The following is a 67,508-nucleotide window of genomic DNA, read 5'->3' as shown; positions in this document are numbered from 1 at the left end:
GTCCGTGCCACAGACTTCACCCTGAGGACTCCCCCTCCCGACTGGCCACTACCTGGGTGAGATATGGGTCAGGGGCGCAGAGGGGGCACACAAGACCCAAGCCAGGCTACCACCGCCCTCTCCCCGGACCGTACTCCTGGGTCTACGGAGCACGGCGCATTCACGGTGAAATGGCCCCAGAAGTCACGCTGCGTCATCGCCCCTCCCTGGGCCCTGCTCCAGCCCCACCCTCCCACCCCCTTCAAAGTCTGGATCTCGGGCCTCTCCTTGGCTTCCGTTAACGGCTTCATATGCTCCCAGCCCATTCTTCTTTGGCTTCAGTTGTCCAGAGCAGGCTTCAGTGCTTTGATCCTCTCTGGATCTCAATTCCAGGTAATCTCCCCGCTCAACAACGTCCAATGCCTCCCCAGTGCCCACAGCGCAGACCCCACCCTTCAATTCCTCAGTCTGGGATCCCAGGCCCCCCTTGATTGCTCAAGCCCCGTTGCCCAGGACGCGTCTTCACACACCTGACTGCACAGACTCGCCTCTTTCCGGTTCTCACCGCGAGAACTTCCGTCAGGACCTTCCCAATTCAGTCCACCTCCAGAGATGGTGCCGTCTCAACCAGCACCCAGGGAGGGTGGGACCAGGGGCGAGCGGCTGGTGAGACTGAGCAAAGCAAGAGCTGGGACTTGGCCCCAGACAGTTAATGCGAAGCCTGTGCGTTAGCCACTAACCTCTACTGACTCCCCACCCCCACCCCCGTCTCCCGGTCGCCTGTGGCCACAGAGGGAGCTTCAGCTGCGTGGCCCGGGACTCCGTGTCGCCGGCCGCGGAGGGTCTTTGCTTGGTGCTGATGCCTACAGCCTCCCTCTGCTTGACCGATCACCCAACTCCCTGCTTCCCTTCTGTGTCTCCATGACCACGTCTTTCACTCACCTCTCCAGAAAACACAGGAGTTTTCAGGGCTGGCTGCGAGGTCCCTTCTCCTTCAGGCCCCCAAGCGCGTGGACCGCATGGAACTCACCGTGGAATTTCACACTTGCCCTGTTCTTTCTCTTGTTTGCTTTACCCTCCTACAATCTGCCAGTTTCAAATTTTGTCCACATTTTTCTTTTTTTTTCTTAAGTTTATTTATTTATTTTGAGAGAGAGAGAGAGAGAGAGAGAGAGAGAATCCCAAGCAGGCTCTGTGCTGTCGGCTCGAACCCACGAACCGTCAGATCGTGACCTGAGCCGAAATCAAGAGTCGGAAGCTTCACTGACTGAGCCCCCCAGGCGCCCTGTCCACACTCTTTTCACGCTCGTGTCGCGTGGCCCTCATGTATCAGCAGCACACAAAGTCTTGTCTCCTTCTGCCCTCATACCTTGGCGTCAGTCTGCTGTGGAGAGACTCCGTGAGAGATTAAGGCTTATTCTCCCGTTTTCTTCTTTCCTTTTCGTATTTTGCTTTTCCTGCATAAGCTGCTTTCACTGTGTTTGGCCAGTGACTGGGTTAGAGTAATCCGTGGTGGCGGGACAGACCTTGGCTCTCATGCTCCTGGGACGGGACGGCCGACGGGGGAAGGGGCGGGGGGGGGGGGACTGGCCCTGCACAGTCACTCGGGGCCCCGGGCTTGGGGACCCTGCGTGTCAGCACCCAGCTGGTGGAGAGGAAGAAGCAGCCCCTGCACCCCACCCCCACCCCCAGTCCCAGGGGCCACGGAACGGGATCCTGCTGGGCCATCTCGCCAGGTCACTGGGTTTCGGGGAAGGGGCACGGAGACCCGTGGCACAATCCGCCCAGGACCGGTCTCTCCCTGCAGGCCTCTCTTCCCACGGGTCCCCCACCCCTTCAGCAGGCATCCAGAATGCTCTCACAGGTTAAGGCTTCCCTCCCGGATGGCACAGGCCACCCTTTCCTGAGACCCTCTCTCAGCCCTCATTCCTGTCTCCTTCTAGAAGGCGGGAGGCTTTGTCAGCGGCGTCTGCGTTTCCCAGCCCATCCCCCACAGGAGGGCGGTCTGTCCACCGTTGTCACTGAAGCAGGGCAAATGGGCACTGACGCCCACTGCTCCTGATACCCCCCCCCCTCCAGGGGCGCGTCCTCGCAGGGTCCCCACCGGGGGCACCCGGGGCAGGCAGGACGTTACCTCGATGACGGAAAGAGCCCCTCCTCCCTCTGGCTCATCGCACGGAGGACTCGCCCCCATTCAGTTCAGCCTTGGGACGGATGGGCCTGGGGCACGTGGCTTCCCTCCGGAGCCCCGGCCTCCTACCTGTGACTCCACCTGCGGGGCACTGCCCGGCACCGACAAGGCCTGGGTGGCCGGCTGAGCAGGTCACGAGTCGGGTCGCTGCGTTGCTTCCATTCGATTATCAGAGATGCTCACGGCAGGAAGCAGGGCACAGCCTCGGGATTGCTGTGTCCCCCGTGCCTGGTGCAGGGGCAGATGGGGGCTGCGTGACAAAGGGGCGGGGCCTGGCGGGGTGGGGGGGAGGGCCCCACTGCCAAGCGAAGCCGCCTCGGCCGCCAGCAAGCAGCTCTTCTCCCGTCTCTCTCCCCTCTGAGGACGCACTCGAGGCGCATTCTCGGAGAAGCAGGATAAGTCGCTAAGCCCCGTCCACCAGGGGAAAGAAAGCGGATGAAGCCTCCTGTGTGGTTCTTCTGTGCACTCGCCAGGGAGGGACCTGAGCCGTCCCCGGCTCGTCCTTCGGCTCATCCGAGCAGAATCTGGGAGACTCACCTTCTCTGGGGCCCCCTGTGCCGCCCGGCCCTGCCCACGCCGACCCGGACGAAGGGCACTCGTGTGTCCAGAAGACGGAGAAAAGTCCACGGGACATCCTCTCAGGGAAGGTTCCTTTTGTGATCGATGCTGTGGTGGTGGAACTGTCCCCCCAGAAAAGATACGTCCACGTCTTTACCCCCATCTGTGACTGGACCTATCTAGAAATAGGGTCCTTGGGGGCACCTGGGGGGTTCAGCTGGCTAAGGTCCGGATCTGCATCTCGGCTCAGGTCATGATCTCACGGTTCATGGGATCGAGCCCCACATCAGGCTCAGCACAGAGCCTGCTTGGGATCGTGTCTCCCTCTCTCTGCCCCTACCCCACTTATCCTCTCTCTCTCAAAAAAAAAAAAAAAAAGAAAGAAAGAAAAAGAAAGAAATAGCGTCTTTGCAGTTGTCATCAGGCTAGGATGAGGTCATTAATTCAACGCAGCTGGCGTCCTTATAAGAAAAGGAAAAGGCGCACAGACCCTTTCCTTTCCAGACCGCAGAGGAGAAGCCGGGTGAAGACAGAAGGAGACGGAGAACCGTGGCCACAAGCCCAGGGGCGCAGGGACCCTCCCTGGGGGCCCCAGGAGGGAGCCCGCCCCGCCCACACCTCCACTGAACACTTGCACGTTCCAGGCAGTGAGAGTAAATGTCTGTGTGCAGCTTCGAGGTGTCCAACCCAGGACACCGGCCAGATGCTGAGCCTGGGAAGTGGGGAGTGGGGAGGCTGAGGGGGGCCTGGGGGGTCTGTCCTGCTGCACGTGGGATGCCTGGAGGAGAGGGCCCATCCCGGGTGGGCGTGGGGCTCGAGGGACGGGCAGGGCGATCTGCCCAGGGGGCGCCGTGCGCACTCCTGCTCCTCCTTCCTTTCTGGAATGTTCCACAAAGATCTACCTCCCACCTCCCTCAAAGGAAAATTTTAACTCATCAACTATCTGTTGAACACCTACTGTGTGCCAGGGGCTGGGTCATCGTGCCTGTCCTTGGGGGCTTACGGCTCTGCTCGGAGCGGGTCTTGCAAAGACTTGAACACGCACACGGAGAACCGTGACGGTGACAAGGGTGCCTGTGAGGCCACCACAAGTCCATCCACGGGGAGAAGCAAGGGCTGAGTAGAGGATAAGGAAGCTGAGGGCTGGCTTTGAGGGCAAAATCAGAGGAGGGGGGACAGGCAGGAACCCTGAGCCACCGCCCCAGGTCCTGCAGGACAGAATAGAAGTAGAACCCAGCTCTGTTCGACTGTAACCCACAGAATCCTGTCTCCTGAAGGAAGGAGTGAGTGAATGAATGAATGAATGAATGGATATCTCTCCTGGTTTCCCTGGTAGGTCGAGGACAGTGTGAGCCATTGGGAACTGCATGATTCTTAAACAAGGAAGGGAAGAAGGAAGAAAGGAAGGGAGGGAGGAATGAAGAGGGGAAAGGGGGAGGGGAAAGGGAGAGGGAGGGGAGAAAAGGAGGGAGGGAAGGGGGAAGGGGGAGGAGGAGGGAGGGAAGGAAGGAAGGGAGGAAGGAAGGAAGGAAGGAGGGGGAAGGGGGAGGGGAAAGGGGAAGGGGAGAGGGAGGGGTGAAAAGGAGGGAGGGAAGGGCGGAGGGAGTTGTCCTTGCTCCTCGCACACCTGCACATGAGCAGGAACAACGTGGCTGTGCTGCACTGTTCTCCCACCCCCTCCCTGTCTACCCCCCCCCACTGCCCCCACCCATCCGGGGAGCTTCAGGCTGACCTGAGGGGAGGAGGGCAGTAGGCGGTCGACAGGCGAGACCCCGACTTCTCGGAGATCTCTGGTGCAAAGAGCGGGGAAGGCAGAGTATGGCGATGCGGCTTGTAGACCGAGCTCTGCCACCGCGAGTCACTTCCTTGGCTTCTCTGAGCCTGGTTTTCCGAGAGCTCCTCCCTAAAGATGCAGCACCTGGGGGGCGACGGGCACAGGCAGAAACGGCTGTGAGTGCCACGTGGGCGTGGAGGCAGGAGGGAGGGGGGAGGAGAGGAGGGGCTCCAGAGGAGGGGTGGGGTAGCAGAGACTATCTCCCTCCGGGAAGAGTCAGAAGCCTGTCGCAGAGGCGCCTGCAGGCTGCCAGGTGAAAGAGGGGAGCGGCAGGCGGGGAGTTTTCAGTCCCTGGGGTTGGGCACCCGGCGGAGGGCGCTAAGGGAGAAGCTGGGGGGCACAGGGACGGGCGCATCAGGCGCTGGGCCTCCATCTGTGCTGGCCGGGTGGCCTGTTTCCCGCCGTCTCCGGGACCACAGCGGCCACCACACTAACGGCGGGGCTGCGGGACCCACGGGTACCCAAAGCTTCCTCTCCGATCAGGGGAACTAAAGTCCCCAGAGCACGGGACAAAGCTGGTTGCTCTGTGTCCCATCCTGGCACTGCCTGGGCCTGCACTCAGCGTAGCTCCACGGCACGTGCAGCAATCCGGCTAACCGAGCCCCTGGCCTTCGGCCCAGAAGACTGAGGAAGGGACCCCTGAGAGCCAGAATGCCCCCGAGACGTCATAAAGAGGAAGGAGCTTGGAGCCTGACACCGCAGGGCTGTTCCTGACCCCCCAGGCCCGCCCCTGAGCCGCACACGTGTGGATCTGATGTCGACAGCGTGCCAGGACTCTGGGAACTCAGCTGAGTGCGGACCACCTCTCGGGGCCCAGACTGGCCACTGGGTGGTGCACACGGGACAAACCACCACAAGAGCTGGAAATGGACGTTAAACCTGGACCCAGGACGGCTGGTGGAAACTCTGGGCTGGACCCAGCGGGATCCGTTTCCCGTTACCACAAAAATATGGACATTCCTCACAGTGTTTAAACAGGACCCAGAGTCGTATAACATAATATCCTAAATGTCCAGGATACAATCCAGAAGTACTTGGCATACCAAGAACCAGGAAAACTTCACCTTGCCTGGGAAAAGACCACCATCAGACACGAACGCCAACATGACTCAGACGTCAGAACTGTCTGATGAAAACCTTAACGCAGCATCATAAAAATAATCCAAGAAGAATGCGTCGACGCTACTGAAATGAAAGAAAGGAGTTTTTAAAAATTCCAGCCAAGAAACACAAAATGTAAAGAAGGACCAAATGAGAGATTTAGAGCTGACAAAGGCAGGAGTGGAAATTAAAAACTCATTGCAGGAGCTCAATGGCCGGATGGAAACGACAGAAGAAAAAGCGATTGAATTTGAAGATGGAGCAGCAGAAATTATCCCGTATGAACAAAAGAGAACAAAAGAGCTGAAAAATGATCGCGTTTCATGATTAAAAACACTCACACACACACTCAGCAAACCGGGAACAGGAGGGTGCAGGGCACCCGACCAAGGAGGTCCAGAGAACACCCACGGCTGCCGTCACGCTCCACGGTACAAGGCTGGGTGCCTCCCTGAATTCAGGAGCGAGGCCACTTCTGTTCAGCACCGTAGAGGGGCTCTAACCAGGGGAGTCAGGCAAGAAAAGGAAATTACAGGCTCCCAGATCTCAATTTACACGTGACATGAGCTTCTATAGGTAAAACCCCAAGATGCAAGGGAGGCAGAGCTACATAAATGGAAAGACCTTGTGTGTCCGTGGACTGGAGGGGTTCAGATTTTTTTTTAATTTTGTTTAATGTTTATTTATTTCTGAGACAGAGAAAGACAGAGCATGAACGAGGGAGGGCCGGAGAGAGAGGGAGACACAGAATCCAAAGCAGGCTTCAGGCTCCGAGCTGTTGGCACAGAGCCCGACGTGGGGCTCGAACTCACGGACCGTGAGATCATGACCTGAGCCGAAGTCGAGCCACCCAGGCGCCCCTGGAGGGGTTCCTATTTTGTTAAGGTGGCAATATCCCCCGGACGGAGCTATAGCTTCCGTGCAGTCCCTGTCAAAATTCCAATTGCCTGGCCTTGCAGAAATGGAGGCCCTGATTCTCCAACGCATCTGGAATGCAAAGGGAGCTCAAAAGGCCAAACCCACCCCAGGAAAAGGAGGACAAAGCTGGAGGAGGCACATTCCTGACTTCGAATCCTGCTACTGAGCTGGCTTTACCAGGACAGCGAGCTGCGGGCGTCAGGGCAAACACTGTAGTGTGTCGGGCCGATGCACTACAATTCAGAGCCCAGAGATACAGCCAGACAGCTGCGGCCGACCGATTTTCTACAGGGGTGGCGAGGCCTCCCAATGCGGAAAGAACAGTCTTTTTAATTCGCGGTGGCGGGCAACTAGACATCTGTATGCAAAATACCACAAATCTGGACCCCCTACCTCACACCATACGTAAAAAATAACCCAACGTTAATTCAAAGACTTTAATGTAAGAGCTAAAACCGTAAAACCCTTGGGAGGAAACCACACGTAGAAGACTTTGTGACCAAGGACTTGACAACAGTTTCCTAGATACGGAACCAAAAGCACGAGCCATAAAAGAAAGAACAGATCATTTGGACCTCATCAAAATTAAAACCGTCTTCGGGGCGCCTGGGTGGCTGTCGGTTAAGCGTCCGACTTCGGCTCAGGTCATGATCTCGCGGTCCGTGAGTTCGAGCCCCACGTCGGGCTCTGTGCTGACAGCTCAGAGCCTGGAGCCTACTTTGGATTCTGTGCCTCCCTCTCTCTGACCCTCCCCCATTCATGCTCTGTCTCTCTCTGTCTCAAAAATAAATAAACGTTAAAAAAAATTAAAAAAAAAATTAAAAACTTCTGCTGTAAAGGACATTCTCGAGGAAGTGGGGAAAAAACACACACAGAATGAGACAAACTATTTGCAAATGATGCATCTGATTAAGAGTCCGGTGTCTGGACCATAACAATTAAAAGACCAATAATCCAATTTTAACACGTGAGGGATCTGAATAGAGACGTCTCCAGAGGAGACACACGGATGGCCAGGAAGCACACAAGAAGGGGGTCCACATCCCTCGTCACCAGGGACACGCAGATCCAAACCACAGGGAGACACGTCCCCACACCCACTAGCACAGCGTCATCGAAAACAGAAAGTGGCAGAAACTAATAAAGTATTCTCTAAATAATGAGAAAACAGAACGTAGTGAGTGTTGGCGAGGATGCAGAGAAATCGGAACCCGGTGGGGGGTGTAAAACGGTGCAGCCACTGTGGGAAACGGTCCCTCAAGAAGTCAAAAACGGAGTTACCGTGTGACCCGGAAATGACACCCCTACACGTAATTTAGCTCGAGGAGACTTGCAAACACGGGTTCACGCAGACACTGGCACCCGGATGTTCACCACCGCGTCCTTCACGGCAGCCAGAAGGGGACACGAGGCCAACGCCCCCCAGCTCATGAACGTGTGATGTGTCCGCACGATGGGATGTTACTCAGTCACTGACAGGACACAGCGTGGGGACGTCTTGTGGCAGAAGCCGGACACCGCAGGCCACGGGTTACACGGTTCCCGTCCACGTGAAATGTCCACACCAGACAGATAGATCTACAGAGGCAGAAGGCTGACGGGGGGCTGCCCAATCTGGGAGAGGAGGGTGGGGGTGACGGCTCATAGGTACGGCGTTTCCTTCTGGGGTGATGGGAATGTTCTGGAACTCAGTCGGTTGAGCGTCCGACTTCGGCTCAGGTCACGACCTCAAAGTTTGTGGGTTCGAGCCCCACGTCGGGCTCTGTGCTGACGGCTCGGAGCCTGGAGCCTGCTTCGGATTCTGTGTCTCCCCCTCTGCCCCTCCCCTGCTCGTGCTCTGTCTCTTTCTCTCAAAAATAAATAAACTTTAAAAAGCTTAAGATGTGACTTTGATGTTATATGAATTTTGTTTCAATAAAAAAATACAACTGAAAAGGGAAAGTAAAAAAAGAAATAAAAAAATAAAAAAGGAAGGAAGTGAACAGAGAGTCACAGATCTGCGGGGAAACAGCAGAGGGTCTAAGGATTGTGTCGCCGGAGTCCGGGGAGAGGGAGTGATGGGCATCCGGAGAAACGGTGGCTGACGACTCACCACATTTGGCACAGGACATAAACGTGAAACAAGGCGCATGACCTCGGTGGGCGAACAGAGAGACAGACAAGGCCACGTCCCATGATGTGACGAACAGGGACGGTCCCCAAGGGCCTCGGGTTGCGGAAGGAAGCCGCCCTCCACGGCTCACTCTTCTCGGGTGACCTTTACTGCGGCTGCTTTGGGCCTGTGTCCTGTCTTGTTCCGCCTGCACGACGTCCCGGAGAAGCAGCCGTGGGGGGCGCGTCAGGGCCGGGGACGGGCGCCCAAGCGCGGCCTGAGGGGCTTCTCCGGGCGGCTGGCTGCTGAGCTTGGACAAATCTACATACGTGTTACAACCCACAACACCACACGCCAAAGAGCCAACGGCCTGTAGAGAATTGTAAAAACAAAGCAAATAAACTTAAAAACAGGAGTTTTGTAAAAACCTGGACTCAGAGGAAAGGCGTCCGGGGGCCTCAGATCAAGAAAAGGTGGAGAATCACCCTTGTTTGTATTTTGTTCTCGTAAAAGTCATTTACACACGCAAAGGACTGCATCGTTCGCGGAGCCCGGCGTTCACGCCCACCGGGCCAGGTGAGTGCACGTCAGCTTGCGGAGAGCAGGGTCCCTGACACGCAGCCAGACACACACACACGTGTGCACTCACACACACACTCACAAGGCACCCCCGCACACACTCACCACCCAGACACTAGCACACTCACACACACACTCACGGGCCTGCCCTCGCACACACTAGCACGCTCATACACGCAGTCACACGCTCACACATGCACGCGCACACATTTGTGCACACGCACGCACACTCACACACGTTTACACGCACTCGTGCATGCACACGTGCACTCACGCACACACTCGCATGCACTCTCACACGTGCACGCACACTCATGCACTCATACACATGCTCTCACACACACTCACACGAGGCCATCCCGGCAGGGCTCGTTTCCCGCCTCCCAAGCTCACGTCTGCCCGCACAGTCTCATCTGCCGGGACAATGTCACTTCTGGGGTCGTGGCTGCAGAAGGGCCTGGCCCAGGGAGGGGGGTGGGGTGCTGAGATGGGGCATTCCAGCCCCGGCCCCCACGGCCACAGGCTCTCTCTGTGCCTCAGTTTCCTCAGCCCCAAAACTGAGACCAGAATGCCAAGGTAGAAATGGGAGGTGTCCAGACTCCAGCCCCCGGGGAACAAGCATCACCCCTCAGTGACTGTCCCCAGGCACTGCGCTCGCCCCCAGCCCGCACCCTCGCACTCCCCGGGGGCAGGGGGACGCGGCAGGGTCACTGCCCCTTAGCGTGCGTGTCTGCACGACGAGGCTGGCCTGGCACGGAGGTGAGAGCAGTGTCCTAGTTTCACGGCAGCGGCTTCTCCCCTCGCGGCGTGCAGACGAGGAAGCATCGTGCACCGGACCGTGTCCCCGAGCCACTGGGGTGTGGGGCCTGCTGGGAGTCGCCCAGTGCACCGCCCGGGGCTCACCGAAGAACGATGCCCATCCCCAGGGCAGCCGTGCAGACAGTGCCAGAGCAGGGAGAGTGACAGGGCGACTGAGGGCTGGCCCACAAGGTGGGGGGCGGGGGGGGGGGCGGCGCTGATTCTGGTGCAGCCCCCGCTCAGGCGCCCACCCCCCCAGGCACGCCTTCCCACTGCTGACCTTGCCCCTCCCTGGAGCCCTCAGCCTCGCCCGCCCGTGAAATAAAAGCCTAGACGGGCCGACATCCCGGGAACACAAACCTTCCTCCCTCTTAAATGTGGAATATTTGAGATTCCACAGGACGCCCCATTGAACTTTTCCAGAAATATTTCCTGAGCAGCAAATTCTTGACCCTCCTTTGAAATGCGTCTTCCTTCTGCCCTGCTTTTTCTGCTGCCCTTTGCCAATTCTGTGGCCCAGAAACCTCTCTGGTTCACGGGGAGGCCTACGTGCTTTCAAGCTGGGTTCCTGGAGGGCCCTCGATGAAAAGCCGTTGAGTTTTCAGCCTGTCTGTCCCAGGTCCTCTACGGAGACAGATTCGGAAGCTGGGGTCACCGCAGGAAACACCTTCCCCCCGGAAGCCCTCCCGATTACCACGCAACCCGGGGTCAGGGACCTGGCTAGAGACCTGAATTGCCCTCCCTCACCTCCTGCCCTGGGCCCACTCCTATGCATCCCTCAGTACCCAGCTGTGTTCTCACCGCTCCCTGGCAGACTTCTCTGATGCCAGGCCTGAGCCCCTCTGCTGCCCATGGCGGAAACCACGTGGAAACACGATCCGTCAACACAGGTGGAAACCCTGCTTCTCTTTCAGCTGGGCGGTCCTACACAGGTTCCTTAGCTTCTCTCAGTTCAGTTTCCTTGTCTATAAAACAAGGCCGCAAAGTCCGTTTCAAGTGTTAAATAAGGTCATCTTTACAAGCTTCCGGGCACAGCAGAAGGGCTCCGTGAACGATCACGACCACCGCTGCAGCGTGACCGTGGGCGTGTAACCGTCTCTCTCTGCGTGGCCTTCCCCACCGGACACAGTGCGCCCTGCGGTAGGAAGCAAGTCCGAGCCGTGGGGCTGCCTGACTGCTGACGGGGCGGTGGCCCTGCAGCCCTGGGACAACACGAGGACACGGCTTCGCTCACCAGAATACGAAGGATTGTTGGAAGGCTTGGCCGGGAACCGGGGCTCCAGTCCACGTGGCCACCTCCTTCCTTCCAGAGCGTTCCTTCGCACAGTGGAAAATCAGTCCTGGCAGCCTCCCCCTGCTGGAGGCGAGCTCCGGGGAAGAATGCTCCAGACGGCCCCGGGAACATCTCGGCCGCATTCCGGCTGAGCGCGCTCTGCGGCCCGCGGTGGCCGCCCTGACCCCGTGGCACCGAGGCTCAGCTCGAGAGGCGGGTCTCCCGCCGGGGACACAGTCTGGCAGCTTGCACGGGGAGACACGGGCCTTTCGCTTTCTCTCCTAAAAGTCAGGACGAGAAGGTTGAAATGCTGGAAACCCTACAGGTCTGTCCACAAGACTTCCTTGGCCCTTTCTGTGTCCCCCCCTTGCTGGGGGGGTGGGGGGTGGGAGAGGCTGGAGACCCGACCCTGGCTCCAGGCTGGGTTGCCATCCATGTCCCGGCTACGAACCCATCGCTAAGAGACGATCTGATGGTCTTGGGGGCCACGTCCAGCCAGTCACGGCGACCGGGCACAGAGCGGCCCCGATCCGGCCCCGAGAGGGTCCGGCCCCATCACCCAGCAAGCCGGGCACTGCCCCGCCCACCTGCCTTCCGCCCAACCTGCCTCCTCGTGGCAAAGAGCCCAAGCTTTGGCGACACATTGACCTTTCCATCATTCACTCGTATGTTGGTTCATTCATTCGTCCGCTCATCTCCCTGTCCCTCGGTGTCCTCGTCTGCCAAATGAGGAGAATATCAGTAGCCCCCGCCCCCGCAGGGATGCGGTGTGAATTATCTCCGGGAGCGAAGAAGCCTCAATCATCATCTTTTGCCCTGAGCAAGATTGGTTGGAGCCACTGGGAGACAAAGTAGTCAGGCGGATGGGAAGGGACACGGGACTGTAGCTTTATTACTCACAACAGAACCAAAGGCCGGATTCAGAGGGCACAGTTCGGACGTGGCACGGTAACAGCCTCCTGACGGCAGCCTCTGGGGTGAGGCCACGGCCTGGCCGCTCCAACCGGCTGCCCCAAACCTGTGGGGGTGCCTGACTCTGCTGACGGGAAGGTGTCCACGTGGCGGGCACGGAGGGCGCGGAGGGCGCGCGTGTTCGTGCGGCACGCTCCAGCAGGGAGGAACTCTCCTCCAGCAAGGGGCAAAGGGAGGCTTGAGTCAGGCCCCAGGAGGGTCGAGGCCAAGTCCCTCTTCGGGACACCAGCGGCGGGACGGCGCATTCCCCCACCCCCGTCCCACCCACCGAACAGGGCTGACACACCCACAGTGTTCGCACGGAGCCAGGCGTGCATCAGAAGTGCATGGTAACTACCGGCCGTGACGATTCTTACCTCTGGTACTTACCAAGCCCTGCGACGTGCCTGGCCTGCTGCTGGAAGCCAAAGGCACAGCAGTCAGTGGAGCGGGCGCAGTCCTGTCCCCTGAGCCTCCCGCCCCCGCGCTGGGGGGGGTGGGGCTGCGGGACGTGGGGTCGCTCAGTGACTTCCTGTGCCTCGGTCTCCCTGTGCGGTGGTTGAAAGGATGCCAGGAGATAATGCACGACGTGAGCGCCTTCCTTCCTTGGGTGGTGCATCGCCTCAGCTCTGTTCTTTCTCAGCTCCTGTGGGACACTGTGGTCCTCAGCGCTCCCACACGAATTGGAGAACCGGTTGGTCAGTTTCCACAAACCAGCGGGCTGAGACCTCGCCTGGGATCCGCTGGGTCTACGGACGACCTGGGGAACGGGCAACTCGACACCTCGCCCGTCCTCAGACCTTCAATTTCTTCTAGAGATGCTTTGCTACGTTCGGTGAACCAGTCTTGCTTCTCCTCCATCAGATTTATTCCTAAGTATTTCACGCTTTTTGCTGGTATTGTAAACGGCCATTTAAAAGTTGAGTTTCTGGGGCGCCTGGGGGGCTCAGTCAGTTAAACAATTCCAGCTTCGGCTCAGGTCACGATCTCGCGGTTCGCGAGTTCGAGCCCCGCGTCGGGCTCTGTGCCGACAGCTCGGAGCCTGGAGCCTGCCTCGGATTCAGGGTCGCCCTCTCTCTGCCCCTCCCCCACTCGCACTCTCTTTCAAAAATAAACGTTAAAAAAAATAAAATAAAATCTGCTTCCAATTGTTCGTTGCCACCATATTAAAAACTTGATTTCACATACAGACCTTGTATTCATTCCACAACCTTGCTAAACTCACTATTCTAGCAGCTTCCTTGTAGACTCCAGACTCCACCACGTTTTCTACTGATTACCGTGTTGTATGTGAATAGAGACCATTTCAGGTCTTCATTTCCAGTATGCATAGCTTTGGTTTCTCTTTATTGCCTCACTGCGCTGGCCAGCCTTCTGGCGTGATGCTAACGGGGGGGGGGGTGCTGTCCCTGTTCTTGGAGGCATCAGTCCCGCTCCGCCTGGGAGGACATGAACGCTGGGTGTCTGCAGGTGTCCTCGATCCCGAGGAAGTTCCCTTCGACTCCTAGTCTGCTGAGACTTTTTGCCAAAACCAGATGTTGGATTCTACGAAAGGTGTCTTAGCTTCTATTGAGATGATCGTGTGGTTTTTCATTTCTCGCTTGGTAATGTGGTGAATTACGCTGACTGCTTTTTAAGTGGTAAGCCAACCTCGTGTTCCCGGCATAAACCTGCCTCGGTTGCGATATGTTATCCTACGTATATATTACTGGATTCAATTTTTGTTTAAAAGTGTTACTCTTATATTCATAACAGAGATTGGCTTGTAGTTGTCTTTTCTTACAACATTTAGTTTGGGCGTCCAGGTCATGGATGAGGGGAACTCTTCACAGAAGGAGTTGAGACATGCTTTCTCTTCCATTTCCCAGAAGAATTTGGGTAGAATTGTGTAATTTCTTCCTTAGAATTTTGGTAGAATTTTCCAATGAAACCACCCGGGCCTGAATTTTCTTTGTGCAGAAGTTTTTAACTATTAATTCAAAAAAATTTTTTAATGGAAAAAGGGCTACTTGGGTTATCTTTTCCTTCTTGAATGAGCTTTGGTACTTTGTGTCTTTCAAGGAAATCTGTCCGTTTGCCCACAGCTAACTTGTTGAAATTTTGGCCGTGAGGTTCATACCATTCTGTATGTTTCCATCCGATATCTGTAGACTGGGCATCATCTCTCATTCCTGATACTGGTGGTATTGACAGGCTTTGCCCAAACGGAATCTCCGTCACTACTGATCTCCCGCCTTTCTAACCCATCAGGCCAGCTTCCAGCCAGTCACGCGGGATGACAGTGCGAGGGAAGATCAGCTGGGGCTGCAGACCACAGAAAACAGAAGAAGGTGGCTGAAACAGATCGCCAGTTTACTGTCTCAGGCAAAAGAGGTCAGGAGGTGGGCAATCAGGAGATGTGAGGTTGGCAGAGACCCTAGATCCTCCTCTCTTTCTGCTTCAACATACTGTGGTATCTGTCTTCAGAGTCACGATCTGGCTGCTGTGGCTCCAACTATCACATCTGCATTCCAGCCAATAGGGAGGGAAGAGCAGGGGTTGCAAGGGGTGCGCACCTGCTCTCCGTGCCCCTCAAGGAGCATTCCGGGAGAAGCCCCGGGGCGCTTCACTCACCCGCGCCTGCAGCCCCCACGGTGCCTGCCCTTTCTTTCAGCCTGTCTGCTGGGGTCTCACCAAGCCCACCCCTTCCCCAGCTCAGCTCCACACCGGACTTCTATGCCTCCTCCCCTTCCCACCAGAGGAAGCCTGGCTCCTTCCCTAACCGAGGCTCATTCTCCATCACTCTGCAGATGGGGAAACTGAGGCCCCAAGGAAAGGGGCCGACCCAGGGGCACTCACAGAGTTAGTGACCCAGGAGGGCGAGCAGGCCAGCCAGAGCCCTTGCGGGCACACCCCGTCTGGCTCTCTGAAGATGGCATCGGAGGGGATGATGGATGGATCCAGGACCACCCAGCGAGCCGTCTCGCGGCTACACTGCCAGGCGCCCCTGAGCCCTCCGGAAACATGGCTGTTGTCCTACTTATTGTGAACAGCCTCTCGTTCCCTCCCCACACGTTCCTCTGCCCCTGTTCCTCAGATGGGGCGCTGAGCACGGGGCTTCTGTGAAGGTTCCTTCTGTCTTCCCAGGAGGCACTGCCCCCCCAACGCTACCCACCCGCCTTCCCATCTCCCAGGGTGAGGGCACCGCTGGCCCCTGGGAGGGCAGTTGGGTCCCCCCATCTCCTCTGCTGGGGGACACAGGGACAGATCATGGGACTTAAGGGCAAATGCCATGAGAGCATGGGCAGGACCCACCCCACACCCATCATCAGGGCTGCAAACAACTGGAAAAAGCATTTGAGGAATGTAGAGCAACCTCCCGCCCATTTGACAGGTGGGCAGGCTGAGGCTCCCAGAGCTGCCTTGTCCAGGCTGGTGTGGCCACGGGAGTCAGGTGGCCACGAAGCCAGCAGTGAGCAGAGCTGTGCCTGCCACCCGTGCCTCTGCTGCCTCCCAGCCACCCTGCCCCGCGAGAGTCCCTTCCAGGCCTCACTGTCCCGCCCGGAGCCTTCACTCCGCCTCGCTGTCCGCCCTCCTGGACCAGCTCCCCCCCCCCCCCCCACGGGCCCTCTGCCCCCTGATGCCCTCACAGGCCACTGAAGCCAGGAGGCTGAATTAGAGCCTTTTGCAGCCAGCCAGCGCAGAGAAAGGGTCCTTTCAAGGCAAGAAGGCTCCTGAATGCAACTCGGTTCTTGGAAGTCACTTTTTCCTTCTCCGGAGCTGAGAGGAACGCAGGTCCCCAGGCGCCGGCCCTCCCCCGCCTCCTGCCGGCAGCCCGTGCCTCCTGGAAACCCAGAGAGCCGGGCTGCCTCCCAGGCGGGCGTGCTGCTGACGTGGCCTCCAGCCTGGGCCACCACGGGAGAGCGTGGGGATCTTCCAAGGAGCCCAGCTGGGAAGGGACTGTTTGTGCCGAACTGCCTGGGCCCCTCCCGGCCTCCAACAGGCGGTCTCTGGGGGCTTTCTGGGCAGGGGGCTGCCCCGCCCCCACTCTCACTTGGCGCTCGGGTACTTGGACCCTGCAGGGCCTCCACTCCAGGGCTCCCCAACAGCCCTGCCTCCTCCCCTTCTTCCCCAAAAAGCTCGGGGTCGCTGCCTTGGGCACCCGCCTCGTGTGGGTCAGGGCGGAAGAGGGTGACCCAGGTTACTCAGGAGTGCATGGCTCACCCCAGAGCCTGTGCTCCCGTGCACGCCCCCCCCCCCCGCCTCCTGGCCACCGCCTCCCGCAGCTGAAAACGGACTCGGTGTCAGTGTCGGGGACTTGGGGGCACCTGAGCAGGAAGGACCCAGAAGCCACCTGGCCCGTGTGCAGCGCGCAGATCAGTATCCAGAGGCCCAAGGTCGGGGGGGGGGGGTGTCCCAGCCTCACACAGCAGGTCGGTGACAGGGCTGCGACACGCCTGCCATGGCCTCCTAACCCTGGCAGGCCCCGCACCTCCCTTCCAAACGGCCTGGGTGCTGGAGGAAGGGAGACAGCCTCACCAGGGTCTGGTTTCAACATGCCACGATCACCGCTGGTGAGCAATGACTTTTGAAATAAATTTCTGGGTGAACCACGGCACCAGGAAACCTCCGAAACGGCCTGTGTCTGCTGGAGGCTTCTGTCCCGTCTCACCTGTCAAACGGCTTCCTGCCGTCTCCACCTCGAAAACTTGTGAACGATTCAGTGGCTGAAGATGGCACAGATGCCCTGCCTGCTGCCACCCTGCTGAAGGCCGCCTGGCAAGCAGGGCCCGTCGCTGAGGGCCCCGCACTTTCCGAGGCTGTTTCTGCTTTGACATCGGTTCTCGTCCCACACAGTAGCGGAGGGGGGGCAGCTCCTCCTGTCTGCACACCAATCCTTCCCTCCGTGTTTAAAATCAGCTACAAGAGAAGCAGGCGTTTCAAGATATTGTGAGCCGGAAGCACCAGTTGTTACAAGGTTAGATTGTTGCGAAGCCGGTAGAGATGCCCAGGCGGGATCACACAGTACCTAGCACCTGGCTGTCCGAGGTTCAACGGCCTCTTGTAGGGGGAAAGGACGGATGGATGGGTGGAAGGAGGGAGGGAGGGAGGGAGGAATGAGGGAAGAAGGATACATAGGCAAGTCGATGATGGACAGGTGGATGGATCTTTCTGGAGTTCACAGCCTGGGGCGGGGAAGGAAACAAAAGCCAGGCCCCACTGCACAGCAGGAGTGCAGGAGGCACTTTGCTCGTTTGCATGAGCCACACAAGTCCACCATGCCGAACATGGGAGTGTTTGTGCCATGGACTCAGCCGTGATCAAAGTAGGGGGGACGGTAGAAGAAGCCTCCATTCCAGGGTCTGAGGGGCCAGGCTGAAGCACCATGGCTGTGATTACTTCCTGTATAACACAGCAGGTCATTTGCTTCTCCTGCTGTTTCTTTGTTTGTCTGATGGAAGTAATTGTCCTGTTTGTGATGCCATCCTGGGTGTTGAGATAGATATAGATATATAGATATATATATATATATATATATAGAGAGAGAGAGAGAGAGAGAGAGAGAGAGAGAGAGAGAGAAAAGGAGGAGGCACTGAATGTGCCTCAGATGACAGCTTTATCCTCCCCCTGGGAGTACTGCAAACATGGGGGAGGGGCATCAGCTCCATCCTGCCCCTTGAGCCTCTGCTCTCTTCTTGGAGGGCCTCTCTCCGGTACCCCCACACCCCTTGAATCTCTCCACGCAGCCCATGGACATCCTGTTCAAGGCACCCCGGTGGACACCCAAGCCCCTCTCGATCTGCTGTTGGGGCAACGCGGTCCTGGGCCTTGAGAAAAGGAAGCAGCAAACCTCACTCCCCTTCCTCCTCACCCCCATTTCTCTCTTTGATCTTCTCGCCAAAGTGGAAAAAAGAAAATTAATGCTACGGAAGGAATTTAAAACGATCAGCTCGGTCTGACTTCTTACATGGGCCTTCCTAGCTCAGGGACCCCCAACTGCCATGATTTTTTTTGTCTTCAGAAGCAGGGTGTCCAACTGCAAGCCCCCTCCATGACCTCCGCCACCTCTCGGGGCGCATGTCGGCATTGCTGCTGACCGCCCCGCACACACTGAGTGCCCGGAGCTGGACCCCTGGTCCCTGGGGCACTGGGGCTCTCCCCACTCCAGGCAACCCGCCTTCCCAGCTAAGGACAAACCACCTTCCTGAGCCAACCCCACCTGGCCAGCGTGACCCCAAGCGTGCCGTGGCCCAGAGCCATTTGCAAACCATTGTCACCGTCAACGACAATGGGGAAAACAGACGCAGAGATTTGTGTTGTTAAATCTCATAATAATCATAATTTTTAAATGGGCCTGTCTTTTTCTTTGATCTTCTAGCAGTTTATTTGTATTATATTTTACCAAAGTGCTGGTCTGGACCGACTGGAACCTCTTGAAAATGGCCCTTCCCCATAGATCATTTGAGCGGGCTGCTGGGAACACAAAGGGAAGTGGGCCATTCGTCCTGAGGGTCCCGCTATCACAGGTCTGTCCCCATGTGGGGACTCGGGGTCTCTCGTTCTCAAACAGCACAAGGTTCCTTTCCCTCAGCCCAGCCCTCCCCACGCCGGACCACCCAGCTCAGGGACCTACCGGGAGGAAAACTGAGCTCATTCAGGACGCTGTCTTGACGCAGCTCCCCTGGGCCTCGGCCCCCAGCGACCCTCCGTGCAGGCTACGCGAAAGACCCCGAGGGGCCAAAGGGGTGTGGAAGACCCGGCCCGTCATCTGTCCCACCCTTGGGAGGACAGTGCGCTGAGCCCCAGCAATCACGTCTCTCCGGAAGGAGGGCAGTTTGTTTACAGACAGAGGAAAGTGTCGGTGAGGCTGGCGGCCTCTCCGTGGAGTCGCGGACAGCCCGCGATGGATCCCCGGTCACGAGACCCCAGTCCAAACGGCCATGCCGGCCATGCGGCCCGCGTGTCCACCTCCCAATGTGCTTCCCCACCTGCGGCGGTGGCCGCGGCCCCGGCCTCTTGGCTCTGAGACGCGGTACACAGTGTGACATTTCAATCACGCGGCCTTGCACACGGCAATATGCTTCGCTGCACCTCCCGAGCACCTATTGGGGTGCCGGTTTCTGATTAAAGCAGGTGTGTGTCCCCCGACACACGGAGGAAACTGAGGCCCAGAGAGAGACCTGTTCTGGGCAAGATCACAGGTGTTCGTGCCAACACCGGGACCTAGGAATGCCAAGCAAGATCTCCGGTGATTCTGGCCGAGAGGCTGATGTGACACGGGCCGTAAAGCTGACCCGGATTGTGGGGGTCCCGGGCACCGTGTCAGCTGGCCGATCAAAGGCCGGCTGGACAGGTATTTCTTGAGCTGCCGGGGTGAACCAGGCTCTGGGCTGGACTCCAGGGGTACAGCCGGACAGAACCCAAGCATCTGCTCCCAGAAGCAAAAGTGGGCACAGCCCGCATCATCCCACACTGGGGAGAGGTATTTGAGGTGAGGCTGAAGGGAGCAGGGAGAAACTTGGGGAAACAATATTGCAGAAAGACAGATATGCTGCTCCCCGAACCACGAGCAACCCAGGAGCCCCCGCCTCCTATATGGCTCATTCCCAAAGCCACCGCCCCCTGGAAGCCTCCTTGATTCATCCCTCCCCAGGCTGGGTGTGGCACTCCCCTGGGCTCCCACAGCCCTGGTCCCGCGTCCCTAGCAGCCTGGGGGCAGCCTGGGGGCAGGGGCTGTGTCAGAAGCAGCCGCACCCAGAACAGGCAGTGGAAATGCCGTGTGCACCCATCGCATCCATCATTTCGGAGGCCTGGGGCCAAGTGAGAACCCAGGATGCGGGTTCGCGGCCGCCCTTCCCTGGATGGCGAGCTCCCAGCGGTCAGCTTGGCAGGGCTCACGTGGACGGTCCACCATCAGCTCCTCCGGGGCTGGAGCAGGACCTGCCCCCAGCAGGTGCTCTGCGAGTATGCGTGTCGTACACGAAGTGAGAGCCCCCAGGGCACGTGGACAGGACGTCGCGCTGGGGATTCTGTTTTCTTACTGTGCAGCCTGAGTTCATTCGGGCGCGTGTTTTTGGTCAATCTGTTAAGGATGACAAATATCAAGATGAACTGTCACGAAACGGACACGTGCACGTGGCCACCGCCCAGGTCACAAGTACAGACCGCCGCCCAAACCCTGCAGTTCACGCCCGTCCCGCCCCCGCGGGCGCCCGACAGCGCCCTGGCACCTTCCGTCTGGCGGGTGTTTCACAAGAGTGCATTGCAGGTCAACTTGCGTCTGCCTGAGGGCTGATAAAGTTGAGCAGCTTTTCATGCGTATTGATCATCTGAATGTTCTCTTGGGAAGTGTCTTTTTAAAGTTTTTTAACCCACTTTCCTGTTTTTTAGACTCAAACGCTTGGTCAGTCATGGGCACGGCCATTAGCTCCCGCGTGCTGGAGCCGGCTGGCTGGTTGGTTCTCTCGACGGCGGCTTTGATGGACTGACATCTCCAGCCGTCTACGGTCCAGTCGACGGCGTGGTCCTTCGTGATGCGATCGCCTGTGTGCTGGCGGGGAACCGTTAGCCAGGGTCATGAGCACCCCGTCCTGTCTCCTCCCGAGACTTGGCGTCTCTCCTTCAAGTCCGAAACCGCGATCCTTCTAGAATGGAGCCTGGGTATCTACGGTAGACAAGGCTCACTCTCCCCACCGCTGACGCCAGCCAGCGGCCTCTCATCCACCCACACGGGTGTGGACGCTCCCACGGCTGTGTTGCCTGCCTGGGGTCCCCCCTCCCCGTGTCCGTCCTGCTGCTTAGGGACAGGTGTCGGTGCCGGGCGGAGGCCCTCCAGCGAGCTCTGCCCCCTCAGGTCGGCTGGTCTTCGTTCTCCAGGTTTCCACGGGGTTTGCAAGCACCTGCCAGGTCCCCCCGAGGAAGACCCCGCGGGGGTGTTCCTGGCAGTGCTCTCCTCCCTTCCTCCCTGCGCTTTGCAGAGGCTGTTCCGTTCCCAGCACTCCCGGTGTCCCTACCACGGACGAGGTGTTATGCTCCCCCCTCACGGGCAAGACGGCCGAGGTCACAGAGGACACCTTCACCTGCCGCTCACACCCAGGAGTGGGGAGGGGGCCCCACGTGCGGGCTCCTGCTTCCCCCCCAACCGGCCGCTACAGCCCGTCACACCGCTTAGCCCACCAGCACCGCGCAGGGCCAACCCCAGCTGCCTGTCCCTTTAGAAACAGATGTAGGTACACGCGTGTGACGATGCAGACCGCCCTTCATTCAAGCATGTGGATGTATGTGTGTGTACATGCTTTTACCTATGGAGGAATTTACAGATACACACACGTGTGCTGCTAGAGGTAAGCCTCCGTAGAAATGTGTAAGTTCGTGTACACGCATGTCTGCACATGTTTATGTAAATATATTGATTGATCTAATAAAATTACTTTTAATTCTGTAATAAATTCTATTTAAAAATATATTCGTTATTTACGTATGCAATCCTTTACCTAACTACATGTTTATTTACAGATTTGCATATATGCATGTCTATACACACACATGTTCAAGAACCACAGGAAACAGATACACATCAGAGACACAGTGGTCCTGCCTCCCTGACCGACCCCGACAAGGGGCCACTGTGTCAATAGGGCTTTTTCGATTCTTTATCTATGAAGTTGAAAGTGAACGTAGATGGATGCCAGACCCCCCTCAAATTCCCGCAGTGGGTAACACAAGACAGTGAATAGCGGCCCTGCCCATCTCACTGTTTCCAACAAAACATGAGCTTATGTTTAATAATTGTCATCAAAATTAATTTTCCTTGTACTTACGTGGTTGTGGTCAATTGGGTTCTAATAACAAATGTAGGGATAACTAAAGCCAGAAACAAAAAGTAAGGTATTAGAATATAAATAAGGATCACAGAACTTTTCTTTTTGAATGTTTCAATTTACCTCATTTTGTGCATCACAGAGTGGGTCTGAAGACTCGTAAGTCATAAACAGCGCACAATTTCCAATTCAGCAGTTGGAATCTAGCTCCCGTGTGATCTGGTTTGTACCAGATGAGGACAGATACAATTTCCTGCATTATTTTCAATGTCAACATTTAAGAAAAAAATTGTCGGGGCGCCTGGGTGGCGCAGTCGGTTAAGCGTCCGACTTCAGCCAGGTCACGATCTCGCGGTCCGTGGGTTCGAGCCCCGCGTCAGGCTCTGGGCTGATGGCTCAGAGCCTGGAGCCTGTTTCCGATTCTGTGTCTCCCTCTCTCTCTGCCCCTTGCCTGTTCATGCTCTGTCTCTCTCTGTCCCAAAAATAAATAAACGTTGAAAAAAAAAATTAAAAAAAAAAAAAAAAAGAAAAAAATTGTCATATTACCATGCAACACCGTTTAAACTTGGGGTGACAGCTGGGAGCCCCGCTTTAAGATGTGTGAGGAAGCACCAGGGGCACCTGGGGGGCTCAGTTAGTTAGGCGTCCGACTTCGGCTAAGGTCATGATCTCACGGTCCGTGGGTTCGAGCCCCGCGTCGGGCTCTGTGCCGACAGCTCGGAGCCTGGATCCTGCTTCGGATTCTGTGTCTCCTTCTCTCCCTCTGTCTGCCCCTCCCCAACTCTCTCTCAAAAATGAATAAACATTAAAATTTTTTTTTAAATTTTTTAATTCTGTTTCCACACTCACCTGGGGGGCAGGCAAGGGGGAGAGTCAGGGAGTCCTGCCCCGGGCCCAGCCGTGGCCAGTGAGACCCCATAGCACATTTGGGTTATTTAAACTGCTAAGAGTGGTGATTTATCATAGCACAAGACCCCACTGCACCGTTTCTGCCCGGGTGGCACCGAAATGCCGTGCCTGAGTTCCAGACGCGGGTTCCCACTGCCCCTCCGCACGGCCACCTCCCACTCTGCACGCCCACAACCTACTTCTCCACCCACCCCGCAGCCCGGGTCGGCGACCACGGGGACAGAGCACCGCTCCGGCTCGGCAGTGAGACCTTCCCCGTGGCCCCGGCGGTCCTGGGCGCGGCTTCCACGCTAACGTGGAGGGGCTGCAACCAGCCTCAGAGGCGTTGGGGGGGGGGGGGGTCGGCACACAACAGCCTCCTCCTTGCAAGGACGATGTGTGGGGCAGGCACGCCCGGGGCCGCCCTGCCTCTACTGCGTGTGGGGTGTGGCCTGGACAAGCCCCATGATCTCTCTGGGCCTCAGTCTCTTCACCTGTGAAATGGGAACGGACACACGGCTGTTGCAGGGACTGGAGCTCCCTGACCAGGCCCCGCACGCCTCCCCCAGCGGCCGGAGGATCGGGCTGACTCACCCTCACAGCTGCCCCTTCAGAGGAAAACGGCCCTGGGTCAGCACCTGCCCCGGGGCTGCCCCCCCCACCCCCAAATCCAGAGCACCCGCGGGTACAAGCTGGGCCTGCCTGGGTGGCTTGGGTCACACTCAGAGCTTCTGCGGTCCAGGCCGAAGCGTGACTCCGGCAGAGACCCTGCCCTGTCCTGGGAACAGTCCCAACAAATCGCACAGCCACAACCCCTGTCTCAGGCTCCGCTTCTAGGGGACCTGGGTCCAAGAACAGCCGACCCCTGTCCTGTGTTTCCCGAGTGTCATTTGCCACGGGCGGCCCAGGAGCTACGGCCCGTTATCCCACGTCCCTGGAAATGTCTCGGGGCGTCCGATAAGGGGCACAGGCTGACTGCAGGCACCCAGCTTCTTCCCTGCCTCCTCCAGCCACCCTTTCACGGGGGGCACCTCCACACCACAGACAAAACCCAGCTCCAGGGGCTGGAGTTAGATTTACGGCTTCATTGTTTTCGGTTACTCGAGAGTTGCGATTACAAAATCTCCGAGTTCTCTGTGTTCCGTTTTCCAGCCTCCATGGAAACTCCACATGTCTGTCATCAGCTCCAGGGAGGAGTGGCTGGCTGGGCGCCCCCAGGCCCTGCCCCTGCCGGCCCTCAGGGCCCTGTGGGGCAGCAGAGGCTGGGGAGGGAAGGGGCCCCGAAGCAGCCGGTCAGCCCAAGGACACAGGAGTCACTCATTCAGAGAGGGACATCCCCACTGTACAGGTGAACAAGCTGAGGCTCAGAGAGGGGAAGAGACTTGTCCCAAACCCAGGAGACCAGTCCCAGGACCCACCGCAAAGGGGACCACGTGGGCATGTCACCCGAGGTGCGTGGCACCTACTTCACATTAGAGCTGCTGTCCGTGTCCCTGCAGCCACGTGGCCACAGCCAGGGTCGGCCAGACCCTCATGGCCGTGAATGCTTGAGGGACGGGCTTCCCTCCCATCCACCGTCACTGGGGCTTCCTGAGCGGCTGCGTGACACAGAGGGGACACGGGCCGGCTTCAGGTTGGTCAGAGGCCTCCCGTCCAGCTGGGATGCATCCAGGGACTCCAGTCTGTTCCGACAATGACCTACAACCACAGGCAGGGCCAGTGGCCCCCAGCCGGCTAATAACGGCACAAACATTGGGAATGTGCCCTTCCTGCCTCTCCTAACCCCAGTCACCCTGGGGCCGCCTCGGGGCCCCTTGAAGACAGGGCAGATGCCCCCAACTTCCGAGCGCATGCCAGGGCCGGGCATTTCTGCAGACAGGGATCTGCACCCCGGTGGGTCCCCAACTGGGGGACAGTGCTGCGGGGTGGGGGAGCCCGTGCAGACCGTGGTCACTCGGGCTGGCTCTCGAGCCCTCAGAGCCTGAATTCTTCTGCACACTGAAGGGCAGCAGCCCTGTTCTGGGTAGAGTAGCCTGGGGCAGGACCCAGGACCCCCAGGCAGGGGGCACCTCCCACACCCAAGTTAACTCTTTTTTGATGCAAGAAAGAGAAACCAACTCTACCTGCAGCCAAAACAGAGAGAGAGAGAGAGAGAGAGAGAGAGAGAGAGAGAGAGAAGCTCTTGTCACAGAACCCACGGCCAGGGATGTGTTCCTCGGGAGCTCAGGAACCTTCTAGAACTAGGCACTCTAGGAACCTATGGGACTCTGTTTGCTTAGGTTCCTCCCAGGGTTTGGCCTCATTCTCTCTAGATTGAATCCTAGGGCAGAATAAGTCACTGGCACACGACCCCGGGTTTCTGACGGGCCGGTCTGCCCCCAGCCGGGAACACAGCACAGCCTGGGTCAGGGCACACAGATGAGCCTGGGAGAGGCGTGGGATGGAGAGACTGCCACTGGGGGGCCCAGTGAGGGACCCCGCCTGCAGGCCGGGGCCAGGTGGGCTCCGATGGGGAAGCTCCCTGGGGCCGGCCCAACAGGAAGGCCAGCCACCCTGTCTCAGGGGCTCCATCGACAGGGCCCCTGGGTCCCCGGCTGCAGCAAGGCCCTCGGAGAGCCCAGAGGGCAGTCTGCCTGGCCGACAGCAGAGTTTTTCACTCAGAGCGAGAGGGAGCTTGAGTTACAGTTTTTCTTCCCGCCCAGAAACGGCTCCCAACCCTCCACGCTGGGCCTCTGCTGAGCCTTGGCGGGGGGCGGAGGCAGTGCACACGCAGCACTTGGCCAGTGGTCCAAGCGCAGTGCTGGCTTCCCGGGGACCCCGCCCCCGGCCGAGGGAGGGACCTGCCGGCTCCCGCGGGGACCCCGGGATGGAGCAGAGCCCGAGCTCGAGGTTAAATGGGGTGAATCGGTGCCGAGTACCGAGCTGGGCCCTGGCTGCAGAGAACGGTCCTCACTCCCGTCCAGCCTGGGCAGCGGGGCTGAGGGCCCTGCTCCAGGCGTCCGGCCTGGTGATTAAACAGGCTGTTTAAGAAACGGGGCATTCCAGGCCACGTTCTCCGGGGCGGCTGAGGTGTTAGAAGCTCCTTTCGCTTCACCCCTGCTGTTGGAGCTCTGGGACACCCCCCGCCATGGCTCCAGATCTCGGCGGGGGGGGGGGGGGCCTCAGGACATCGCTGGGGCCCCGTCTCCTCGTAAAGTACCCACAGCAGCAGTGAGAGCCCTTCATCCTTCCTTGTCCCGTGTGCACACGAGCCAGACAGCCCGGGGTTCCAGCCCTGGGGCTGCCGTTCACCGTGTGGCCTTGGGCTAGTGTCTCGACCTCTCTGTGTCTGATTCCTCATCAGTGCAGAGTGCCAATGAAGACCCCCTCCTCTGGGGTTGCTCCAGGATGAACGGCAACAAGACGGCGCGGGGGACCCCGTGACCTCTGCCCACCCCCTCCTCCACCTCCCCTCCCCCCACTGCCTCCAGGGCCACAGAGGAAACCTCGGAGGATCTCCGTCCACCCGAGATCAGCCCCGCCACCTGCAAGTACAGGGTGGAAGACGGCGGGCAGCAGGGGCCACTTCCGAGGCAGCCTTCTCTGCTCTTTGCCAGTGCCCCTGCACGTCCCCTCTGCTCAGGGACCCTCCACCTGACCACCAAGTCTGCAGATTCCCACCTGAGCGTCTGGTGCTTTGGGCTGGCTCCCGGGTCCCATCTGCCGGGCTCAGGGCTCTGTGTGGGCAGGCGTGATGCTGTTTTATAGTGTGAAATATGTTGGGTCCTCATCCATCCTGGCGCAGAGCTCCTAAAACTCTGGGGCTTCTTACGTGATGACAGTGACAAGGTGTCTTATGCGAGTGAGGTGGCCTCTGGAAAGCCCCCGAGGATGGGGGCTGGGGAGGAACCGGCCATGTGACTGGAGGGTCTCCCCCTCCCACCCCTGCACCCCGGAGGGAACAGGGGCCGGAGACAGACCCCTCGGCCAGGGCCAGTGATCCGTCAGTCGGGCCAGGGCCACGAAGCCTCCGGGACCCACCCCCCAGCCGACCCGGGGCCGCGTGGGAGGGCTTCCAGGGCGGCGAACGCGGAGCCGCGGAGGCCACGGGCCGGGGGAGGGCGGGGAGCTCCGCACCTTCCTGTGCACCTGCCCCACGCATCTCTCCCGTCCGCTCTTCCGGTGACAGACATCCTCTCATCGTAAACCAGCGATCCAGTGCGCGACACGTTCACCCGAGCTCTGTGAGCCGCTCCGGCCAACGATCCAACCCGAGGAGGGGGTCGTGGGACCCTCTGCTCCACAGCCAGTCGTCCTGCAGCCCGAAGGGGAGGGGGCGGGCCTGGGGACTGAGCCCCCGCCCGCGGGGTCTGACGCCATCTCTAGGGAGCCAGAGTCGGACCGAGTCAGATCTGGGGGGCGCTCAGCCAGGGTCCACGGAGAACTGAGTTACTTGCTTGGTCGTTCAGAAAACAAAACCTCCACTGATCCCCCCAGAAGGTGGGTGGCGTGGACGCTGGGGGACACGTCTGCGGCATCTGGGAGCCGGGCCGAGCCCCACTGCCACTCGTGGATGAGGAGCAGAGACCCAGCAGGAGGTGGCCTGCCCTGGGTCACACAGCAGGTAACACAAAGCCCGCTCTCCCGCCCCTCGCGTCGTGTGCAGGGGACGGGTGTGGGGGGTGCGTCTGACCCCGTCCGTCGATCCTCATCCCGATCTGCTCGGGCCTGGGCCCTCGCGCCTGCGTGTGACTGCGGGTGCGTGTGTCTGCGAGGGTGAGGACGGGGGTGCACAGGCCAGCGGCCCCACGGCCCAACCCCTGTGTTCACGCTCTGACCTGCCTCCCCCGGGTGTGGGCGGGACCCACACCTGACTTTTCACCGGCAGGGTCCACGGGGGTGACGGGCGGCCGCGTCCAGGGGAACGCCGCGTGGGACCGCGAGTGGAGCAGCTCGCGGCTGTCCCCCTCGCTGGCTCTGAAGAAGCAAGCGGCCCCGTCCGGAGTGGCCCCGCAAAGGGCCACGGGGGCAGCGAGCCGAGGGCAGCCTCCAGCCGACCGACCGCCAGCAAGGAGCTGAATGCTGGCAACGGCCGTGTGCCTGGAGAAGCAGCTGCCTCCCCGGGCGAGCCTGAGCGGAGACCACGGCCCCGGCCGGCCGGCCGCGGGGCTGCGCTCAGACTCCTAACCCAGGGCTGCCAGGAGACGACTCGCAGGCGCCGCCTCAGCCCGTTAAGTTCACTGCAGTTCGTCGCATCCGTCACGCAGCCGCAGGCAAGAGTGCACGCACCTGACAACCCGTCTGTGGGAAACACGCACACGCCGTCCGCCAGTGCTGCGGAAAGAAGTCAAGGCTGCCCGTCACGGGGACGGTGTGCCACGGGGACGCTCGGGACGCAGGGAGTGTTCTAAAACGCCCTCAGCCTTTGTCACCCACGCACAGGATCTCGTTTTACAGGTCGAGCCATTCTGGAGACGGCCACGTCGAGACTCATCACAACAAACCGATGGTCTCTGGGAAGAAAACGTCCACAGCCCCTCTGCCGGCACATCCAGCTGCCGTGGGAACAGCCGGTGGGGTTTCCTTCCGGGAGCGGGGAGCCGCCTCCCCGAGGACTCTGCAAGAGGCAGGAAACCCAGCTGTCTGGGGTGGGAGCCGTCCCCCCGGTGCCCAGACCTGGGCGGGGAGCACTGCCGACGGCCGTTGCAGGAGCCGCCCGTGCAGGCTTCCGGTTTCACAGGTGGAGGGCCTGGAGCCCAGGACGGGCGACGGGTTCGCCTGCGATCACACAGCTGACCGGAAGCACGACAGGGAGATTCCGGATCTCGGCAGCCAGGCTCCACCAAGACCCCTCCAGCCCCAGACACAGACCAAAGCAGGTGGCGCTCTGGAAATGACGGAGCTCACACCCCCCTCAAACAGCAGGGACAGCCATCGTCCAGCATCCCTGCCGGATAATCCTGCAGCTTCCACTTACATTACCCTGGTGACAGGGTGCTCGCTACCCGAAGGCAGCGTGTTCTACTTCTTTTCAGCTGTGCTGCCCCGGAAGTGTTTTCTTTTACGGACTGAGCAGAAATCTGTGCCCAGTCTGGTTCCCGCACGTCGCAAAGTCTCACTACGGAGGGTGGCACAGAACGAGCTGTTGTGTCCTCCACTTGAGGCCCCTGGGACTGCCTCTCCTCCCCTACTAACCCCCGACATTCAGCCCCAGCCGCTCCTTCTGGGCACGGCTGCCTCCCCGGCCGCTCCCCAGCCCTCAGGGGCCCCCAGAGCTGCTGGGAGCTGGCAGGCCCAGCATCCTCCCTGAGACGCCTACTGCCTGGCGGGGGGGCGGGGGGAGGGTGGTGGGTGCTCTCTGCACCCCACAGCCAGAGGGACCTGGAGAGGAGGGGCTCAGAAAGGGGCAGGGGCCCCAGCACACTGAGGGTGCCCAGTACGTGTGGGTGGGGCTAGGCAGACCCAGAGCCGAGGGTGTCACTGCCCAGTCCCACTTTCCAACATTAGAAATGTGTTTTGCCTCCTTTTTTTTTTTTTTTTTTTTGAGGCTGACAGACCCCACAGGAGACCCAGGTCTGAGACCCCCGAACAGGCAAGCAGTTACCACCAGCCCAGGACCAGGGGCCTCGGACTGCGGAGGACTCGACCTCATCAGCCAGGGAAGATCGACACCTTGCCTGGTGCCGTCTGCACAGTCCTGCTTCCCGTGGCAAAGGAGCAGAAAAACAGACTCTTCCTGTCTCCCTTCCTTCCTTCCAACCACGTTGGAAGAGTGTTTTTCCCAAGGCATTTAATCCCCCGAGCAGCCCTGTGATTGTTTCTCTTGGGCCCGTTTTGCAGATGGTGCCGCTGAGGCCCAGGAACCCAAGAGCGGCCTGCGGTCTCGCGCTGCGGGTGGGGCAGAGGCGGCCACGCACTGCTGGTAACATTTTACGCCACTGATGTTCCCGCAGAGGATCAGGGCGGCGGGCCACAGAAAGAGAAGGAACCGATAATATCAAAGCAGACAGCCACGTCCGGCACTCCCAGAGGTGAAGAGGGCAGAGAAGTTTGCCAGAGACCTGAATGCAGCTTGCTTCCGAGCTTCCTAGCAGCCCTTGCAAAAGAGGGAACTGCAAAAAGCTACCTGGGACCCCTGCCGCTCCCATCCTGAGGACCCGACAGGCAGCCTGGGCTCCCACGTGCTCCGTGAAAAGCAGTTTGTCACCTGCATCCTGGCTAGGGTGTCACACAGGGACAGAATGGCCGGGACTTCTCCGCAGGCAGAAGCTGCCAGCACAGAGCTCAGGGGAAGGCTGGGCCGGGCGCTGTCTGGGGTGGAGCAGGGCCCAGGGGGCGGACCCCACCGGACGGTGGAAAGGACGCGTGGGTGTCTGCGGAGGCCGGAGGACGCGCTTCAGAGCATGGGCGTCGGGGTGTGTGGGACCCCTGGGCCCCCGAAAGGCCTCGCCCCACCCCACCCGCACACACAGCCACGGGGCCTCCGTGACCCCCGCCTCAGAACCCCCAGCTGTGATGGAGGAATCCGACCAGTTCTCCCTGAGGTATCTCCTCATCGTGCAGACCAACGTCTGCATTTCTTTACTCTCTCTGTTAAACAAGAAACCGGTATTTTCATTCAAAGGATGAACAAAAAAAAAAAAAGAAAGGAGGGAGGGCTCTTAAAAGGAAATTTGCCCAAGAATTAAGCCCTACTGACTACCCTAAGAATTTCCAAAGCTTAAAACACCGGCTACAAAGCAAAGTCCTGGGGCAGAAATCGTGGGCGCATGGTGTAGGCACTGCCGGTGCCTGAGTTCTACCGGATAGTCCTGAGCGCCAGAAAGGGGCCGCCCCCGGCCGGGGACTGGAGACAAGGAGAGGACCCACGGCCGGCGTGAGGAGTTCAGCAAGGGGGCCGAGGGGGGCAGCTTCCCTGAGGGCTGGATTCCTCTGGGTGTTGAAGGGCAGGAACTGGCCAAGCAGAGAAGAGGGAAGAGCAGGTGCACAGGCCCAGAGGCGCAGCATCTCGGCCACACACACCAGCTGGACAGCAAGTAAATCGCGGCCGCTGAACCTGCCGGCCCCGCCCCAGGTTTCTGTCCGCGGGTCTGTGGTGACCCCACAATTCCGCACTTCCCACATACTCCCAGGCAAGGCCGACCCTGCGTGTCAGACCACGTTCGGAGGAACAAAGGTCTGGAGCTCCCTGTCCAAGGCAGTAGCCACCAGCCATGTGCAGCTTTTTCAACTTGGACTACGACTGCACGAAGCCAGAAGTTTGGTTCCTCAGTCACAAGGGCCGCATTTCAAATGGCTAGTGGCCAGGGGCCACCACGCCAGACAGTGCAGGCCTGGGGCAAACCGCATTGTTGCAGAAAGTCCCGTTGGGCGGAGCAGGTCTAGAGAGTTCAGGGGGGAGGAAGGAGCTGTCCAGGCTAGAGTCCTGAAGGGCAGGACCGAGGGGGGCGCTGAGCTCGAGGGCTGGCCTGGTGTGGAGGGCCACACAGAGGAAGGAGGGTGGACTTCACCCAGGGGTCCAAGGATGACTGCCAGGCATCACGCTCTGGAAGCTGGCCATCAGAACGGGAGGTCACCTGCGTAATCGTTTCCTTCACAGCTCACAGCCCAGGGCCCTGGACGGCAGCAGCGATCGTGGAGTTAGCCTACGCAGGGCAGACTCTCCTGCTAACAACTATAAACTGGGATACAAAGAACAAGTGTTCCCGGGTACCGGAGAGGGGTCAGAGCCAGGTGTAACCTGGAAGGTCTATCCCTAACAGAAGGGGAGGACACTGCCCGGGCCGGGCAGTGCGTGGGGGTAGAGATCAGGCAGAAAGCCCTGAGGAGCCCACGGACGGACTTCAGGGCTGCCATAGCAACTGGAAATGGAGGGGCAGTCCTGGAGAGAAGGGACCACAGAGGGAGGTGCCCCACAATCTGCCTATGAGCCCCCCTGAAACCCGGGATGCCCCCTGAATTGCACCGAAGCAGGCTGAGGGAAGGAAGGTTCTGGACAGGAGCTAGAAGGCGGCTGAGCATGGCCCACGGCCACCGCGTGCCTGAGGGGAGAGTGTGTGGGATTCAAGTCCTGCAAGCCCCCCCCCCTCCCCCAGAAAGGCCCATCTTAGAAGTAAGACCCATCCCAGGACACCAGGGGGTGGAATGAGGGCAAGCCAGAAACAGATCTGCCTTAACAAACTAATGCCAAGCCTCAGGCCTCCACCAAGTCAAAGTGATCACTGATAAACGGGTGCTGACTCAGCACTCTTCATAGGACGCTAACAGGATTTATAATCTCTACAACGTATCATCCACACCGTCTGTTACACAGTAAGAACAGAACAATCCAGTCGTAGGAGAAACGGGAAAATGTGATTCACGGTCAAGAGAAAAAACAGTCAATAAAAACAGACCCATAGATGACCCAAATGTTGGGCTGGCAAAAAAGGACTTTAATTTTAACGTTTTTAATGTTTATTTATTTTGAGATTGAGACCGAGAGAGAGAGAGAGGGAGGGAGAGAGCACGCGAGTGTGAGAAAGGGAGAGGCAGAGAGAGAGGGAGACATAGACTCCAAAGCAGGCTCCAGGCTCTGAGCTGTCAGCACAGAGCCCGACGTGGGGCTCGAACCCACAAACCACAAGATCATGACCTGAGCTGAGGTCGGATGCTTAACGGACTGAGCCACCCAGGCGCCCCAAAAAAGGACTTTAAATCTGACGGACAACGGCTGAACAGATGGAACATTTCAGGAGAAGTTACTTGGAAAAACAAAACCAGAATATTTGAAATTTCAAAAAAATATGTGTCATTGAAGATTAACAGTATACTAAATGCAGTAGAAGAAAATACCAATGGTTTAGAGACTGGTTAAGATAGAAATCATCCAAGAGCACCAGGGGGCTCAGTTGTTTGAGTGTCTGACTTGAGCTCAGGTCATGATCTCACGGTTCGTGAGATCGAGCCCCACATTGGGCTCTGTGCTGACAGCTCAGGAGTCTGGAGCCTGCCTTGGGTTCTGTCTCTCCCTCTCTCTCAAAAATAAACATTAAAAAAATTTTTAAGATAGAAATCATCCAAACTGAGGCACAAAATTTAAAAAGGTTAAAAAATAAAGAGCCTCAATGACCTGTGGGGTGCTGTCCAGTGATCTCATACACACACATCCCTGGAGTTCCCATACGAGAGAGAGAGAGAGAGAGAGAGAGAGAGGAGGGAGGGAGAGAGAGAGAGAGGAACAAGGACAGAAAGAAAATGTATACAAAGTTGGATGTTCTTTCCCAAACTTGATCAAAAACAGCAACCCAGGGACTTAAACAGTTCAGCAAACCCAAGCAAGATAAATAAAGGAAACCACACCTCACGCACATTATACAAAACTGTTGAAAACCACAGATGGAAAAAAAATTTCTTAAAATCAGCCACGGACAGAGGGCCCATCACAAACAGGACACAACAGTGAAAACCATGATGAACCTCTTATCAGAAACACAGGCCAGAACAGGGAACACCACCTTTAAAGAGCTGAAAGAGAAATACTGTGGAGCCAGAACGTTACGGGCAACTAAAATATCTTTCAAACACAAGGACCAAATAAAGATGTTTTTCAGGCAAACAAAAGACAGACGGTCAGATCCCCAGCAGACGCCTACTGCGAGAAATGCTAAAGGAAGATCTTCAGGCTGCCAGGAAGTGACACCCGGCAGAAATTCACACGGACAGGAAGCAAGAGGGAAGTACGGGAAATGGGAAGTATGCGGGTCAACACGAAATGTTTTCCTTTTAACGTTCAAAGGTTAACGGACTCTAGGGGTGCCTGGGTGGCTCAGTCGGTGAAGCGTCCAACTGGATTTCGGCTCAGGTCATGATCTCCTGGGTCATGAGTTTGAGCCCCGCGTCCGGCTCTAGGCTGACAGCACGGAGCCTGCTTGGGATTTTCTCTCTCCTTCTCTCTCTGCCCGCCTCACGCTTGCTTGCGCTCTCTCGCCCTCAAAATAAATAAATGAACTTAAAAAAAAAGTCGACAGACTGCTTCGAGGGACAGCAAGAGCAGTGAGCCGTTCGGTTCACGAGAAGTAAAAGGCAGTAGGACAACAGCCCAAGAACAGGAGACACGTGAATAGACTCACACGGTTGTGAGGCTTCTGCCTTCTCCAGAAGCGGTTTCAATACCGATCTGAGGTAGACACTGACACACGAAGGGCACGGACCGCAAACCCTGAGCGAGCGCTACAAACGCGACCCACGGCCTGCACCTGTTCTGTGAGCGGCCCTTTCTCCCCCCACAGCGCAGCCGCCCAGGACAGCCCGTCTCCCTGGAATCCAGCCTGGCCCCGCCTGGATGGGGCCCTGCTCCAGCACCACCGTCCGTCTGAGCTGAGGCGCCAGGGCTCCCTGTGCGTTCTGGACAGCGCCACCGTGTGCCCAGTGCCAGCACGGCCCGGCCCACCACACGTGCTCTGTGAGTATTTGCTGAGCACAAGGGCAATGCTCTTAGCTCTGACCAGGAGTGTGCCCCAGCCATCCTGCGGCGCCCCACCCCCACCCTCTGTCCCAGCCAGCGAACGTCCCATTCCCCGCACTGGGCGGACGGCTCCGGGGGCGGAGAGCAGCCCCACTGCCCCTCACCTGGATAAATCACCTGAACGAGAGGGGCCTGGAGCCCTGCCGCCAAGGCCGCTGTAGCCTCTTAGGATTAAAAGTCCCTAGACTCCTGATTACCCAAGGAGCCCTGGGAGCCAGGTCCCCCCAGAGCGACAAAGGCCGGATGGATTACCGTGTGGTTTTAACTGACCTCCCAGCTCTGTGGCCCCGAGCCACGCACTTGTGCTCCTCACTAGAGAAGCCACGGGGTGGACCACCCACAGGCCCAGGCCTTGACGCCCTGCTGACGGATGGCGTCGGCCACACAGTCCGGCTCCTGCTGGGGCCCAGCCGGCTGGCCCTGACGCCTGCCCTCCGTGCTGCTGCTACATCCCGGGGTCCGCAGACAAGGGTGCCGAGGCACCGCCACCGCGGCCCAGGGGGGGTGGCGAGGAGGTCAGTGGTCTCTGACCTCTGCCAAAGGTTGAGACGAGGATGCTGCCTGGCTGCAACTCTGGAGAAGTCACAGGGCAGGGATCTCCGGACGGGGACGATCTGAGGATGCCCATCCACACACCAACTGAACGCCAACTACTGAGCACGTTCATTACGGTGACTTGCTGTTTACAGGGATGGGCTCATCTCGAAAGCTGCTTCAGCACCAACGATGGCGGGCAGCGCCGGGGGCCCCGAGGGGTGGGACGGAAATCAACTCCCGGCCGACGAAACCCCAGGTGTCCCCTCCAGTCAAGGACTTGCCGGGTTTGAACCCTGACCCTGGCAGCCGCCAACCATGACTTCCCACACGTCGCCCAGCCTCTGGAGACAGAGCTTGCTCTCTAGGGCACCAGGTCACCCATGCGCCACGGGGAGGCGGGGCTTATACGCGACAACACGCAGGCTCCATCAAGTGCCAAGCACGACAGGACTCGAGAGACTCACGGGGCAGACACTCCCGACCCGGGGCCTTCCAGAATTCTGGCCTCGCTCACTGGACCCAGGGCTTCGTGGGGTCTTGAGCTACGGCCATGCTTGCAAGAACTCGGCCAGGAGCTGGGACACCCCAAGATTCATCCGTTTTCAATGTACTTTCTCGTGAGCTGCCTCTTCCCTAAGGACGGAGCCCACGGGAAAAGCACCCCAGGGAGGTGCCGGCCAGAGCTGAGTGGGAGGAGGTTAAAGGGCGCTCTCGGCCTCTCCGTGCTGGGCTGTCGTCCCCCTGCGCGGTGACCCTCAGTGGACAGTCACCCCAGGAGGAGAGAGGGACAGAGACACAGTGTCACCTTCCAGTGCCCTTTGAGGGGGTGAAGGGTCTTCGACGGGAAGGGTGGACGGGGGTCACCTCCAAGATGGGAGTGGACCCCTGCCATCCGGAACACATGGTAGATGGAGGAGGATGGAAAGGCTGGGGGTACATGGAAGATGGACCACCTGACCCGACCAGAGGCCCCTCCCCTGCCCACCCCACCCCCAACCCCGCACTGACCGCAGCCCACAGCCTCAAGTGCACCAGACAGACTCCTTCCCACCAGAACACCAGGCTGTCATCACCCAGCCCTCAGGACACTCGGGTCAGCTGCCATGCCATCCCCGACCGCCTCATTGCTAGGTTAACCGCTCCGAGTTCCCCAGCGCCCCTCCTCTGTGGCAGATGGGGTGAGCCGGGCTCTGGAGAGGGGCGAGGGCGGAGCCCGCCTGGGCAGAGGCTGCTCTCTAAGGGCGTGACTGCCTGCCACGCACGGGGCAGAGGGCTGGGCGCCCGGCCCGGCTCACCTCCACCGCTTGTGAGGCACTCACGAAACCCCATGTTCCGCACCTGCTGAGCTGTCCCCCTGGCGTGTCCTCGGAGCAGGCCCAGGCCGCCGCCGACAGCAATCATCTGGCCACATACCCCCGCAGACGCGCGTGTGGTGCGCCTGGCGACCCCACAGTGAGTGTAATGCCTGCCGCTAGTGGCCTGGGTGGGGGCACCGTGGTACTCGTAGCCAGTAAGAAGTGGCAGCTGGAACCAAGAGGCTGGATCCAGGGGACGGGCCTACCCAGGCATCTGTGCCGTCCTGGGCGGCATGTAGGGAGTCTGCGAGGTGTGGTGAGTCAGCACAGCACCCGGTCTGGCAGGACCCTTGGACACCCACCTCAGGACAGGGGTCTCCCAGGGCACCCACGAGAGGGCACCCCCTGACCCCAACGAACACACGTGGCGGAGAATGCAACCTTCGGATTCTTCAGGGCGAACCGTCCGTCCCAAAACTTTGGGGGGCAGCCCATTTTCCCGAGGGCACCTCACCCACTCTGGGACTGGCAGCTCCAGGGCTGGGGACAGAAGCACAGACCACAGAAACCGTGGCTGTCGTGGTTATCGCTCCCTCACGTGGTAATTAAAACGGGAGCTGCCCCCCTGGCCTGGCTGGGGCCACCCGCCTGTGCAGGGAGTCCTGGGCTCACGTCTCCCTGTTAGGAGGTGTTCTCCTTTCGAGGGGAGGGGAAGGAGGCTGCTTCGGGTCTGATCCCACGGCAGGGAGGCCGGGAAGCTCGTCTTGAAGGGAATCGTCCCACACGTGCCAGGCAGCAAGTTAAGGGAAATCTCAAACCACCGGCCTCACTGACGAAGGCACCTCATCTCCGTGACAGAGACCAGAGATGGGGAGGCTGCGGCCCCAGCGCTGGGACCCCGGGCCTTTCTCCTTCCACTCTGCCAGGCGTGACTTCCCACACCAGGCAGGCATGTCCTGCCAACACGGCAGGAGGGGGCTCCGCCTGCACTGGCCAAGCCCATCAGAGCCCGGGGGGGGGGGGGGGGGCGTCACCATGGCCGCTCAGGCCACCCAAGAACTTCACGCGGGGAGAGGCTGGGGGCGGGAAACAACGCAACCCCCGGGGCCCACTGGACGCCCCTCCCACCCCTGGCCAGGCCAGCCAGGCACCTCCCGGGCTGCACCAAGCTGAGGCACCGCTCAGGGAAAGGGAAGAATTTACTGTCGTTGCCACAGGCGAACCGCGAACACCCACACGACGAAAGGCCACCAAGGTACATACGTACACTGTGCGAAAAGTCAGCGGCAGGACCGTGTGTGTCGATGTGGCCTTTCACGTAAAACCAAAAATAATTTTAAACACAAACACGTTGGATTTTTTTCCCAGAATACAAACAATTACTAACAGCACTTGGGAGAAAACCTAGCAGGGAAGGAAGGGCAGGGGCAGTTTTTGCCTTTCTGTGATAATTCTGTTTTCTGGCCTTGCTTTGTATTCCTTAGGGTTCTTTTTTCACGTCACCTAGAGCGACCCAGCCAAAGAAATGAGGGCCGTTTCTTGTTCTCTGTAACTAAAAATAACCTGCACAACCGTGTGCTACAGCTTTTTCAAAATACCTGCGTGGTGACCAGCCCCTGGGGCAGCTGAATTTCCAGCGCAGCCGGGGGCGGCAGGAGGGCCGCGCTCCGTGGGGCAGGCCGGCCGTCACACAGGAGGGGTCAGGCGAGCCGGGACGGGGCCCCTGAGAGGGCCGGGCGGCCAGGCACTTGCCCCACCTCCAGAGCTGGATGCGACAACAACTCCCGTACACTCTTCCCCAGGTCAAGGTGCCGGACGGTTAGGGGCGACCTCGTTCACAACGCAGACCCAGCACTCAAGACGGGTGGCGGCGTGAGTGTCTGTGACACGGAAGGCCACGCTCCGGCGGAAATCCGGGGGCCGCTCACCCAGCCAGCTCGGCCTGCTGTCCCCAGAGGAGCCGGCGCGCTCCCCGTGCCCAGGCCCCCCCCCCCGCGCCAGGCCTGCACTCGCAGGGCGGAAGAGGCTCACGGAACCTGCTTCCTCCCAGGGGTCTGGGCCGGCCGCAGCTCCTCAGGCCCGTGGGCAAACGGGCAGCAGTCCGAAGGCAGAGCGCAGCCGTCAGGGTGGTGGCTGAGAAACCAGCACAGGCGGGTTTTGAAAGCTTCCGAGAGCAGTCTGCGTTTCGCTTCCGGCTGCCGCTGCTTCCGGAGCCTCTCCTCTCTCCAGTCGCGAAGGTGAACTCGCCCGCTCCGAACTGTGGTTCAGGACAGAGAGAGAGACACGGCCCAGGCGTTACCCTCCAAGTCCACCAGCTCACCGGGACCGGTGCTCACAGAGCCCGACTCTGGGGCGGCGGCACCCCAGCAGGGAGGAGACCAGGCATGGAGATGGCGAGCCAGGCCGCAGTCCCGCCCGACACCAGCAACACGGCCTACAGGGGAGCACTGGAGGCAGAGCCCAGCAGGGAGGTGTGAGGAGGAGGCCGAGGGAACAGGCGAGGAGCGAGGTGGACGTATGCCAGGGCGAGGGCGCCTGCAGGGGCCAGGGTCAGGGGTCAGGAGCCGTCAGGAGGCATGAGCTGCTCACCGGGGGCAGGGGTCACCGGGGGCAGGGGTGAAGGGGCATAGGGAAACTGAGGGTCTGCTGCTGACAAGACCCAGGACGTGACCACGGGGACAAGCGGCGGGGACGGCAGCAGGATGGGCCTGTGGGAAAGGAGGCGGAGCACTGGGAGCCCGCGGCGTGAGAGCGGAAGTTGGGGAACTACGCTGCCGTCTGTCCCGGAGAACCTCACCACTGCGCGAGAGAGGAAACAAGCAAGGTCCTTTCTGGGCAGGCGAAGAGGAGGGTTTGCTGGTGCCCCCATAACCAGAGCCCCCAAACGCAAACAGCGGGTCGGGGAACAGCGGGTGGGGGACAGCGGCCGCGTCAGCAGGGATTCAGAGGCCGGCCTGGAACGCGGGGGGACAAGGCCCCAGCAGCTGACCGGGCCCCGCACCGAGCTGCCTCCCGAGCCGGTCAGCACCACTCGGGCCGAGACTCCCCACAGGCTTTCAAGGGGCCTTTCTCCCCCAGACGCCAGCAACTCCACAGAAACACGGCCAAAGCCGCTCACTGCATCCTGGTTTTCTTGGAAGCTGTGAGACCACTGGAGACAGAAAGGCTCGGGGAGAAATAAAAGAAGCCTACTGAATAAACCTGGCTCTCCAACCGCTAATGAGACCGTGAGAGCACAAATTAAAGCTCGGATTTGCTTTCAAATCACCTCGTGTGATTGCAACATGTCCTCACAGACTGCCGTGTATGAACCACTTGCCCTTAAAGCAGAGAAAGGGCTGTGGAGAGGCGCCTGTGCACGGAGGGGCTCACTGGAGGGACTCCTCGTTGCGGGCAGCCAAGGGCACCTACTCTGGGCCTGGCACGACTGTCCCCCTCCTCGGAGCCAGCCTCCTGCCTGCTCCCCACAAGGCTGATGCCTGGGATCGGTCCGGGAGCTCAGGTCAGGGAAACGTCACTGGGATCCACTGAATGCTCCCACAGCCGAATGCCACGGCCCCAAAGCATGCCCCGAAGGAGCCTTGGAGGCAAGACTCCCACCAGATGCCCGGGGTGTGGACCCCAAAAAGCAAGGAGCCCTTGGCCCGGCCCAAAGGCTCAGATGTGTTCAAGAGAAACCTGGGGGAGAGGGAGGGGCGTGGGCCCCGCCTCCACAGGGGTCCCTCCCCTGAGGACAGGCTGGCTCCCGACAGGCGCTCCACAGTGGTTTGGTGAGTTACGAGGGCACCCAGCCGCATTTCTGGAGCAGGGTCAGGGGAAGCGGGGGCCCAGCCAGGACTTCTTTTTTTTTTTTTTTTTTAATTTTTTTTTTTTTTTAAACGTTTATTTATTTTTGAGACAGAGAGAGACAGAGCATGAACGGGGGAGAGGCAGAGAGAGAGGGAGACACAGAATCGGAAGCAGGCTCCAGGCTCCGAGCCATCAGCCCAGAGCCTGACACGGGGCTCGAACTCACGGACCGCGAGATCGTGACCTGAGCTGAAGTCAGACGCTCAACCGACTGACCCACCCAGCCGCCCCTTCCCAGCCAGGATTTCTAAGGCCCGAGGAGCGGGCACTGATGACAGAGGATTGGCCCGGGCACAGGAGGGCGACACGCTCCCGCGCACCCCCAGGACACAGGGCGGCTCCCGACACCCCCCTCCCATCCCGGGTCGGCCCATGCGGGGCACCTGAGGGCGCTCGCGGCCCTGGCTGCACACACGCTCCAGCCAGCCCACGGCTCAGACCACCAGCGGGATTCCCCACGTGGAAACACGCCCCCGACGCCACCACGGAACCCCAGGAACAAGGTGCGCTCCACCCAAGCTCAATTATCCGACGTTTGTTTCCTCCCGAAGCTTCGCTTCCTCGGAACCTACTTACTGGTCCATCCCCTCCCGCTCCTGACAAGCAGACGCTGCTGTCATCAGAACGCTCCGGGGAACGGGCTGTAGACTGTTCCCGAAACCCCCATGGACGATCTACCGGAGCAGTGCCCTGTGATCAGGCCCTGATCACACGCGCCTCGGGTGGCCAGGCCAGCCTCAACATTCAAGACTCGGGGCAAGTCCCAGAGCTCAGCTGCGGCCACATGTGCAACACGGTCGGCACCGTGAGCACAGGCCACTCAGTTGGTACCACGCCTGCAACACCCCCGGCAGGCCTTCCTGGCCCCTGACCACAGCACGCACCAGGCAGGCCCCGAGGTGGCTTCCTCCCACGGTGCACGGCGCCGGAGGAACTGGGGGCATCCAAAGTGGATCTGACCCCTCAGTCCCGTAAACACCACCAGAGACTAGCCACCCTGGCTTAAAACACCCTCAAGAAAATAAGATAAAATAAAACATCCTCAGAGATAAGACCGGCCTCAGTGCATATTTTCGGCATGACTGCAAGCAGAATGTTTACTCAGAGCTCAGCCCCGAAGCCGCCTACTTGGAAGCATTTCCAAAAATAAACGTGCCCCCCGACGTCGACTGCACAGAAAGCGATGGTATGCATGCATATTTATAATGGGGGAAAAAAAAGGTACAATTTCACGAAGGCAAACAAAACAACGCACTGCAAAAGACAGGAGAGCAGCCCTTCCCGGTTACGATAAGTACTTTAATTGACAAAAGCCTCGTGAAACAGCAGATTCCAGGCCGCTGGCCAGAGCTCAGCTGGAGCAGGAACTGCCAGTTCGGGAAGGGCCGCCCCGCTCCCCGCTTCTCCACCCCGCAGTGGGGCTGCCCGTCCCGGGGCCTCGGCTTTCGCAACCACTCCAAATATGGGGCCTCCAGCACTGCTTACGAGGCCTGATGCCATCGTGAGCATTTCCCCAGCAAGGTCAGGCCCAAACGAAAACAGTCTAGCTCCACAAGGGCAACCAGGCCACCCAAAGGCACTGCAGGGGTGCACACCCGAGCTCTCCCATGCACACGAAGGGGCCGCGAGCACCCCAGCTCTCCTATAGGGACCTCACACACTGGAGCTCTCGCATCACACGTAAGGGACCGTGCACACCCGAGCTCTCGCATGCACACACACAGGCAGGGAAGAGAAGGTGGCTGTACTCAACTCCCTCAGGCTGGGAGAGGACAGAAGTGCTTCCGTCAGCTGTGGCCACCTGCCCCGAGTCGCCACCCGACCACCCTCCTCGGCAGCAGCACAAAGGTGGGGCTGTGGGGACTGGCCCAGATTCTGGGGCTCAGACAGCTGACCGCATTCCCCTCGACAAGGCCCTAGGGCCTCCTCTCGTCCTACCTTGAGCTCTGCTCACAATGGCACTGCACGGACTGGGACTCCGGGACGCAAAGTCTGCCCCCAGTCACCACCCCCTGCGAGGAAGGATCGGGTAGGCGTGCCCTCCTCACGGGGCTACTTTCCCTTCTCCATCCTGAGACATGGGCTCCCAGCTGCCTCTCGGGCTACGGAGCAGCCGGGCCCATCCACAGGGAGCTCACGGTCTATCCAGTTGAGGCAGTGAGGTGACCGAATACGGGAGGCCGTGTGACAGAAGCTCACGCAGACTCTGGGAGCCCAGAGAGGCAGGACTGGGTGGGGCGGACGGGCAGCAGTTTAGGGAAGATGCCCGGCTATGGTCTGGAACTATGGCTACGCCACCAGAGAGGCCAGGGCCTGACGTGGGGGCGGGGAGCAAGCAGGCAGCCTTGGGGGGGAGAAAGAGCATCGTGACAGACACACAAGCCGGGGAGCCACGTGGGGGGGCCGGAGGGGGGGTGGTTAGTCTGGCAGAAGCGGGTGGGGCCGGGGCGGGCAGGAGGCAGGAGGCAGGCAGGGAACGGACGCCGCGTGCAGCCCTCCAGGAGCCCCACCCGGCAGGGGAAGGTGGGCCCGGGGGCACGTCGGCAGCCCCTGCCGGCCTGGTCTTCTCTTCTCTGGCCCTCACGTCCTCAGCACGTGTTCCCGCACCTCCGCCCGGAGCCACCACTCTGCACATCAACCCGCCATCTGCAGCCCCCTGCACCCCTACACCCGCCTCCCAGAAAGGAGCGCGAGCCCACACCAGCGCTTCGTGGGACACCTCACGGTGGAAACAGAACAAAAGCTGCTTCCACGTAGGAAGTCCTGAGGAGCCGGACGCTGCGCCGCGGGGGGGCCTGAACAGGGCCCCGCACTTGGCCTTGAGGCTCCGGCCACGCCACAGAAGAGGCACACAGCCGGCGACGCCGCAGCCGGACGGGGGGTCGGCCACGCGGGGTCACCGGGACCCTGCCGCCACAGAGGCCAGACCCTCCCCACGGCGCCGCCTCCCCCACCCCTCCGTCATCACACCGCAAGCCTCCTCCTCCCCAACTCAGAGCCTTCGCGAAGGCTGCTCCTGGGCCTCCTGACCGAGTCCCAGCCGAGATGTCCTTTCCCGAGCACAGCCTTCCTGACTCCTCCTGTGCAAGCGTGCCCATGGCACTATGGTGGTGCGAGACACCACCACCTTCAAAGCCACTGGCTGAGGCACTCGCAGGTAAGACAGCAGGCAGGGCGGGACGCGCTCTAAAACACTTACATAAAGATCAAGGGAGGAAGGAGATCTCAAAACAAAATATAACAAGGTATCAACCATCGAGACGATGGAGGTATGTTTGCAAACTCGAAATAGGGGCACCTGGGTGGCTTAGTCAGTTGGGCTTTAGCTCAGGTCATGATCTCACTGCTCGTGGGTTCAAGCCCCATGTCGGGCTCTGTGCTGACAGCTCAGAGCCTGGAGCCTGCTTCGGACTCTGTCTCCCTCTCCCTCTGTCCCTCCCCTCGCGCGCTCTCTCTCTCTCTCTCTCTCTCTCTCTCTCTCAAAAATAAGTTAAAACATAAAGAACACTCCAAATAAGGGAACTTCTTTTAACCCCCAGCACCCATGCGAACGCTTGTTCTGTGTCCCCACCCACCCACCCACCCGCCCCGTCAGACCGCAGACCCCGGGAGGCAGGGACGGCAGCTGCCCGAGGGAAAGAGAGCAGGCCCTGGGCCCTCGTCCTCCCGACGGTCCCGGATGCCCGGAGCCCCAGGGCAAGAGGGCAGTGCCAGCCTTGCTCCAAGGGCACAGTGCACGCGTGCCGCCAGGGGAGCGGGCAGGAATCGGGGGCTCCCTCCTCTATCTGCCCAGGGCCCAGCTGGGACCCCGGGACGCTTCCAGCCTGCAGGCGGCCAAAGGCCAACGCAATTAGCAACTCCCCACCCAGAAAGTCCTCCAGCGGCACGGAGCCAGCAGGCTTCCGGACCTGGTCTTCCTTCTGTGTGAGGCATGAGCACTCACACAGGCCAGGTAAGGCCAGGACTGGGGGCGGGGCGGCTGTGCCCGACGGGACCAGAGGGAATCAGAGAAGAGGCGTGGCTAATGTTCCATGGGGCAGAAGACAGCTGAGGCAGGCGCAGGTCATGGGCAGAGAGAACTCTGTTCTCTTTCTCCCACCTTCCTAGGAATCTCAGACTCCTCTGAAGTGAGCTTTGCTTACTAGAAAAAGCAGCGGGGGGAGGGAGGCGCCTGGGTGATTCGGTCGGTTAAGCGTCAGACTCTTGATTTTGGCTCAGGTCGTGAGATCGAACCCTGTGTCAGGCTCTCCTCGCTGAGTGTGGAGCCTGCTTAAGGTTCTCTCCCTCTCCCTCTGCCCCTCTCGCTCGTGTGCCCGCACTCTCAACAAAAAAAAAAAAAAAAAAAAAGGAAGAACCGAACCTCAAGGCTCAATCCCTTTACCTTCAAACACCTGATGGTTGTTTTTGAGCAGCGTCTGCAGGCCTCCACATTCCCGCTTCAGCCTCCGCAGGGTCTCCCCGTCCAGCTCACTGGCTACGTCCGCCAAGGAGAGGCTTCCTGTTGAAAAGCGGGTTTCCCCGACACCAACAGAAAGGCTGTCAGGAGCCGTGAAACAGGCTCGCCGCTGGCCCTGCGCACGGCTCTGGTTCCGTCCGCTCCAGCCCCTGGCGCACATTGGCGGGAGGGACCGCGGGCAGAGCCATTGCCACCGGAGATGCCGGGGCCGCCCACCCGCCAGGCCCAACACCCCGGGGCTTACCTACTCCCACCCAACGACTCTGCAGGAGCCTCCCCCACAGAAAACCAGCGCTCTGGCTCGGCCCAGCCCCGGGCACCCAGGGGAGGTGGCCGCCCTGTGGCTGTGATTCCACCTACCAAAGCCCAGCCGACCTTCAAGATGCCCCTCTCAGCCGCCTCAAACCCACTCAGAGCAAGCAGGAATCGGCCGGGACAGCCCTCCAGCCCCTCCTGTGCCCCAGCCCTGCACACGCTCCCGGACCCTGATGCTCACGCGCACTGCTCCGCACTGCCTCCCAGTTGCTCATCCTCAGACGTGCACGCGCCTTGACCTAACCGTGAGGGCAGGGACCACCCCCTCCTGCCCTGTGGCCCCTCAGCCATGCCCTGCAGAGGGCAGACCCCAGGCTGAGATCACTCAGGTCCAGGGGTCTGACCCACTCGTATATCACACAGGCGCAGGCTGGAGAGGTCGCTAAATTCCAGCACCGAAAAGCGAGGGGACCACCTCGGGCTGAGAGGCCAAGGGCACACGTCCAACCTCAGCGGAGCGTGCTTCTCCCGCAGGGCAGACGGGGCAGGCACAGGGGCGGAGGGACCACCTCAGGCCAGCCCCAGACCACGGAGACCCAAGGGGCGGGGGGGGGGGGGGGCGGGGGGGGGCGGGGGGCGCACCAGCCCTGCCGGTGTTTCCGACAGGCGGGCAGGCCCGTGAGCTGAGCCCCGACAACCAGAGCCGCCTGCCGTCCAGCCCAGAGCCCAGGACAGAGCTGGGGTGCTCACGGCAAGGGTCCATCCCCGGCACAGGCCAGCACCTCCTGAGCTCAATCAAGCCCAGAGGACCCAGCAGAGGACAGGACTATCCTGGGGTGCGAAGGCCAGGGTTAGGGTTAGGGTTAGGGTAAATTTGCCCGAGTGTCTCTGTGGCCCCTGCCCCCCTGCTGTGGCTCCCTGCCCTTCGAGGCCTGGCCAGAAGCACCCGCCCCCCCCGCCCAGCTTGCCCCCGCCTCAGCAGGGTGCACCGGGAAGTGAGGTGCCAACCCACACAACGGCCCACGGCCCCTCAGGGCTTCTGCACGGTTCACGGACGGTCAGCAGCTGGAGTGGGGAGTGGGGTGGGGGGTTCTGGCCAGGACGGCCACCTCATCCCTCGAGAGGCTCTTCTGATCAGACGCCACCAGGGTGGGGTGACCCACAGAGCAGAGGAGGCGCTCCGGGGCGCTGCCGCGTGGCAAAGTCACAACAGCCGGGGAGGCCAGGACGGTGAAGACACCAGGCAGGACGTCACGGGAGAGGGAGCCCGGGCTCGCCGCCTCCTCCCTGGCCCCCACCCACGGGGCCAGCCAGGCAGCAGCCCCCCTGACGGGCTGAGGGAGGGCTCCTCCAGTTCCTCCAAAGACCTCAAAACCCCACAGGCGAGTCTCAGGTGCCGCCAGACCCAGCCAGCTCCACAGCGCCCTCTGGTGCCGACCGCCAGCATCCCGGTCACAACTTTACAAAAATCATCAAAACCCACGCTTTGCTCCTTCTCTTGAACGCCACTTGAGAACAATCAGATGTCATTTTCTCCCTTTTATCATGTCTGATTTTTGCCATTTGGGGGATTTCAAAGAGAACTACAGTAACAAACCACAACATCTCCAAAACGTTATCTTATATTCAAGAGGACAGCACGCTTTTCTGGCATTCAGAAACCTGCTTCTGTTTTAAAGAATTTCTATAGAGGGAAAATGAGTGGCTCTACACCCAGAAGCCTGGACACTTCCGTAAAGGTTAATCATGGGTCCAAACACTACCACTCTGCTCTCACCTCCTTCCTCTGAGGGAGCGGAGTCCCTTATGTTAAAAGGAAGTATAAGAAAAAATTCTAAGCCAGTGTGTAAGTGGCCTATTATCAAGACCTTTGCAAAATACCTGTAATCAAAAACAACCACAGGATTCCAAGTTGGTCCCAAAGGAGGGCCGAGCCACTGCCCGAAACCCGGCAAGCACGCGGCAGGGTCCCGGGGGCCTACCTCCTCGGTTCCAGGCCTTCAAGCTCCCGCTCGGAGCACTTCCTGCGCACGGCCGCTCCGCATCCAACAGCAGGTGTCCCACTTGCAAAACCACCTGGTCAACAAAGTCTCGAGGGAGGGCAGCGCAATTCCTCACGCGCTCGGCTTTTTCTCTAGGGTGAAATCCAGACAGCCAGAGTCCGGCGGCCCGGGCCTCTGCCCCCTCCTCGGCGGCCCCGGCGTCCAGGGCCTGGCGCCCGTGGGGGCGACCTGCACGTGCCACGGCGGCCCGGGGAGGAGGATGGGGAGGCTCCCGGCCGGGCGGGCTCACGGGGCAGCCCTGCCTGCTATTAATGAACCGGGTTCTCTGCTCATCCATGAGGGCTTCTCCGGTGGGGGGGTATGTTCTGCGTTTCCCAATGAGACAAACCTGCAAGTGAAAAAAGCAGAGTGTTTTACCAGGACCCCGTGGCAAGTCGCGTTTTCCATTCGCGTCTCTCGTTCTGCGGTACAAATTACGCTCAAATTTTAGACGCTTATCGTGAAAGAGACGCTTACTTTAAAAGCCAATACCAATACCAGTGTCCCAAATAAACCAAGAGCCAAAGCCCACGAAGAGTGTCGCGGCTCGGACACTCAGAGACCCACGAGACGCGTACGAGTCCGCGCGCACCGAGCTCACAGCCGTGCCTGTTCTGAACACGTCGCTCGCGGGAGCCTTCATCCGGCGCCCCCTCCCTCAGGTGCAGACACGGACGGCACCCAGAGCTCTCAAAACGGGACGTCCCTCTGTCGACCTTGCCAGAGGGGAGGCAGCACTTGGCACGGCACGGACGTCCGTTCCGTGCACTGTCCTTCCTGCACGCCCACACAGGATGACGACGGCTGCCCGCGCACTGGAGCCCCCGGGCAAGGACGCCGCCCCGAGCACGGCATCTCTGGACTTCCTCCTGGCCACGAACCACACAGCCAGCTTAGGGGCAACGAAAGACAGCGAATGTAATTACACGAGAGCCGCCCCTGACCGCTCTCCGGCTCTGCCACCTGCCAGAGGCGTGATCCGGGGCCCGTCCCCTGACGTGCCGGGCAGAACCAGTCCTCACCAAAGAGCTGCCACCTGTGGACATCTGCTCTTGTGTTTGCCCCCAGAGCCACAGGGTGACGAGAAAGCCGAGGCTCAGAGAGATCAAGGACCGGTGCGTGGTCTCCAGCAACTAGTACTGGAAAGACCAGTGCAAACACCCACCCGCGTGACCCGAATTCGAGCAGTTGGCAGAATCGATCCCAGCCTCAGCAGGGCGGTTTGCCAAGGCAGAGGGCATTTAGGAGAAGGACATCGTGTCTCTGAAGCAGGGTCCCCAAGAACGCTCTCACGGTGACGTGAGCAGTGGCAGCATCGGCAGCAATGACGTACCTGCGGCCATCGTGGGCCCCTCTCGGCCACCACGGAGCCCTTCGACGAAGGCACCGTTCTACGTAGTCTGTGAGACGAGCCCAGGAGGGCCCCCCCCTCACCCCGGACAGACGAGGGCACGGATGCAGTGTGCAACGTGCCCCGGAGTTCACGGCCAGGCGGTGCCAGGGCCGAGAGTTCACCTAAACCTGCCCTGGGTCCTCTGTGCCACATCGAGCGCTCAAACTCACGATGTGGGTGTGACGGGTTTCTGCGCTTTGCTGATGGTGAGAAGCCAGACAGCCACAGAGTCCGATAAGAGGAAGCCACCGACACGAACACAGGCTGACGGTGGCACCTCCCTCGACTTCTCCAGGGGACTGGCCCGCTGGCAGGGTCTCAGGGGGCACGTGTGCTGCGGTCACAGACCGTGGCAGGGGCGGCGTCTGCCTGGGCAAACCGCATCGCAGGTACGTCGGAATTACTGAAGCGCGGAACGAGACGCTGAACCGCTCTGAACCCGGAACCAAACTTCGGGTTCGGCCCGTGACCGGGAAACCCGAGGACCCCGGAGGTGGTGAGCAGCCTCGGACAAACTAGCTTGGGACGTCCCGCACGAGTCCGGCCGACGCCCACTCTGGGAAGGTCCCCGAGGGCCACTCACGGTTTCTGGGAAGGAAATGAGGATTCGCTGGGGGCTCCCTGCAGTGCTGCTGCGGGCCTGGGGAAGGAACCACCAGAAGGCCTTCAAAGCGGGGGCCGCGGGGACAGAGCAAGCCCTCTGACCCCCACCAGCGTCCGAGATGCCGGGATCGGCACAGGCTTGCGAACGTCACGGGGTCCCCTGTGGCTCTGTGACACGGCCCCGGACCCTCCCCCCAGAGGCCGACGCCGCACCGAGGCCCCCGAGGACGCCCCGAGCGGTCGGGACGCACCCTTTTGGTGGAGGGAATGCGCAGGCAGTCCTCCTGGACGTGGAACCCGCAGGCCAGCCCCACCTCGGTCACGAAGTCGAGATACTCTCGGTACTGAGTCTTCCTGCTCTGCCTCCGGGCGTATTTCCCCACGAAGTCAAAGAAGCAGCAGGGAAGGACAAAGAAACGGCAGCTGTAATTAGACCTTCGAAAACAATCCCCAAAACAAGACACTCAGCGCAGAGCCACGTGGCCGTCGTGCACCGCGGTAAAGCAGAAGCGTCTGCTCCCCCTGGCTGTTCCGGAGCAGAGCCCGAGCTCGAGCCGTCCCTCGCTCGGCTCCCAGAGACGGCGCGGCGTGGTCTACGCCTCCCACGGACCAGGAGCCTAACTGCCCGTACAAAGCGCGTTCCGCTGCATTGTTCTTACTGACTTGAAATGTGAAACTTCCCGAGGTGTTTTGGGATCCCGGCTGGGAGCGAGATCTCAGGGGCGGGCACGAGGAAGGTTACGTTAAGACTTGCTCCGCGTTGGGGCGCCTGGGTGGCGCAGTCGGTTAAGCGTCCGACTTCAGCCAGGTCACGATCTCGCGGTCCGTGAGTTCGAGCCCCGTGTCAGGCTCTGGGCTGATGGCTCAGAGCCTGGAGCCTGTTTCCGATTCTGTGTCTCCCTCTCTCTCTGCCCCTCTCCCGTTCATGCTCTGTCTCTCTCTGTCCCAAAAATAAATAAACGTTGGAAAAAAAAAAAAAAAAAAAAAGACTTGCTCCGCGAGCCACGCTGCTCCGCGAGAGCCGCAACGCCTCACGAGACGCCTGGATCAGCAGCCACGGCGACGAAACACCCGGGCCGCCACCACACGCCGCGTGCTCGCAAGGGCCCCGCCGACCCAGAGGCACGGCCACGGGCGCGGCCCCCCTCTGTGAACGTCAGTACTGCTGTGAGGCGTCTCTGTGTTGGCACATTTTCCCTCTGGAGACACTCACTCCTGTTACCAGAAAATAGCTTCCAAAACATGACCCGTCTCCCTGGACAGAAATACCGCGGAAACGGTCAGCTTTCGTCAGCACTATTCGGATGTACTTCGACGTCTTCTGGCCATATCTCAAACAGTGAAATAAAGCAGTTAATGGGGCGCCTGGGTGGCTCGGTCGGTTGTCCAATTTCGGCTCGGGTCATGATCTCACAGTTCCTGGGCTCGAGCCCCACGTGGGGCTCTGTGCTGCCAGCTCAGAGCCTGGAGCCGGCTTTGGATTCTGTGTCTCCCCCTCTCCCTCTGACCCTCCCTGGCTCACGCTCTCTCTGTCTCTCTCTCAAAAACAAACGTTTAAAAAGTTTTTTTAAGAAGCAGTCAGAATCTAACCCTAAACCGGCACGTTCGGCACGTTCTCATCCCCACAGTCCGAACGAGCTCCGTGTCCAGTGCTCCACAGCCGCGAGTGGCTACTTCTGGACAGCGAGGTTTAGGCAACAAAATCCCTCCCGCCGCCCGCCCTGCTGTGCGGGACACTTACTCACCTGGCTGCGATCACAGGTATCCACGGTGTCAGTTCATCGGAATGGTTACCAATTACCCAGTCAACGTCAGGGAAAAGGGTCTCATCGCTGGGTGTGATTGCACCTTCCTAAAAGAAAAACACAAGATAAGACCGCTGTTTAGTAGAGCGGCACAGAGCTACTGAGGCAAAGGCCCCAAGGAACCGCAGCTTGCTTGGGGTGACCTCAGCCCCTCGGGGCCCCATGGGTACAGGCGTTCCCCTGAGCACAGGGCCCGCGTCTGCCCAGGGGGCATGAAATACAGCAACTTACAGCATCGTCACTAGAGAAACTAAAAACGCTGATTACTAATCTTTTGGACCCTTAACCATGTGCTTCTCAGGGCACCTGAGTGGCTCAGTCGGTGAGGCGTCCGACTCTTGACCTCAGCCCAGGTCGTGATCTCAAGGTTCGTGACACACAGCCTCGAGCCGGGCTCTGTGCTGACAGCGCAGGGCCTGCTGGGGATTCTCTCTCTCCTTCTGCGCCTCCTCTGTTCTCTCTCTTTCAAAATAAATAAGCAAACTTAAAAAAAAAAAGTGTTTCTCTACATGAACATGCACTGGAGCTACAGGAGAGGGGACACAGGAACTGTCTCCACGTGGGCAGAATACGGGGGCAAGAAAGTGGAAGCAAGTTGGCCTGAAGTTGATCTGCTGAGAACCACAACGCATCCCACAACCTCCAGACCGGTGAAAAGTGAGGGGTGAGGCCAGAAAAACTGCCGGAGTTTACGTAGAAACAACAAATATGCTGCTATCACGTGATTATCTTTTATAAACACTCAGAGGCCAAGTAAAATCCCACTGAGGGGGCGTGTTAACCGTTCTGATAACCTCTGTAACTAGACTGAAAACAGCTTCATTTTGTGATTTAAGAACTTTACATAAACACCCTATTCTTTCTGCTAAGCAGCAGACCATCACCCACGATTCAAGTCCGGGCCCAATAGCAGGTCTGTCGGTAAGAGCTGGAGACAAAAAAGATACACGAGACCACTCAAAATCCTCCTTGTTTTAAAACTGAAGAACGACCCCCCGAGGGAAGTAGGCACACCTGCTACCCCCCGGCCAGAACAAAGCGGGAAGACGTTAGGACAACACTCCCGTCCGTGGCCGTTCCTCACGACAACAGAACCACGTGCCTTTTGCAGACGTGATGTATACAAAAGTAGAACTTGAATTCTGCAATCTTTCTGGTTCTTAAATTCAGCATCTGTGCTTCTATTTACACATATTAAAATTCGTGTATTTCTGTTTAAATGGCCTGCATTAACAAACACGTGGTTTACAGTTCACGACCGCCATCATCACAGTTCGAGGCCTGTTTCATCAACATCTTGAACACAGCAAATTGAAGCAGTTCCCCTTCCTATACAGCATCATAACACAATTAAGACGTTTTGTGATCCGTGCGACATGTTATTTAAAACAGGTGTTTTGGGGGTGCCTGGGTGGCTCAGTCGGTTGAGCGTCCGACTTTGGCCCAGGTCATGATCTCGCGGGGAGTTCGAGCCCCGCGTCGGCTCTGTGCTGACAGCTCAGAGCCTGGAGCCTGCTTCGGATTCCGTGTCTCCCTCTCTCTTTCTGCCCCTCCTCCGCTCATGCCCTGTCTCTCTCTCTCTCTCTCAAAAGTAAACGAACATTAAAAAAACTTTTTTAAACTAGTGTTTTTTTCTTAACAGTCTCTTGCTCACAATCAAATAGGGTTTTTGGAAGAAGCTGTAAACTCATGCTCAGCCACTGTACGGACTGTCCCTGTTCATGGCAATGACTCACACACCAGGACATATACACAAACACTCATACACGCCAACAAAAGCACGCTCCTTTCTGGCTGTGTTCCCCTGCAGCAGGTGTAACAGAAACGTAGTCAGCATCCAGCCTCACGCCGCACATGAGAACAGGCAGGACTCAACACCACGACTGAAGGTCCAGGCGTAACAAGAAGATCCACAAGAGATGAGAACCCAGAACCTTCTGAGCAGGCCTGGAAGGAGCGGGCTGGGGCAGTTTCCCCCTCCACAGAAAAGTCGGGGTGCCGGGGAACCTCAAATAAAGAACTAGAACCTTCTCCCCATTCTCCAAGGGGCACCTCGTGCCAGCCAGCTCTGCCCTGGGGTCACGACTAAACAGAGGGCCTGTTCAACTGCTGTTTGAACTTCTTACCCAAAGAAATTATTCTGCTTTTTCACAGAACACAGGGACACAGGGAATTCTGAAACCAACCACGTAACTCCTGTGGCTCTGCTCATCGGCCTCGCACTAAACCCAGAGCCTGACTGACCAGGTGACGCATGGTCTGTGTGCACCCGTCTGCACGTCTGCAGAGCCCCCCCAAGTCCGTCGACCGGTTCCTCAACTTTCTTCAAACCTGAGGTTTTTCTCAACGTTTTAACCTATTTTGACGTATGAATGTATAAGCAAGTGCAAATTCTTACATCACAAAGCAAAACACAAACATACAAGGAAAACATGAGCGAAGCCTGCAATGAACCTCCCTCCGGAGGCTAATCTTTTTTATTTTTTGCAGTATTTTTTTCAATATTATTCTCAACTTTAAAAGTGAGGCGGAGAGAAAAATACAGAAATGGTGTCACTTTTATTTCCTATTTGCAGATGGAACGACAGAGCTGAGCCCTGCCTCACGAGGGCAGCGGGGCCGCGGGAGGGCTGAGAGAGCACCTGCCGAGGCCGTGAGCTCTGGGGCGCCAGGCTCTTCTCCCGGAAATCAACACATGAAGAGTCCTGTCGGCGCTCTGCCCTCCGGGGAGGAGAACCCGTGTCCTGTCCCACCCTGCATTTAAGTCCAGGACGAAGGCCTTGAGGCAACCGGGGCAGGTGAGCAGAGCTGGGTGGCGGGGAGGAGCGAAGGGCGTGGACCCCACCGCTGAGCACCCCAGCGGCCGGCCAGCTCGGAGGCCTCGACCAGATGCCGACACCATCCACACCTGACGTGGGAGTGCTGAGGGGGCCGGTCCCTTTCCCCCTTGGAACACATTCTGATTGGTAGCAGGGCGAGGGAGCTACTCCAGAGCAAGGCGGGAGTGACCTGGGTTCACCCTGGCCCCACAGGCATGGGCTCGGAGCAGATGTGCCGCCCCTGTCCGCGGCCCCCCAGCCGGCTGCATTTGACCTTCTCTCCCCGGACTTCTCACCACCAGCCCTCCTGCAGGGCGGCCCTCCTGGGGCCACCACGCACACAGCAGGACCTGCCCCGCAGTGGCGCCCTCGCCCTCCCCGCCCCGCTCAGGTCTTCAACCCTGCTCCACACGTCACAGCTGGCTCCCCGTACCCACGCTGTACCTGGGGGCGCCTCCCACCCCCGTGAGGGCAGCACGTGCATCAACACCTGAGAGTGCCTGGCAGGAAGACGGCACTCAAATATTCGGTAAATACGCAAATCTCTAGTTTTTTCTGTTTTCCTGAACGCGTATCTTACGGCATGCGAAATTCTTCCTGAAATGAAAGTGTTTGAAAGAAAACCTTTCTGAAAACCAACATGACAGTATCATTAAAAACGTTTTAGGGGCACCTGGGTGGCTCAGTCGGTTGGGCATCCGACTTCGGCTCAGGCCACGATCTCGCGGTTCGTGGGTTCGAGCCCCACATCAGCAGGCTCTGTGCCGACAGCTCAGAGCCTGGAGCCTGTTTCGGATTCTGTGTCTCCCTCTCTCTGACCTTCCCCTGTTCGTGCTCTGTCTCTGTCTCAAAAATAAATAAATGTTAAAAAAAAAAAAAAAGTTTTAAAGTTCAGCCTATGACAGATTTGTCTTAAGTGGATTAAGGTTTATCACCTAAGATTTCTGCACAAAGATTTACATAACGTAACTTGTCATCCAAAAACACAGTCGAGAACAGGAGGTGGGACAAACAGATATGCGTGTGTCCTGCCCTGCCGGCGGCGGGGACAACAGGGGTGGACACCTGGCCCCGTGTGAGGACTGGGTAACACGCACCAGGCCCCTGGACACTCGGCAAAACAAGGGTCACCGGGGGACAACCCGCTGGGCTCAAGCAAGTGAACAAAGCCAGTACCTCTAAGCAAGTCTGCGGTCCATACACGTCCCAGATCTTTCTTCTTCGGACATCGATCCCTCTGCCTGGGTGCTGAAATAGTTTCAGAAATCCAAGGTTAATGGCAGCGCATTCTTACAAACTGGCGAGAACAGATCCGACTCTGCAGGTACCGCCACCGGCGTGAAGCACAAGAGACCCTCAACCCCCGCGGTTTCTCGGCAATGCCAACAGACACTCGCGCCCCTCCAAGGCGCAGGTTAAGAACCTGTGCCCCGCTAAGGGTCACCGGGAGTCTTCACGAAGGGGAAATGCAGTCAAGGAGCGGGCACACGTCCAGGGCCAGGGCCCCAGAGTCAAGTGCAGACCCCAGCACGTCTGCCCCTCCAGCTTGCCGGCAGGCAAGGCTCGTCCTCCTCGGCTGCTCCTTACCAGGCACGCCGTGCCCGCGCCCGCCAGCTCTCCAGGGCAACCGTGCTTATTTCCAAGTCAGGCGGAGAAGGGGATGCACAAGGAACCCCGTCCTCCTCACCCACCAGCCTGCAGTCACCACCTGATGTGCCGACATCCCACAGACAACTGGGGCACAGCTGTTAGAATTACAAACTCAGTTTTCTATTTTTGTTACTAACTTTTGTTTATTTTGAGAGAGAGAGCACGTACAAGAGGGGGAGAGGCAGAGATAGAGGGAGAGAAAGAGGGAGGGGAGGGAGAATCCCAAGCAGGCTCCGAGATGTCAGCACGGAGCCCAACATGGGGCTCGAACTCACGAACCGTGAGATCACGACCCGAGACAATATTAAGAGTCAAATTAAGAGTCGGACGCTTAACCAACATAGCCACCCAGGTGCCCCGACCTTGTTTTTTTTATAGAGCAATTAAAGGTACATTGTAACAGCCCCGTTTTAAGTTCCTACAGTTGTGGACAGAACGTCTCTGAGACAGGAAACAATGCTACCCTCAGAAGAAATCAGCTCAATCAGCTCCCGGGGCGGGGCGCCTGGGGGGCTCAGTCGGTTGAGCGTCCGACTTGGGCTCAGGTCATGATCTCACAGTTTAGGTTCGAGCCCCGCGTCGGGCTCTGTGCGGACAGCTCGGAGCCTGGAGCCTGCTTCGGATTCTGTGTCACCCTCTCTCTGCCCCTGCCCCACTCACACTTTCTGTCTCTCTCTCAAAAATAAACATTAAAAACAAAACCAAATCAGCCGTGGTCCCCGTGACAAAGTGTGAAGCTGCCAAGCTAAGGCGACTCCGCTCGGCGACTCCACAGGAAGGCTGACGCCAGCTGGAAGCACCAGCCTGGGCGGGTCGTGGCTCGCACTTACACGGAACCGCTCCCGGAGGCGGGGGCTGCTCTAAGCACTTCCTGCCTTTACTTCACGGGTCCAGAAAATGGTGCAAGACTCGGTATGGCAGTGTTACATCACAGTGTAAAAACTGTCCTCCGAGCTGGACTCAAGCTTCTGGAGGGCAGAATCCACCTTGCCCTTTACTCCCTTCCAGTGCCTTGACTCCCTTCCACTCCCTTCCAGTGTCCCGAAGAGGCACCTGACAGCAGAAACCGCCGTGCTGTGGGCTCTGTCATTCTACAGGCGCGCCCGCGAGGCCTGTTCTACGTGGCGCGCGGGCCGCCGGCTCTCCTCAGTCACGAGTCTGACAGCCAGGCAGACTCTGGATGCGGCTCGTACCGGCAGAGAAAGAGCTCAAGGGCCCTTGTGCTGGACCGGAAGACACTTTAGAAAAGGAGCCAAGACGGCCAGGGAAGTGCACTTTACCCCCTCGGTGCTCAGGATGTGAACCAGGAGACCATTTCCGCATCCTAGGTCAACAAAGGACTGCTTGGCTGTCAGGCCCAACTCAGCTCTTTCTTCTTCCCACAGAACCTAATTTAAAAAAAAAAAAAAAAAAAAAAAAACAATCAGTTCCTGATTCACTTCTTCCAAGAGTAATTCAGACACAAACCCCACGTGGGATTACAAATCACGTTTCCAAAACAGGTAGACAGGCCTCGTCTGTGGCCCTGGGCTTCTGTGTGGGTGTCGGACAGGTGAGCGGAGGGAGCGGAAGGGGTGTCGGCCCCTGCTCTTGCCTGATGCTGTGGGGGCATTGAAGCTTTCTTCTTCCATCAAGAGTCTGCATGAAAGTGGTCATCTCTGGGCAAGAGCTTTACAGATTATTGTTTGTTGGTGTCCTCATGCTTTCTCTATGTTCTTCAAGACTATCTACTTTGATAATCAAAGCAAGATATGCTGTTTCTAAACGGGCGATGAGAATCACAGAGGAAAGGAAACTGGAAATTATCCAGTCTAAAATCAAGACTGGTGAGCTAGCTAAGGGAAGATTCAGGACTGGAAGGCAAGTGCCTGTCACATGGGCCCCGCCAGCAGCGAGGGCCACCCAGCGTGTCCACGGCGATGGTGAATCAAGCAGGCACCTGCTAAGCTGGAGTCCCCGCAGCTCGGCTTCGCACGACTCAGATCATTCGACACTCACGCAAAATCCAACCGCTGCACCTGTTACCAGCCTGGCAAGCAGAACCAGACACGCCCCAAGGTAGGGGATTCGATACGTGCTGTTCCCTTCGGTACGCGCTGTTCCCCGCTGACAGCTTCTGCCAGTGGCAACCTTGCCCCGCCCCACGGGAGCCTAGATGACGACAGCGGTCCTTACCAGCAGGTAGGCAGCAATAGCCACATCTTCATACACAAACTTTTCAGGGTCAGTAACTTCAGGCCACACCTGAGAAATCAATAAGAGTGTCTGTAAATTGTTCTCCCAGCACTTAGCCATCTTGCTACACTTAAGTATCTCCATAAGGCACAAGTCAAACTCATCAGGCTGTAAAACTTAAAAAAATAAGCTCATTGCAAAGCAGACACTTATGATCACTCTGCTGCAGTAAGAGATCCGCATCAAGACACATAAAACTTGTACCCTGGATGCATCACAGGACCCGTCAAGGGCAATGCCGTCCAAGGCAGGATTTTCCAACAAGGACAACACATGTAAGACATTCAGATGAGACCACAGGACATCAGGGGAAAGCTCTCGGCCATGCCATCCCTGATGTTTATGTAGATGAGGAAAATGAGCAAGGCGCCGGGCGAGGAGAGCGAAAGGGTCAGGAGGTCAGAGCTCTAGCCCTCTAGTCTGTTGGTGACTGGCTGTCAGCTGGTCCCCATCTCCCTATCTGTAAAGCAGGGACAAAGCCTGAGGGGAAAACCTCAGCCGCCACACAGGACAACGGTCAGGTGCTCTCAAAGCTGTGCGACACCAGCTGCACAAGCGTGACACCCCATCGTCGAAACTAGCAACGTGCAGAGGACGTCTGGCAGAAGAGGAAACACCAACGACAAGGTTACATGTTCTGTCCTGTTCTGGATTCTGTTTCTAGGCATGGGGGATTAGGCAGGGCAGTCTGCGTGACTCAGGACAATTTCAAAGGCTGGAATAACAGAAGGTCCTTTCTTGAAAGAACCGAACAGTTAGTAAGATAATGAAGGCCTCACAGACCAGCATCTGGAAGAGGAGGGTCCCAGCTTAGGTCGGCCAGGTGCCCTAATGAAGGGTCACTATTTCCAGCCTGTGACCTTTGGGGCACCCTGTTACACGACCACAGGTAACTGAGAAAAAAACCACACATGGAAAGGACAGGTCGTGGTTCCTTCCAGAAACAGGGCCGGACCCTGACAAGGGCACAAGAGAAGTTCAGCCCCATTAGTGACGCTTTATTTCCTCCTCTGGGTGTGAACACAGATGTCTGCTGCTACCTTCTTTTTATGTCTAAAATATGCAGTGATAGACATGATCTGAAATGTATCTCCTTTCGGAAAATATATGCTTTCGTACTTTAAGTTTTTATATATTCTCCTTAAACATCCTTAAGTACATCCTAAGGAAATGTGGCAATTTAGTAACTAATCTTTAAGTATTTTCAATTAAATATTCCCTTTTATTCGCTTGGAAAAAAATTCGCAAAGTGCAAAAGAAAAAGGTCCTTCTCCGTAACACATCTGTCAATATTTTTGCGGTTCGCATCCATACAAATGTCGAAGTACGGCCTGCCTGCAGTGGGGGCCCGTAAGTGGGTATGTTCCGCCGTGATGTCTGCATCGGGATAAACTGGAAGGTCTACGGGAGAAACGACTGTACCCGCCTGACCTGTTGTCTGGTCACTGTCACCCATCGGAACAAGGGAGTCACAAATGTTTTCCCCAGAGTTACCTTGACCATGTCTTTATGCTTCTCCTTAAGCGCCTGGTAAGTCTTGCTGTATTCGATGATGGAAATGAGGGACAGGGTGCTTTTAAACCCACTTTTCTTGCTCCCCACAGACCACCTGGCCAGCCTGGCCAGCAGCTCTTCCCCCAGCCAGGCGGGTTTGGGATAAACAGTTCCGTCTGAATGCCATCTTTCTGGACAGAAAATTAAAATAGATATGAACCTTTAAAAATAAGAGAAACATGAATAAGCAGGGCTGGTTTCAAGTCCTATTTTTACGTTAACCATTTACCCCAAGAGTAGAGTGCGTGTTAACACAGCTATTTGACCTTAACACAACGATTTGACCTGAAACCCAAAAATCTGGAACGAGTTGCAGAACTTTCATCCAATGGAGAAAAACACACGTTTTAAAAGCAGGAAGACTTCTTCTCCTGCCACGAAGGTTAAAGATGCCTTTGCCCATCCCACGAATCCCATCACAAGGATCGACGACCAATAACAAAGCCCCTTTTACCGTCTGCCTCACACACTGACTAGCCAGCTTCCCAACGTCCAAGGATTCTCCTCCCATTCTCATCTTCCACATTTTCACAAGGGCAACTCAAATGCGAGCACACCGGTCGCTAAAACTCACTGGCCCAAGAGCTGAGTGCTCAGTCACAAAGCTAAGCACAGGCACAGCCCCGGGCAGCTCACAGGTTCACTGTCTCCGCGTGTCTCGGGGCCCAGGCCAGCCCGCAGCTCCGGGTGTGGGGACCCACGGCACACAGGCCGCACAGCAGGCCCTCACCGTCTGCGTGAACACACGAGCAGAAGCTCACAATACCCCTCTGAGGACCCAACGCTGGTGGCACAATAAAGGGGAGAGCAGCACGGAGCTGGTCAGGCAGAGAGAGAAGGGGCCCCTGAGAATAAGCAGAAGCACAGGCAGCCGGATGAGAGGGGCAGGGCTGGGGAGGGCGCAAGGGGACAATGGCAAGCGGCCAGTTGCCCCAGAGGGAGCAGGGACCTGCAGGCTTTTTGCCAGCGTGCGCGTCGGAGGGACAAGTCATTCCTAAGTAACAGGCCCCGATTCTCCACGACAGATGCACCCCCGCGAGGTCACGATGCGGCGAGAGCCCAGGCAGGACTCGGGCTGCACCCCTTTTCCACTCCCTTCACCTTGGAAGCTCTCCTGCTGGGGCCCGCACACCTTGTCAGGCCCTTCCCTGCTCTTCCCTGGGCCTCGTGCTCTTTCCCTGGGTGTCCCCAGAGTCCCCACGGCTACTCGCTCATCCGCTCAGGCCTCACGTGCGATGTCCCCTCCTCGGAGGCATTCCCCACGCACCCTGAGTGGACCGGATACGACACTGTTCCCGTGTCCCCTCGTTAGGGAAGGCAGAGACCCACTTCATCTGTTTTATGGTACTTCGCGGCACTCAGCACTACCTGGTGGCAGAGCATGTAGATGTGTCGCCCCACGAGACCCGCTCACCGCTCTACCCAGTGCTGAGCACGCGGCGGGCACACACCAACACTGCCGCGACGGACGGTGCCGGTGGGGAGCACGTGTGGCGGCCCCACCAACTCCCATTTAACTGATGCTCGGTATCTGGTCCCAGTGCCCAAGGGGATGTGAGGGACCGCTGCCCGGTGGGGCAAGGACAGGAAATGCCAACGTGGAAAGATGGGGAGCGGGCAGCCGAGTCCGAGTCCTCGGGACGTCAGCCCAGAACGTGACCACGACACATCACCTGCACTGGGCACTGCTAGGGCCGGGCCCCGCTGGGCGCCCTCACAACAGACCCGAGCAGGAGCCTTCAGTGCTCACCTAACAGCTCTGCCATCAGCACCCCAGGCGGCCGCCACGGGAGACGTGGCTTCCCCCAAGGCGCCTGCGCTCGCTGAGGCAAGGGCCTGGGGCCAGGTCCCTCGGGCAGTCTCTTGAAAATTCAAAGAGGCCTCACCCGTGGTTCTCGAGGAGGGGGGCCAACGTGGCGGAGAAGTAAGGGGATCCACACTTCCTGTGTCTCTCAGACAAAGAAGTGCTGAAGCCAAAGGACTTTGAACCCCAAGAGTCGGGCAGGAAAAGAGACTGAAACTACCGGGAAGAAAATGGGGAAACTTGAGAAACGGTAAGTGGGTGACTGTGAACTGGGGGAGATAAAACGGGCCGTGTAGCACGGAGGGGAGGGATCCCCTTCTCGCGAGAGACAAAGGGAAGAGAAAGAACGGCTGGGGAAGCGTAGGACTGTATCTGGACAAGAGAGAAACCTCGGGCTGGGACTCAGAGGGATCCCATCTCTAACTGTGGGGCTTTCATCGGACTGGGGCCAGCTCCCTGTTCACGCACCTGGGGAGGAGGGGAGCCGGCCGGGTTCGGTGTCGGTCAGGGGCGCAGTCCGCAGTAGGAGAAAGCGGCCCCCTCCCTGGAGCGCTGTGGGAAAAGACAAAGCCCGCCTGCGTCCACCACCCCCGGGGTTCGGTGGGGAGGTTGGTAGCGAGGTCCACGGTAGAAGGCGGTCCTCCCCGAAGTGCGGGGGCACAGACACGGCCAGCCGGGACCACGTATCAGGCCGCATGGAGAGGCGCTTCCCCAGCACCAGAGCACACGGAGCGGGACTTTGAATCCTAGCCAAGCACAGGGTCAGGGGAGTTGGCGGAGCGAGAAGGACCGCCCCCATCTGTGCCCGTGGCACAGTGAGGACGACTCAAACGGGGTCTACCGGGTCCGCGGAGAAGAGACTGGGGGATCGCCGTACCCCCCTCCCACCCCACAACCACCACCACGGTGGGGCCTCAGGGATCAGTCCTGGGGCCCACGGTGAAGGCGGGACCAGCCTACATCAAACCACGCCCCTCCGCACTGGGTGACCGCGTATCTCCCGGAGCTGGACAGACCCTGCGGACGGTTCCCCCAGCCCAGCGACGCAGCGTTGCCTGGATTAACTCTAGGTCACTTCTGGATATGGAGATATATTCTTGCCCACCGCCCCATTTCTCCTCCTCGTCTCTTCCCTCCCCCAGGCTGGTTACTCTGGTTATTGGTCTGTCTAAACAGACAAATTTAACGCATTCTCTTGACACGTGTTCCACGCCTCCTTCTTTACGCTCCTTTCTCTCTCTCTGGAATAATCAAGCCGTATAGTTTCTCTGTCTGGGTAACTGTATCTTCCTTTCTTTTTCCCTGCCTCCTTCCTTATTTTCCTCTCTCTCTCTCTGGACTAAGCCTTTTAGTCTCTCTGCCTGGTCAATGTTTATCCCCCCCCCCCCCACTCCTCTCACTTCTCTCTTTGTCTGTTCTCTTCCATCAGCACCTCCACCCTGTTCTTTACTTGTAGTGGGTGTTTCTGGTTTTCTGCTTTTGGATTGTTTTTAGTTTGTTTTTTGTTTTTGTTTACTTGTTTGTTTGTTTTGCGTGTGTGTGTGTGCGTGTTTTCGTCTCCTGTCTGTCCGTTCTCCTTTCCAGGGCTACTCCAAGGAACGAATCAAAGCACACCTGGTGGAGGGTCCAAACCATCACTATCAGTAGGAAATAAAATAACCAAAGTCACAACAACAGAGAGCAAGTAACAATCTCCGAAGAGACACCTCCTGAAGGGCCAGGCCCCAGACGGCATGGGACCCTCCTTTCATACAGCAGTGCCGGCATGGGCAGAGCACACAACAAGCTTTTAAAAGGCAAAAGGGACAGAAAAGTAGCTGAAACGATGGAACAGAAGAATTCGCCTCAAGAGAAACTCCAGGAAGAAGTGATAGCTAACGAATTGATCAAAACAGACTTAAGCAATATAACTGGACAAGAATTTAGAATAATAATCATAAAATTAATTGCTGGGCTTGAAAAAAGCATAGAGGACAGCAGAGAATCTATTGCTACAGAGATCAAGGGACTAAAAAATACTCCCGATGGATTAAAAAATGCCACAAATGAGGTGCAAAATAGAATGGAGGCAGCCACAGCGTGGACTGAAGAGGCAGAGGGTAGAATAGGGGAATTAGAAGATAAAACTATGGAAAAAGAGGAAGCTGAGAAAAACATTAAAAAATCCAGGATTACGAGGGGGAGAATTAGAGAACTAAGTGATTCAGTCAAATGGAACAATATCCATTATCATAGGAATTCCAGAAGAAGAAGAGAGAGAAAAAGGGGCTGAAGGTGTACTTGAACAAATCATAGCTGAGAACTTCCCTGATCTGGGGAAGGAAAAAGGCACTGAAATCCAAGAGGCACAGAGAACACCCTTCAGAGGTAACTTGAATTGATATTCTGCACAACATATCATAGTGAAACTGGCAAAATACAAGGATAAGGAGAAAATTCTGAAAGCAGCTAGGGATAAACACGTTCTAACTTATAAAGGGAGACCGATAACACTAGTGGCAGACCTATCTACTGAAACTTGGCAGGCCAGAAAGGAATGGCAGAAAATCTTCAATGTGGTGAACAGAAAAACTGTGTAGCCGAGAATTCTTTATCCAGCAAGTCTGTCATTCAGAATAGAAGGAGAGATAAAGGTCTTCCCAAACAAACAAAAACTAAAGGAATTCATCACCACTAAACCAGCCTTACAAGAGATCCTAAGGGGGATTCTGTGAGTGAAATGTTGCAAGGACCACAAAGGACCAGAGACATCACTACAAGCAGGAAACCTACAGACATCACAATGACTCTAAACCCATATCTTTCTATAATAACACTGAATGTAAATGCACTAAATGCTCCAATCAAAAGACACAGGGTATCAAAATGGATTTTTTAAAAAAGACCCATCTATTTGCTGTCTACAAGAGACTCATTTTAGACCTGAGGACACCTTCAGATTGAAAGTGAGGGGATGGAAAACTATCTATCATGCTACTGGAAGTGAAAATAAAGGTGGAGAAGCCATACTTATATCAGACAAACTAGACTTTAAAGACTGTAACAAGAGATGAAGAAGGGCATTATATAATTATTACAGGGTCTATCCATCAGGAAGAGCTAACAATTATAAATGTCTATGCGCCGGATACAGGAGCCCCCCAATATAGAAAACAATTACTCATAAACATAAGCAACCTTATTGATAAGAATGTGGTAATTGTAGGGGACTTTAATACCCCACTTACAACAATGGATAGATCATCTAGACACACGGTCGATAAAGAAACAAGGGCCCTGAATGATATATTGGATCAGATGTATTTAGAACTCTGCATCCCAAAGCAACAGAATATACTTTCTTCTCGAGTGCACATGGAACATTCTCCAAGATAGATCACATACTGGGTCACAAAACAGCCCTTCATAAGTATACAAGAATTGAGATCATATCATGCATACTTTTGGACCACAATGCTATGAAGCTTGAAATCAACCACAGGAAAAAGTCTGGAAAACTCCAAAAGCATGGAGGTTAAAGAACACCCTACTAACGAATGAGTGGGTCAACCAGGCAATTAGAGAAGAAGTTAAAAAAATATATGGAAACAAATGAAAATGAAAAATGAAAAATAGACCAACCCTATGACCCAGCAATAGCACTGCTAGGAATTTACCCAAGGGATACAGGAGTGCTGATGCACAGGGGAACTTGTACCCCAATGTTTATAGCAGCGCTTTCAACAACAGCCAAATTATGGAAAGAGCCTAAATGTCCATCAACTGACGAATGGATAAAGAAGATGTGGTTTATGTATACAATGGAATACTACTTGGCAATGAGAAAGAATGAAATCGTGCCATTTGCAGCAACGTGGATGGAACTGGAGGGTATTATGCTGAGTGAAATAAGTCAGGCAGAGAAAGATACCATATGTTTTCACTCATATGTGGATCTTGAAAAACTTAAGAGAAGACCATGGAGGAGGGGAAGGGGGGAACAAAAAGTTAGAGAGGGAGGGAGGCAAACCGTAAGAGACTCCTAAATACTGAGAACAAACTGAGGGATGATGGGGGGTGGGGGAGAGGGGAAAATGGGTGATGGGCGTTGAGGAGGGCACGTGTTGGGATGAGCACTGGGTGTTGTATGGAAACCAATTTAATAAATTATATTTAATATAAAAACAAAAAACAAAAACAAAGAAGCTTCACCCAGGTCCTAAGAATTCCCAGCAAGCTTCTCTGCCTGCAACAGGTCCCCAGGAAGCCTAGACCCCTCCTCAGAGGTTCAAGAATTATTAAATCCATTTCACAGACGGGAAAACTGGGAGCCACAGAGGCGACATACCCAAGGCCACACTGCTAATGGGGAAACCCAGCCCTTTCTGACCTTTCTGACTGCAAAACCAGGCTTCCCACTGTACTCCTCATCTTTCTACAAAGCCATGTGCAAAGCCCAGTCTGATGAAACAGACACAATCCTCAAGGCTGTTCTGGAAAGTATCTGTACTCTCCAGATGTGGCTCTCAGGAAAACATCAGCGGCAGAGCGGTAAGTGAATTTACCCTCCCTCTGACTCGGTCATTTAAAAAACACCAAACAGAAGTCAACCAGATTTCACACTTGCTGGACAGGCCCAAATGCCACACGGAACTAGGGGGTCCTGCTCAAGTACCACTTGTGTGAGAAGCACCACTGGGTGCCCACTCCATCCAAACCATGGGAGAGCCTCAGCAGGAAGGAAACAAGGAAGCTTATACTCACTCAAGTTACCAAGTTGCAAGAAATAAAATGAAAGGGTTTGCAATTCTTTGACCTGGACGCTAAAACCGGTTGCTACTAGTTCTCAAGGCTTCACGAACACGAAGAACACAGACTCAGGCCAGGCGGTGACCGCCCCACCCCCACACAGGGGCCAACGAGGGACAAAGTCTCCCAGGAAGGTTCTCACACCGGAGCTGCCCCTTCAGTTCTCGCAGGGCCTGAATCTTGCAGCTACTCAAACACTCGCCTGAAAACAAAGTGCCGGAGGAGGAAGCCACTATTCAGTTCTTACCATTCTTCTTTGCTCTGACCCAGCCGGATTTGATACACGTTGTTTGTCTCAACCTTTACGCTCCCTTTGTCATCTTCTTCCAAAGGTAAAAATGTTACAGTTCCGTGGAGGACATCTGGGGGAGCGGGACACAGGGATAATCAATTAAACAGTCTGTCAGCATTTTAGCAGAAGAGTCAATAAAAACAGTAATAAACCAGCAGGCTTCTGCTCTCCCATGGCTTTTCCTCGCTCGATTTACCATAGCGCCCAGGAGGTCAGACATGCTCATATGTCCCATCCACTGCTGCATCCCGAGGCTGCACGGTGCCAGGCGCACAAGGGAGAAAGCAGTCCCAAAGCCGGCAGTCCTGGGGCGCCTGGGGGGGCTCAGTCGGTTGAGCGTCCGACTTCAGCTCAGGTCATGATCTCACAATCCGTGAGTTCGAGCCCCGCATCGGGCTCTGGGCTGACAGCTCGGAGCCTGGAGCCTGCTTCGGATTCTGTGCCTCCCTCTCTCTCTCTCTCTCTCTCTCTCTCCCCCTCCCCCCGTTGTGCTCTCTCTCTCAAAAATAAACTTAAAAAAACGAAAAACCCGGCCCTCCTTGTAGAGGAGCACTGCCTCTCCCCTGCAGCGAAGCCGATCTGGTAACGCTGAAGTCCACATCTGAAGGCCTCAGGGGCACGGACTCACTCCAATCCTCTGTCTTTCCTTAACTGTCACTTCTCTCACTCGGCGGAGCCCCCCACCACCTCCCTACTCCCGCCCTCTCCCTTTCAAACGCCGGTCAACTCTGCACAAATGCAGGTGGAGCTCAGTTCAGGCCCCACACCTCTCCCTACTGCAATAATGTATTTGTAATTAAAATCCGTCTCTCTCCTTGCCGCTTTGACTGGCGTCCGCCTTGATCTCCGGCACCCCTCGCTACCGGAAACACTCCTACCTTGCACGACAACTTCTCTCCTCGGAGCAGCAAGCGGGCAGAGCGGGCTTGTTTTCGGGATGACGGTTCTGAGAACGACGTCGAGCTCGCTCGGCGCCACTGGCTGCGATCCCGCACGGGCCCCGGTGAGGAAGGCCAGCAACTCGTGGCTGCCGCCGGCGAGGCTTCGGGAGAAATCGTCCCACAGAGAATCCAGATCCCAGGCGGAGAAATCGCCCTCCCCGGCTCCTGCCTTGTCGGGCTGCCCGGGGCCCTCTACGAGCAGGGGCGCCGCGGCTGCTTCCCCGGGGCCCTCCCCTTGCTGGCGCCGGTGCCGGGACTCCTCGGGCCCGCGACCCGGGCCCCCCTCGGGGGGGCGCGGACCCCGTCCGGCCGCTCCCGGCTCCTCCTGCTCGGGGCCCGCGTTGGGCCTGCGGCCGCGGGGCGACACCCGGGGCAGGGCGGCCCTCCGCCGGGCCTCCAGGCGGACGCCACACAGCCGCTTGTTGGCCACCTGCGGCTTCTCCAGCCACACGGCCACCGCCTCCCAGAAGCCCCCCGGGAGCAGCTCCCCAGGGTCGCGCACCGCCGCCCGGCCCACCTCAGCCATAGTCCAACCGCGCCGAGCTCCCGGCGGCGGCGCGCCGCGATGACGCACCCGGCGGCGCGGCCTGTGACGTCACGGGGCGGGGCGCCGGGAGCGCGCAGGGGCTAGCGCGCGGGCACGCGCCTCTTGCAGGGTTCCTGTCCTGGGCCTGCTGGGGACGGCCGGTCCTCCAGTGTCGCCCGCGTGTCCCCGGGAGGACCCGGGCCCGCCGGGGGGGGGG

The 67,508-nt window shown here is 58.1% G+C and overlaps 1 protein-coding gene across 2 annotated transcripts; it reads right to left on the bottom strand.

Moving 5' to 3' along the window:
- Positions 1 to 37,460: 37,460 nt before the first annotated feature.
- On the bottom strand, positions 37,461 to 67,307 carry TRMT44 (tRNA methyltransferase 44 homolog). 2 transcript variants are annotated; one of them, XM_047094223.1, is made up of 12 exons: positions 66,703 to 67,307; positions 65,780 to 65,894; positions 58,881 to 59,100; positions 57,327 to 57,395; positions 56,432 to 56,539; positions 54,678 to 54,749; positions 50,623 to 50,729; positions 49,129 to 49,312; positions 48,858 to 48,914; positions 46,822 to 47,230; positions 44,510 to 44,626; positions 37,461 to 38,536 (listed from the first exon to the last, which is right to left on the bottom strand). In XM_047094223.1, exons 1-12 carry the CDS (start codon positions 67,289 to 67,291, stop codon positions 38,307 to 38,309), a joined length of 2,277 nt encoding a protein of 758 aa, XP_046950179.1. In that variant the 5' UTR covers positions 67,292 to 67,307; the 3' UTR covers positions 37,461 to 38,306. The 2 variants fall into 2 exon arrangements, with proteins under 2 accessions (XP_046950179.1, XP_046950180.1); XM_047094224.1 differs by lacking the exon at positions 48,858 to 48,914.
- Between the last annotated feature and the right edge of the window lie 201 nt (positions 67,308 to 67,508).

Source organism: Lynx rufus, unplaced genomic scaffold (assembly GCF_022079265.1).
Source record: "Lynx rufus isolate CCGP_SWC_20201006 ecotype Redwood Valley unplaced genomic scaffold, mLynRuf1.p SCAF_38, whole genome shotgun sequence".
Classification (NCBI taxonomy): Eukaryota; Metazoa; Chordata; class Mammalia; order Carnivora; family Felidae; genus Lynx; species Lynx rufus.
This window is presented reverse-complemented; position numbering and strand designations above follow the sequence as displayed.

Bases quoted from the DNA above. Each gene is read 5' to 3' on its own strand.
- TRMT44 (XM_047094223.1), bottom strand. From the start codon at position 67,291: ATGGCTGAGGTGGGCCGGGCGGCGGTGCGCGACCCTGGGGAGCTGCTC. The intron at 65,895-66,702 runs GTAGGAGTGTTT...CCGCTCCCCCAG, and splicing joins GAGAGAAGTTGTCGTGCAAG to ATGTCCTCCACGGAACTGTA. The intron at 57,396-58,880 runs GTAACTCTGGGG...TTGATTTCTCAG, and splicing joins AGCATAAAGACATGGTCAAG to GTGTGGCCTGAAGTTACTGA.